The sequence below is a fragment of the Dermacentor andersoni genome, chromosome 8, assembly GCF_023375885.2.
Source record: "Dermacentor andersoni chromosome 8, qqDerAnde1_hic_scaffold, whole genome shotgun sequence".
In the NCBI taxonomy this organism is placed as follows: domain Eukaryota; kingdom Metazoa; phylum Arthropoda; class Arachnida; order Ixodida; family Ixodidae; genus Dermacentor; species Dermacentor andersoni.
The window spans coordinates 137,155,719-137,227,807 of record NC_092821.1 but is presented as its reverse complement, the minus strand read 5'-3'; the positions used below and the strand labels follow the sequence as shown (position 1 = coordinate 137,227,807).

At 44.3% G+C, this 72,089-nt stretch overlaps 1 long non-coding RNA gene across 1 annotated transcript; it reads left to right on the top strand.

Annotated features, from left to right (window-relative positions):
- The first annotated feature begins 26,140 nt into the window (after positions 1 to 26,140).
- Positions 26,141 to 50,368, top strand: LOC129383288 (uncharacterized). Its single transcript, XR_008611162.2, has 4 exons — positions 26,141 to 26,882; positions 28,860 to 29,031; positions 30,993 to 31,107; positions 50,067 to 50,368. It is a non-coding gene; the product is annotated as an uncharacterized lncRNA (long non-coding RNA).
- Positions 50,369 to 72,089: the final 21,721 nt, after the last annotated feature.

Sequence of the window (72,089 nt, the reverse complement as noted above, 5' to 3'; positions counted from 1 at the left end):
TTTTAAGTTGGGGATCAGTGGCCTGCACCCTCGTGAGTGATATATGTGGGGGAGAATATCGTATCCTGGTTCCCCTGTAGTGCGCCAATAAAGCCGGGTATTCATTCAGAACAGACTATACTTTCGAGACAGTGAAAGGAAAAGCGCGCGGTAAAGCAACGCCACCAAGAGGAAGGTCTATGTGGCATTGAGCGAAGCGGGAAAGGAGAAAGGAGGCGAAGCCTCGCGGAGGAGGAGAGCAGGCGGAGGCGTGCTGCACTGACCTCCTCTGGCAGGTACTACGGGTTCTGTGTGCGCTGTGGACGTAGCGGGTTCGCCCCGTCATCGAGAAGCCGAACGCCGAGCGAGAAGGACGCGGCAGCGACGCAAGCGGTGGCAGACCGAGTGCGAGTCGGATGACCACAAAATTGTCGCCCAGCGCCGGGCACAAGCTGAAAAATCCAGTAAAAGGTGCGGGCTTGGCATTCCCAGGAGACCCCAGAAGAGTATGGAGAAGTAGGACGAAATTAATAGTCATAATAGTTAATTACCAACAAGCTTGCAAATAATAAAACTTATGTTTTCCTTAAAAATCCTTGCCATCATTCCTAATGACAGTTCACACTTTATAAAAACCGATAAACTGACATAAAACATATATAATAAAGATATAGCGTGAAAAAAAAACCGCCACACTAATACACCACAAAAGCGTTTTTAAAGCATCCTACGTGTAATTCACAGAGAGGGAATAGCACCCATAAGCTTGAATGTAATCCGTGTTCGCGAACTGAAATGTCACGCAAACATTTTCTACAAATACGTTGTGCGTCAGTGTCTCTATGCAAAAAGAAAGGTTGCAGATCTTTAGCTAGTGTAAAACTCTGAGTCAGCAGTCTATCAAAAATGTACGCCAACGCCAATGATGTCATAATTTACGCGCCAAGGAATGGCGTAGAGAAAAGCTTTTATTTAGCTCCCCGCGTCACCCGTCTGACCTTACCATCGTTGTTGACGCCTATATAATTTTATGATTGTTGAACGATACATTCTTTTTCGCGAAGCAGACAAGAAAGAGCATCTTTGAAACCAGATGATACGACTATGCAGCCATACATTTTGCTTGTTGTGTACCTGACTGCCGTTTACTCTGTACAGCCTTGTTCCACGGGAGCAGCTAAGCGCTTGTTCAAACGAAAATCCACTCAAGGTACGTATAATGGTCACTACTTTTCATCACCTTGTTGAACGGCAATCTGTAGTCACACAGCATTGCTCTCGAAGAGTGTCGGCAGTTGTGGACACGTCGCAGTAGCTGCTGCATTGAGTTGCCCAGTCCCGTATTCGATAGATAAGTCGCGTTGTTGGTTTTTCAATGGAGCTGCGGCGGTAAACTCATATATGGCAGGGTTTAGCGCCTGCGTGCTCCTGAGCATAGCAATTCTTGGTGTACGTTTTTTTTCACTATTTACAGACTGAAGCTATCCTAGATACTTTGCGAATTTGTAAGCCTTGCTCTTCTGCGAGTGCTACGTTTCCTGCTTGCTGTTATGGCCTCCTTCGAACGCCCCCAGTTGAATAGCTTATGCGGAATTACTATTGATCTTTTTGGTCATTCTGAAATTTTTCTCATCTTGCGATTCCGTGTCCTCCTAATATGTAAGTTCTCTATAGTGTCCTTCGTGAGCCAGACCGGTGTTGTTAAGTATCTCCAATGGGCAGCTAACCACTGGTCTCCTAATTTTGTTGTGAATTTTTTTATTTAGGTGAGTATATTTGTGTTTCTCGAGTGCCATTATATACTTCAGATGTTCAACAGCATAAAATCATCAATTGGTTACGTAGAAGCAACGGCATCTAAGCGAGTTGGTGTGGTGACATGGTGAACTAGCGCGAACGACCAAGATTAAGAGCCCAGCAAATGGCACAGCTGAGTGCTGACTCTCAATAAACTTTATTAGGAAATTAGATACCGTATAAACTCTTGTAAAGGCCTCACCCCCAACTTGACTACCAAAAATTTGGAGGGAAGAACTCCATCTGAGAAACAATCACCTTCGGTGCCCCGTTGGCGAGCGCACGCATCGGCGAATTTTCGCGTGTTGCACACTTCCGCGTGCCAGCTACTTGATGCTGATAGCGGCGCATTTTTTTCTGATGCAATGGTACATTCGCCGATCCGAAATGTGCCACAGTCATCGGCAGCGCCGACGAAGGGCTTCCCCTCGTCAAAATTCTGAAGAAGTAGTGCGGCTCTTACACTAGTCTATACGGTTTACATAGCTTAGCATATGTAGTTTAAATAATAGCTTATTACAGTTACATATATAGCCTAACATACAGCATAGTTTATTTGAGAGTCAGTGCTTTGTCCTGTACTTTGATATTCCGCACCCTAGTCTTTCACGCTGCTTCACCATGTCGTTATCATAGGCGTATTCACTGGAGGCGGGCAAGGGGGGGCGGGGCACTTTCGCCCCGCAGTTGAAAGGGGGGGGGGGGGGGGCAAAGCATGCAATTTGTCCCCACTTTTGAAAGCAGGCACTTTTGACTGCGCACTAGAAAATGCCACCAAAACTGCCGATGTGGCTGAATTTTCGTTCTGAATAGAGTGGTTGCGTAAGTAATGCATTTATTCACTATGCATCTGCTGCTTTGGCAGCGAATATTGTCTATCATGCCTCGTCGCAACGCGCTGTAGCAGTTTAGGCGCGGAATGTACCTTAGACGCTCGCATTGTGAAGAAGGGTTCCGCTCGGCAGTTCCCACCTTAACACATTTAAGCTTGCGCTGCTTACCTCAGGACCAGTCTTTTTTTGGAAGCACCCTAACCATACCTGAAAACAATACCAACTGGCTATTTTTAAATCAGCGGCGAGAGGTGGGGTCTGAATAAAGTGTCCTAATGCGCCGTGCCCAACGAACGTGTGCCTTACGGAATAAAATGGTTGGGTTATAAGATACTGGAAATATTGAATCTCTGTTCAGAGGCATTCTACATAGCGTTGCACTCATAGTCCTTTATCACCACCAGAAAAAAGCTAATAAAACATCTCACAATTCTGACTATTGAATTTGATTGTCTAATCCCGACTCACACGAGACATGTCGTTGTAAACAATCTTGTCGAGTGTGAAGAGCCAGTACAATACCGATATAACACTCTCTTGAATTATTCCTAAGGGCATGTGTCACTTATAAAAATTATGGGGTTTTACGTGCCAAAACCACTTTCTGATTATGAGGCACGCCGTAGTGGAGGACTCCGGAAATTTAGACCACCTGGGGTTCCTTAACGTGCGCCTAATTCTAAGTACACGGGTGTTTTCGCATTTCGCCCCCACCGAAATGCGACCGTGGTGGCCGGAATTCAATCCCGCGACCTCGTGGTGAGCAGCGCAACACCAAACCATTATGCAACCATGTCGGGTCATTTGATTTTCTTTTTGGCTGTTTCTATACAAGAGTAACACTATATATAGCACTTGTTTCCTGGCATGAGCAAGAACAGCAGAGATTTTCCATTGTGAGGAAATGGGAAGGGGGAACCGTTATGCCGAGCGAAAGTTTAATCTAAGCGTAATAATAACCTAATAATAAATGTTTAATATATGCATGTTCATTACAGCTTTTGTAGGAATTTACTGAATCATTCAAGCGTTCAAGGGTGTTATACTAGTGTTATTTAAAATACTTCCCAGACTCCTAAAACAACTCCAGTAGATGGGAACTTCGAATTTGGTGAAATAGGTAGACACTTAAAGGAAATGTGTTGAGAAACTATAACATTCCTGCCTTGAATAAAAGTGTTGCAGATAGTTGCTATACCTTCATTCTTTTCCTATATTTTCTTGCGTCATACGAGGTTCGTAGTTTGTTTCTCCGGTGTCCTCGCTGAACTAAAATATGTATCTTGTTTATATTTGGGAGAACATAGGGGCACGATATAGGTAATGTGTATGCAATGGTTTAAATGGGCGGGTTGAACGCGTCTTTTACAATAGAATACGCATGCAAATGGTACAGTGCGTTTTTAGTGTACTTTACGAGTTGTGTAGAAGTTAGGCTGCTGCTCTGGCTTATTAACAGCTACCATTGAAGTCAAATTTTGTGAATATGTGGGGCAGGTTACGCCAAGTCTGGGTGATGTGCACACACACTTGCATACAAATTTGCGTACAAAAACTAAACACAGGTTTAACAAAAATTCTTAAGCAATTGTTAGCAAGTCACACGCGGCTGTTATTAACTACGTTTCCCAATATCCCAGAAATGTCTTGCCTAGATTAGTTAGGTGGCATTTTAAGTGCAATGCGTTGTGAAGCTGTAATTTTCCTGGCTAGTTTAAAAGCGTTACGATTATTAATTGAATCCTTGTTCTTTCTTTTTGCACGATATATCAGGTTCTCCTGGTGTCCTCATTGAAGTAAACGAGGCCGCTTCTTTAAGCTTGGTGATAGTAAGGAACAGGTAATTCATGGCTGATCTGTAGGCAAAGTTCAGAATCTATAGCTAATTGGGGCTTTGGTTACAAAAGCGCTGCAGAGCGGTGTGAGCGTATCTACGAGCGGGACAGAATTTGGCCCTCTGCTCTGGCAGAACCATATATGCAACAGAAAGCAAACTTGGCGAAAGTAGCTGCAAAGCTATGGGAAATCTTTGTACGAATTCAAATGTGATTTGATCAAACGCAGCCTTTGCAAAAAAGTTCTTATTCAAGTGTTAAGACGTGTGATACGGTCTTTATCAGGTATACATTTGAATGTCTCAACACAGCTTTACAACAGGCTATATTTCATGGACAGAGGAGGTCGGTCTTGGCAGATGCCATGTCTGACAAAATTTTTATTATGCTGGTCATGATATAAGCGTTGCAAATAATTACTCAGCCCTCGGTCTTCTTGTTTTCCTATATTTTCCGCGTCATCAACATTTGTGCTTGCTTTTTCCGATGTCCGCGGTGAACTAAACAAGGCACTTTGTTTCTACTTAGAAAAAAAAAAGACAGTCTTATGGCTAACTTGTAGGCAAAGTCCAAAGTGGGTAGACTAATTGTGACATTTGCAGTAGATTACTAATGCAAGCTGTCACGAGCGTTATGAAAGTGTTTTAAGGACATGGCATAATTTATCACGCGGCCTTGGCATAAGTGCGAACACAACTGAGATCAAATCTAGCAAGAATGGTGCGTGGAGGGGGGGGGGGGGTGGAATAGGACCCCACTGGGTATTGGTTTGTCGAAGTAACATGTGTTGATGAACTACTAACCTTTAAATATTCCCAACAAGCGTGCTCGAAAGTTTTGCATGCGGGCAATGTTTCAAACGAACAACTTTTTCAAGTATGTGATGTAGGAATCTGAAACTCTTATCGCAATTTCTCGAAAGAGACAGCCTTGTTAGAAATTGTGTCGTAAATCTCTAAGGTTGCACACATCTGCAGTAGCTTTTTTTCTTCTTAATATTGCAAGTCCTTTATTATGATTTCATTTTGTTTTGCATATCTTCAACAATACTACTGGTTTAAGAAGCTATAACTTTGTGCTGTAGACTTCAACTTCAAGTACTATACTTTGTTTGATTATCAGAATTGTTTGTAGCAAATCTAAATTTTTTTACAAGCGCTGAACTGTCAGAGACCTCTGTAACGCACTTATTGCCTCTTGTCCTTGCATCCATCTTGAGATATTAAATTACTTCAAAAAATAAATTCAAGTTCAAATAGATTTTTCTTTCAGCGCGGTTCACCATGTGTCATTGATAATGAAGCCTATGTCTGATAAATATAAAGGTATCTGGCAGATGCATTTCACGATTTCTGTTTGTGTAATAGTAATTTATATCTAGATAGACGGAGAGACCGAGGGTGGGTGCGGGTCGAAATGGTATGCAGTTTGCCTTTCCCCCCTCCCCTCTCGCGATAAACACTTGTGAAGCCACTGCTCGTTATGTAATGTCATGAATGTTTATCACATAAATGCACTGTCTCTGAAATCTCTGAAAACATACTGTTGCGATGCTGAACTGTTGCGATCTTCCAGCATCAGCTTGTGGCCTCTACATTCGCCTTGTATAGACAACATTCGCGTTTGCTGCGTGAGTCATGTCACGGTCATCGGCAGCCAAAGCGCCACAATACCCGACCGCCCACCTCCAGTGCGCTTACTCTGACCTTCATCGTGTTGTCCCAGCCGCGATACCCAGGGACCTTCAATGGAATTGATGGTACGGGTGTAGAAGACTCGATTTCATGGTATGAGCGTGTAAGTAAAAATAAACGGTGGGACCTAACGCTAATGCTAGCGAATGTGATATTCCACCTGCGAGACACAGTGCTAGCATGGTACGGGACCCCCGAACACGACATAACGAGTTGGTACGTCGGCAAGCAGAAGCTTCTAGACCTCTTTGGAAAGCCCTTTGGCCCTCAGCTGACAGCGAAGAAGGAGCTATCGACCAGTGCTCAAACGTCAATAGAATCTCACGTGGCACATATTCAAGATGTCCTCGCATTTCGTCGTAAAGCGGCCAAAAGCATGAACGAGACCGATAAGGTTGGCCACATACTGAAGGGCATTACAGATGACGCATTCAACCTGCTTATCTGCAAGAACTATGACTCGGTGGACGTGGTCCTCAAGGAGTGCCGCAATTTCGGACTGATAAAGAGTCGCCGCATTACGCAGCAGTTCAACAAGTTACCAAATATAGCTTCGACGTCTTTATGTGAGGAACAGCCATGTGGACCTCGTCTGTCTGAGCAAGAAAATTTGACGTAGTTAACTCGTCGCGAGCTCGAGGCTATGTCTCCCGCCGTTCCCGATCAGCATTGCCCATATATCGCTTATACAGACAGTTGTCAGAAAAGCGATAGCAAATTTAGGCCTCCAGTCTCTCTGCCTCGTTCATGATGCCGCGGTCAGCCAGTACCGGCCGCGCCCAACCACCGCTTCCCCGTTTTCAGCGGTTTCAACTCGCCTTCGTAACCGGGCCGACTGGAGAACACCGTACGATAGGCCGGTTTGTTTCAGTTTCTCTCGTGTTGGACAAATCGCTCGTCATCGCCTCAGTTGTTGGTCATCGCCCACTAGGCGGAGCTTCCCATCCGATCATCCAGATGACGGTGCCCCCCGTTTCTCTGTGCGTCCTTCATCTAAGAATGCCTACAACTTACTTACGACCTTTCGAACCAGCCGGTCACCATCGCCCTTAAGTCGTCGGTCTCATTCGCCGCAGGCCGGCCGCCCTTCGTCCCCCGCTTTCGCGCCACAAGAAAACTAGTCGGTAGAGCTCCCGGAGGTGACGCTGCATCAACGACCCGGCCTGCAAATCCTCTTGTCTCATTGCCTACCCTTGGAAGTATATTAGACGTTGAGGTGGGTGGAGCCCCAGTCAAGTCCCTCGTCGACACCGGTGCGCAGATGTCTGTAACGAGTGCCGCCCTTCGCAAAAAAACTCATTCAGAAAGGTCCTCGCGCCTGCCGTACCGCGCACAGTACGCATTGCCGACGGCATTACGCCACCGGTTGTCAGCATGTGTAAAGCACGAGTAACGATTGCCGGCCATCAAACCACCGTCTTATTTAATGTGTTAGAGTGCTGTCTGCATGACCTGATTTGTGGGCTGGGCTTTCTTTCGACACATTCTGCCATAATAGACTGCGCTACAAGTGCCCTGATGCTGGACCTTCCTTCTGACAACTACTTTGTTTCTGATACATATAATCTGTCCCTGTGTTCTACCAAACTCGCCCGGTTGCCACCTCAAGCCGCTACTACTGTGTCTTTTACCCCTCGACCACAAGTGCCTGATGGTGACTACATCGTCTCTCCGCTTGTAGACATTATTCTACTGCGTGACGTCGTGCTCTCCAGTACCGTTCTGACCATTGTCGATAATTCTACTTCTCCCTTTCCCTTTCTCAACCAAGGGCAACAAATGGATTGCTGTTGCAACGAATTACGTCATGCGCTTCGCCATTACGGGAGATCTGCCTACAAGTTGTGCCACTGACGTCGCGGATTTCTTCCCGAACAACGTTGGGAAGAGTTGTTCATTTTGGACTAGGCCCGCATCACAAATTGCTTGCTTATTTAATTAGTAAGATAATGTTGACTGCAATTTACACTGCCAATTGAATAACAAACCTTAGTTCGTGCTGTTGTCCAATACATTGCGAACGCCTTAGGGCGTAATTCTGACGTTTTCCAGATTCCACCATCGAAACCATGGTGCATGTCATCATGACATGGTCATCTTGTCGCCGTATGGTATGGTGTAAAGAACTTTACTTGGGTCCTGAGGAATCAGTTTGGGACTGATACGGGCCTCTCCCACGTCGGGACAGAGATGCCCGAGCCCAATTGCCGTCACATGGGTCTGCTGGACGGCCCTGAGTTAGTCCACCAGCCCTTCACTATGAAGAATCCACTGCCACCCCTGCTCACCTTGACAACAATCACAGGCCAACACCAAGCAGCGCCAAAGCTTGTGTTCTATATCGAACAAACCCCCACACTTACTACAATAGACTCAAACCGCGCAGTCTGGATTAATTTTATTCATGACGACCGGGTTAGGGTACGTTTGTGTATGCAGAATCCTTAACGTAACTGCATGTGGCATATTTAATTTAGAATGTTGCAGGGGGTATGGCCTGCATCCTAAATAATAGTGCTTTGGAATCTCGTAGTAGGTTAAGAGCTGGTCCCTGAACTCCGGAGCGGGAGATTCAGCCCCTTCAGGGAGTACACGGCACACTAATCCTCGTGCCTCCCTGTGCCACCTCGTTAAGATTACGTGGTTCTCCCTCCACTGAAGCCATTTGCGCCGGGAACCAAGTTACTGTATGCGAAGTGACATCCCTATCCTGCAGCTGTGAGCCCGTTCCGCAACAAGTCCCCTCAATAAGGCTTTAGTCGCAGATCGCGAGTCACCAGACACCTCTCTCTCTCTCAGATACAGCGATAAGTTAACCATGCCTTGATGACATGCACCATGGTTTCGATGGCGGAATCTGGAAAACCTCGGAATTACGCCCTAAGGCGACTCTTCCTGAATCAGTGCTAGAGCAATAGCCACCTTCTCAGCGACCCCCGGATCTTTATATAAATGGAATGGGCATTTCGAATGCTCCCTTTTCTATTTACCACCTACACCGGATAGGCATCTTTGCCATTAGTCCGTGCCGCGTCAACAAATGCAGACTCCTCCTCCTGATTATATGCCTCTAGCAACAATGCCCTAGCTCTCGTGAGCCGCCTGGCTACATTAAGTGCACGAGGTGCACATTCTGCGGAAGCGGACGAACCATGATATTGGCTCTAAGGTTTACGTTCAACTCGTGTAGCCGCGCCCCATCGCGCGACACAACCACCGATTCTCCAATTGACTCTAAGATACACCTACCCGTTTAGGTACCAAGCAACCGCTCTCTTAGTGCCCTACGCCGAGCCTCGGCAATCTTATCTAAAGTATTATGCAAACCCAGTCGCAACAACATATCGTTTGACGCACTCACAGACATACTAAACGCCGCCTTAACGGTTTTTTTTATTAAAGCTTCCAGTTTATTTTTCTCCCCTGTTCCTATTTAGCATAATTTTAATTATGGGGTCTTACGTGCCAAAACCACTTTATGATTATGCGGCACGTAATAGTCGAGGACTCCGGAAATTTCGACTACCTGGGGTTCTTTAACGTGCACCTAAATCTAAGTACATGGATCCCAACCTACACAGAGCACGCAGAGTAGCGAGGGCTGAATACCTACAAAAGACACTAGCACCCCAAGAAACGACGGTATATGTGGACGCAGCTACATACGCCAGAGCAGCGGGGCAGAGCAACAGTAACGTGGTAGCAACGGTGATTGATTCGAACCTACGCGAGATCACCAGCGCATCACTACAAGACTGTACGATAGTCGAGGCTGAAGAAGCGGCCGTCGCTCTAGTGGCAGCGGAGGGATATCGGTCTTAACAGTCTCTAACTCATAAACGGCGTGCCACAACTACCTACACGGCAGAATAGCGCACGGAGCGCTTCGCATACACCGCTCCGGAGACCACATAACACAACGACAGCCAAACGAAGAACCGGTTAAGCATACTATAGTATGGACGCCGGGACACGGGAGTGGCAGGGAATCAAGAGGCGGACAGGGTAGCTCGAGGGTACACTTATTACCGAGCAACCAACGTAGGCGACCTCGAGGGGACCGAACCTATACCCCAAGACTATTTGGCGATACTAAATTACTAGAAGGGCTGCAGAAAGCGGTATCCATCTCCGCACAACTCCCTTAGCAGAGAGGACTCTGTCGCGGAGGCAGCTACAAACGGGCTCGTACCCGAACCTAAACGTACTCAGCAAAATGTATCCCACGAAATATAATGACAAATGCTCCTGGTGCCACGAAACACCCACGCTGCATCACATAACGTGGTCATGCCATAAGATAGACCTGGTACCCGTTAAACCAAACCCGAGTGCGGAGCAATGGGAGGGAGCACAACTAGCAGCAGCATCCAGCGGAGTCCTGGACTAAGGGCAACCGACCTTTGTGCAAGAAGATGGACGAAGCCATCTGAAGACCGCGGAAGACCAGCGAATTTAGAGCTCAATAAAGTTTTTCACTCACTCACTCACTTAACTAGCCACATCGCACCTTCTTCTCCTATGCCCCTATGCCTATTAAAGATCATTGGTTCCCTTATTCGATCCATTCGCTTCAACTACGAAACCCAGGACGCTGATCGCCTCAAGTTTGGGTATCAACCACCCTCCCTAGTATGGATTATGATGCAAGGCCCAGCTTCCGGCACCCAATCCTTCGCCCTACGGCCTAGCTTCCTAGATTTAAGATCAATAACTTCAATTTTTTTAGTGGAACACGTGAGCCCCATAAGACCCAAATACTCTTCCGTAAGCGTTTCCACCTCCTGAAGCCTAGCCTCAAGCTCCAGTTTCGAGGTATTATTTCCCGAAGTGTGGAACGAATTGCATGGGCATTCCAGTTACTTTTATGCTTCAATGCCTAAAACAGCGTTTTGTTAAAAATGTAAGTGGAACAACAGTGCATGTTTACGGGAAGTTTGATGGCGCATATCGCCAAACTGGCGTCAATATGGAAATTCATTTTAAGTGGACACGCCTTGCAAACTCACTGGGTACAATTTACAAATGGCAATATGCACCGTAAAATTATTCTTTCAAAAGATAATTAGTGGATATTTCTTAATTAGATAAATATGTGTTTAGATTTTATTTATTTATTTCTCGTTCATGTCCCCCTCTTTAAGGAATCCAGCTGAAGGACAAGAATTATATTATGTGCAACCGGCTATTTTGAAAAAAAAATCCATAAAACTTAAATATAATCCCCCTGTATAACGAAGGTGATACCAAGACGTCAGCACAGGAGCTAATGTGCTCGTACAAGGAAGGAACCTTTTGAAAGCAAATGGCAAAAATGCTCAATTGTGAATATTAGAGCATTTTATGAGATTGGTAACACCTATCGACAAACAGCATCCATGTTTCAATGATTTGCTTTATTTACGGCACAGTCATTGATTTCCTTCGCATCAACACATCGTACAATGTCACTCGCGTTCTAGAAAAGCACTCTGAAATAAGTTTTCTAGAGCATCCAGGCAATAAAATTTATCGTTTTATTATTCCTCACTACTTTTAGCAACAGAAGCTCCTGAGAAAGAAGAAAGCTTCACTGCCATACCCGTGGAAATTGTGGAAGGTACGTAGCAAGACGGTGTACACCATAATGCTAGACGCAGAACATATCACGTGACGTGTACCGGGCCCCTAAATTTTACTGCACTTGCCTCTGGATTTTCATGAAGGGCCCTTCCAGATGATGGTAACGAATTCAGCTTTTCGGTCTGATGGTAATGAATTCTGCTATGGTCAGTCACTCTGTACGAATACGAGTAACCGTAATATATGCGAAAATGTTTTTCATAGTCATCTTCATTTTGACCCTAGTAAGGCAGCTACGCATAAATATTACTCTAAACTTTACGAGCTAACTCAACATTGTCACGCAGTTGGCGATGACGAGGCAACTTAGCCAACAGTGTGAAGGGAGAATCTTAATGTTTAATGGGCCAACTTGTGTCCAAATGCAAGTGACACTCATTTAATGCGTATAGCGTCGCGCACACTCGTCAGTCATCTCATTAGATTTGACACATATAATATGCCCAATATTTATGCATGTCTCTCTCTATACGTACGCGTTAATTAGGGTACACTATTGATGTTTTGCGCAAACCCGTATTAGACCAGCCTCTCATGCTGTGTTCGGAGATGGAAGTCAAGGAAATTCGGGTGGAGTGGACACACATCCCGCCGAGCGATAACACAACAGTGCAGGCCAAAAATGCCTACCGAAGCACCGATGTGCCGGAAGATAGGTGCTGCAGCAGAACAGACCATTGCAGTATCGACAGGGAAAAATAATTGAATTCTGAGGTTTTTCTTGCGATAAAGACAATATGATTATGAGGGATGCCGAAGTGGTGGGCTCCAGAATACTTTTGACCACCTGGGGTTCTTTACCGTGCCCACAATGCACGGAATGCAGGCGTTCTTGCAATCCGCTTCCCTCGAAATGAAGGCGCCGCCGTTGGGACAATGACAGAGAAAAGTAGTACAACCTTTCAATCAAGAACAAGAGCTCTGCACATTTGCCTATGCACTGCGACTGCGTGTGAGCCAAGTCTTTCTAGTATCAGCATACTCGGCAAACACAAAAGGTTCTCCGGCACGTGATGCAATGGAGGCCGATTATATACCAGAAAGAACCAAGACATTTATATAATATATTCATGTACGGCCCTGCATGCGCGCCACTGAACATTGATTCTTCGCATGTATGTTGGAATGATCATGCATTTTGACCATTAAAAATTAACTATACTATCTGGTCTCTTTTCGATAATGAATGTCTATGTGCCCCTTGACAGCGTCCGCAAGAAGCGTACCTGTCTTGGAAATAGTTTTTCGCGATTGACGTTCTTACCTGTCCAGTAATTTTCTATACGTTTTGACGCCTTTTTCACTTCAAGAAGAACAGAAATCTGCCATCCCTGACTGCCAGAAATTTCGTCGATGTACGAACCCAGCACCCCAGACAATGGTGTACGTTTCGTCTTCGTGTCACATGTGCACAACGTGTACAGTGGCCTCCTTACCTTGGCGCCACTGATAGCTTCTCATAAAGCGAAATGTTCAAAAGGACGTCGATAATAACCTGTCAAGTGCCCGCATAAAGAATTTAGAAAGACAAACTGATAAAGCTATTTATTGAAAAGCACTTTGGTGAGCGTATACATGCTTACTTGATTCCCGGCAAGGCATAGAACAAAGGCAAATGAAGGCGTTAGACGGTGGTGTGCGGAACAAGAAATAGAAATAAACAAAACTTCAATTATAATGCAATTAAATAATAAGGGCTTTCGGTTGTATAGGTGATATAAATACTTAGGTTCAAAAATTGCAAGTTGTGTATGCCAGAGGATTTACGAAGCTACTTACAGAATGGACAGCATGGTCATATAAAAAATGCGTGAGAATGAAGGCCATTTTCATTAGAAATGTTGATATATATTATAAATTTCAGGTGAATGTTCTTTCGGGGGCATGAAAATTCCACCTTGGCATACCCGGAAATTGGAAGTACCATGTGTTGAAGCAACGTGCGTAAGCCAGTCACAAGCGGTGTTTCTTACCACGTGAGTATATCAGGTAAACGTGTCGGAAATTAAATTTATAGTATAGATAGAGATTGGCGACTTCAATACGAGTTTGCTGATATTTATAGAAAGTAATCATAATAACAAGTTTTAATTCCGTTCAAAAGGTGCACTCCATCGACGTGGCTCAAATATTTTCTTAACCTTCTTCTTTCGTGGTGATCACATTTCTGAAAGACTGAGTCGACTGAACTCCGGTAGAATGTAATTTATTGGGCTATTTTACGGCTATAAGATAATCTTGTGACTAAGAATTGTGCGAGCAACGAAATCTGCTAGGGAGGAATTAAAGAGGTTGCATTGACCCCTCTTTACGTAGTAGTGAACGGCAACTCTGTGCAGGTGTTTCTAACCTCCCGAAAACCGAGAAAGAGCGGGAATAAATTCCTTGGGGGTAATAACGTCGGCCAAAGTGGCCGCGCCTTGCAAGTAACAGGCTAGCGTGCAATGAACTTGTTCAACAGAACGCGTCAAGAGGTCGCTGGAAACACTGCGAAGTGCATCTACAGTTATGTAAATGCATTTATTCAGGTCACCTTGTCAGTATTGGGTCGTATGTCCAGTATGGGTGATATGGTCATTAGGACAGTATGGGTCGACGACAACCGGTGCCACATTAGACATCTCGTGAAGCGCACAGTGCAGAAGAGAAACACCAGTGTTTGTCGGTCAACGAAGCTGCGCATATTTAGAGGGTCCATTGCGCAACATTTGGACGACACACGCAGAAGAGAGACACACACCACAGAGCGCTTTGTTTGCGCTCTGTGGTGTGTGCCTCCCTCCTGTATGTGTTCTCGAAATGTTGCGGAATCGAACCTCTAATATGTTATACCAACACGCCCAGTCTTCAACCTTGGCGAGTTTTTGTTTCTTGGTTAGAATTAATCAATACCGGTTTCGACATAAGATATCGTCAACTCACTGCGGTGATGCATGTTCTTGAAGCGCATCATTTAAGCTTTCGTATTCACCGTGCAGGATTTGATATACGTAATCTCTATTCATACAAGTGCGAATGTTGCAATTTTTCCCGCGAAAATTTTTTCAATTTCTAACTCACATATTTAAAATATAAGCAAGGGGTAGGCAGTCATAGCTTAGCGGGGCAGGTCAGCAGCCAATCGCTTTTGCCAAGCGCTTATTTATTTTAACACTTGTACAAGTACACATGAGCCTTATTGAAACAGATTCATTCACTTTTAAAAAGTACGCAAATGAGGACTATTTTGGAAACTGAGCCTATGAAAGTTAGGCAGCTGCCAATAAGTTTTACACATACTGACGCCTTCGTAGAGAAGCTAAAACCATATCTATAGAATTTTTGGAACGTCAGTCTTTTAGAACGAGCAATTACCCTGCTTTAATTTAGTAAAGTTTATTAAAGATCAGCTATCAGTTATCTGTTTTTGAGGTGGATATCAGAGGTGATAATGACCTGAATGAGACACCACAATGTTCAAGAACCTAGAAATCAAAGATTCACAAACATTTTTTCCTTGTATTTTTATTCTCAGCAGGGTGTCGAATTTGAGGTTATTCACTTTAGCATTCGTTATAATTGCGTTGGTGCTCCAGTTAGGACCATAGTTAAAAAAACTGGTAGAGGCAAGCTTTCTGCAACAGTTAACTGGAACCGTTCACGTACATTATAGAACATATAAAGTACAAATATCTGTAAATGAGTGACTTTTGTAAGCAGAAAAATATTCACTTCTGCATGACGTCAATTTAACTATTGTTGATGTGCACCCTTAATTTATTAATGAAGGAAAAAACGAGTAAATATTTTATATTTGCTACCTAAACAACTCCACCTGCAGCTAGTCGTTTATTCATCCAATTTCATTTAAATTAATTTATCGTTTCTTTATTTCATTTATTAACCACAAGTAATTTCCCCTATGTTGTCCTTGGTGTGAGTGTTTGTTGGCTTCTTATGATATGATTATTAAAAATCGAGTCCCTCGGTTAACCCACTTTCTTCTCGTCTTCCTAAACAATGTTATTTGTCGCACACGCTATCTCTGTCAAATCAGGTAATCATCAATTTCACGCAATCTACGCAGACAAACAAATTTTTTGAATTAAAATAAAGTAGAAACACAGAAACACGGTGTTCTCAATAAGCACAAACAAGAACTGCTGGACTTCGTATAGATCCCACTTGAAATCGAAGTGGCTGACTAACTTCTGAGCGGGAGATGTTACGTAAACGTTAGTAGGTCCTACACTTCAGCAAGCTCTTGCCTCTGCTTTTGATTAACAAGCCGCATTCTTCCACATATTCTAAAAATGCATCGCCTATGACACGTTGAAATGAGCGCTCCAGAAATCAGATTTGCTTCAAAACAGTGGGGTCATGTCATGTCCTGGTGTCAAAATGATAGATTTAAGGGATATTCGTGTTGTGGTTTCATAGCCCTGTGGCTGTGCTACAAAGGCGTCAAAGAACAGCTGCGTTAGAAGCGTAACCGCTTACAGAAGTGATTATCCTGGTTCCTTTGCGTCAAACGGAGCCTGCTCATTGTACCAGTAACGTTTATTTGCTCTTTGACAAGCCCTTTGTAGCACTACCCGAGTGTTCTGCAACGACCATCTTAATATGTCATTGTATTAGTGATTAATGCAGCGACAGAATGCATGTACTTTGGTGATCACGTTGAGTCGCTAGATAAATTCAAGAAAGTTATATCAGCACAATAACATGTACGTTCATTAGTGGTCAATGTATTGATGCTCTTTACGGGACATAGGTTGATCCTATTAAACTGCTTTTTCGGCTATTTTCAGTGAGCGACGAATTTGCAATTACTATACAACCTAATGAGATGAATTTCTTTATAGATGCCCTTCTACCGATCCACCGCCCAATAGAAATTGCCACGTGGTAAATGGAACCCATGCTGAATATCCCTGGTGTTGCAAGACGCTTGTATGCAATGAAAGTTAGTTAGGATAGTGATTATGTTGTAATAAATTTCTGTGACAATCTCATGAAACAAACATTTGGTGAATTGCTGTAATCATAGCCTTAACATTGAAATACAAAAAAAGGTCCATGATCCTTTTCCCTGCCATCTCAGTTCGACCTCTGGACCCTCCACCTCCCATTTTTTCGAAAGCATCCGTTGGATTAATTGTAGAGCATGTTCATAGTAACAGTATATTCAAAGGTATATGCACAAAAGACTACAAACATACATATTATATGAGATATTCGTTACATGCCAACTCTGCAGCGGATATTGTACCATAAAAACCGTTAAAAATTTCAGAATAAAATCATGTTAATACTTGTTGCTCGTCCATTTGATTCCGAGGAACGATGTAAAGGACGCGAAATGATGTCACGTGATGTAAAGTAAGCTGGCACCTACTTGACAGAAAATGAGCCAGTCTGCTCAGAATACAGCTGCTTGCAGTAGGGTTTATATTCCGAACAGGCCGCTGGTGGTAATGACTGAGAAAGGGAGCCCGAGCTTTACAATACGAATAAAATTTCCGTATAGTTGGCTTGTCACAGTGTCTGCTAGATGTGTGACTCAAATCTTTTATTACCTGGAGACTCGATAAAACGAAAAATACGTTGGTGCGTGAAGTAACGAAAGCATTTTGCATAGAAAGAGAAACGAGAAATTTGTATACCTGAATAAGAGGGTTTCACCCACACTATAGCAGCCTGAAAAGGCTATCAGTATTCTCAGTAAATAAATGAAAACGAATGAAGTATCACCGATATCCGCGTTGGCCAGTGCGATGCCTAACATAAGGTATTCCTTCCTGTTACAAATGACATGTGTTTTCGAAATTTTATTTTGGTGCCCCATCATGGGTGTGCTGACATCTGGCCTCTTACATACAGGAGGCTTACCTGTTTTCTTCGAGCAAATTTATTTGTCGGTCGCTGTCTTATTTTGTGCCTTGGTTATCGTTAATTCACTTCATTCTTGTTGTTGGTGTATAACGGCGTGCGCGGCAGTTGTTTGTTTGCTCCACTTTGGCCTCACGCAAGCACTATATATTCTTCTCCTTGGCAATAATGCCATCGAGCGCAGCAGGTATTTCAAGTAAATAAATAAACTGATTTGTTTAGGAAAACTGAAAGTTGGCACTTGTCCCGTCGTTCTTCAAAAGCGTGGCAGTTTGGGTGATTTGGTATGTCATGACTTTTTTATTCTTGTAGCGCAGCTCACAACGAGCAAAAAAAGGGAGGAGGTAGGGATAATGAAAGGGAACGGAAAACAGACTAGCGCTCACTCTGTTTTCTGTGCCCTTTCATTACCCCTACCTCCTCCCCTTTTTTGCTCTTGCTGAGCTACGCTACAAGCCTAAAAAAGCCCGTCGTTCTTGTCCACGTATATTGAGTCGTGCCATTTGAACCTTGAACAACGCCCCAATCAGCCCAGGAGAAAGTTATAATTATAAATTTTATCTAAATGAACCTAGTCTACTCGGACTTGGAGAGTGTGAGAATGGTAATGCATGCACGCAGATTTCAAATTTCATAACATGCATAACTATGCTGTAAGAAAAAACGTTAGACATATCACAAAGGTGATCAAGCCAGACAGATTTACATAAGAAGTTTTGTGTCAAGAATACGTTGTAGAATGCAGATGTATCATTGAAATATTCCTTAAAATATTTAATTTAATAAGTTTCTTAGTTTTTTTTTCCACCGCGAGACCTTCTCCTTTCCCCCTCCCCGCACCTGAACCAGCAACCGTCTATAACCACTGGGTTCTAGAATGTGACACGCCATGAAATTACTTCTGGAAATATAGAAAGGCAAAATGAATTTACATACGACCATCTACGGCAGCCGTGCAAGATATTAAAAGAAACTGCAACTGCAGATATTTGTTTACACAAAACATGATGCCCTTTATTGATTTAAAGGAATGGTGATATATCTTTAAATATTATGTCTCGCACATTTGCTGAGCATGTGCGCCGCGAGAAACAGTTTAGAGACCACGGACTGGTCGAGAAAAAAGAACCGAAGATATTTGTAATTCAGGCACCAAAATTGAAATTTGACGAGTGCATTGGACGGTTCGCATGACCAAGTTCGGGCTCCGTTCTCAAATACTTGTTATTGCAGTAGTCATAGTGTTAAGATTGGAATAAAAGAACTGCATGATCATTTTCTCCGGCATCTAAGCTCAACCTCTGTGCCCATCCAAATCACGTTCGTTCAAAACTGTCCGTTAGATCCTTTGTAGGGCATGCTAATTCTAACAGTGTTTTCAATGGTGTAACACAAAATGCTACGAACATACATTTTATCTCAGATATTCGTTACCTGCCGACACTGTAGCGGGTATTGCACCTTAAAAAAACTGTTCAAAAATTCGGAGAAAAAAATCATGTTAATACCTGTTGCTTGGCCGTTGGTTCTGAGCTATGATATAGAAGGACGCCAAACGATGTCCCGTGATATAAGGTAAGCTGACGCCTACACTTGATAGAAAATGAGCCTGTTTATTCAGAATAGACCCACTTGCAGTAGGATTTATATTCCGAGCAGGCCACTAATGGTAATGACGGAGAAAGGGAGCTCGATCTCTTTCTTGCGAATAAAATTTCTGCATATTTGCCTTTTCACTGTGGCTCATACATGTGTGACCCAAGCACACTTATATCCGGAGACACTGCACACCGAAAAATACCTCGGCGCATGCGATAACGAAAGCATATTACGTCAAAAATAAACGAGAAATGTGTTTAAGTTCATGGGGCTACCCACCCTGTAAAAGTCTAAAAAGGCTACTATGTTGTACATAAATAAATAAATAATAAAAATAAAGTATCAACCATATCCGCGTGGGCCTGCGCGATAGTGAACATAAATATGCTTTAGTTTGTGTTACTGAAGGCATGTATTTTCTCCATGTTATTTCTATTTTCTACACTGGAGGGGCTGACGCCTGACATCTTACATACGTTGTAATTTTACATGCAGAAGTGTTACCTGTTCTTGTTCAATAGATTTATGGGTTGGTGGCACTCTTATATCATGCCTTAATTATCGTTAATCCACATCATTTTTGTTGTTGGTCTATGATGGCTTGTGCGGTTATTTTTTGCCGGTGTACAACGGCATGCATGGTAGTTCGTTGTTTGCTGCACGCCGGCCACATGCAAACAGTATGTATTCTCCCTCCCCCCCCCCCCCCCTTCCTACTTGAATAATGCCTTCGGACGATGCAGGTACTTCAAATTATTAACAAATACACAAATTTATTCAGGGACACAAAATGTTGGCGGTCGTCCCGTCGTTCGTGTCCGTGTATCTTGAGTCGTGCCATTCGTAGCTTGAGCTTTGTACCAGTGCCCTGGAGAGAAAGAGTTTCAATTATAAAGTTTTATCTAAGTAAACCCAGTGTAATGAAACATGAAGAGCCTGAGAATGGTAATGTGTGTACGTGCTGGAATAGTATATTGCTACAGAATAGTATTTCCAATGACGAAGAGGCGAGCAGTAAGAAGACGACGACGACGATTGGAGGCTAGCGCGGGCCGCTGCCTCTCGGCCAAGTGCGGCGTATTACGTTATTACGTTATTAGTGCGGCGTATTACAATATGGTACGCGGAAGGGGGAACATAAACATATATGAAGGCAGTGCGCCGTGCGGTGGCGAAGAGGACACCGACTCTTGGCAAATACCCGTGAGTGGGTATGTGCGAAAGGGCCCTCATCATCATCATTAGCACCAATTTGTGAGCCTCGACAGTGAGTGAGTGCGGCCCGTGGCGTGAGCAGTGCGCGAGGTTCGGCGTACGCGGGAAAAGAGCTTCCTCGCTGGGCGTCCGGGCCATAGGAGCTATCGCCGCCCACGTGACTTCGTCTTTACCCGAATCAACGCTGTCACCAGCTGAGAGGCTACCTCGACCAGTTCTTCCGCTGGGCAACTGGTTCAGGAGGGCTGGCGGTCCTAAGCTTGGCTGAACGAGAGTTCGGGTGAGTGGCCACAGGGCTACCCCGCCAGCTGTGGACGTGACCCTGTGGCTGCTGCTGTGGGCTCCCGAGTGCAACCCCCCCCCCCCCCCCGACTGGAAACCGGGCACGGAGGCTCCGGTACATCGACTGTGGCGCAGGGTCACCTGAGCCCCACGAGGCGGTCCGACCCTGCTGTCCGACCCTGCCTTCAGACAATGGTTCCACGACGTCTCCGACACGGCGACACAAGCTTCAACATGAACTGCAGGTAGATTACGTTCGACTAATCCATATATATAGCTGCATCTCTTCTAGAATGTATTTTGGGGAACTGTCGCGTGTGTGTGCCGTTTCAACGTGTTATGTACGTCCAATACAAGTCTGCTGTTTGTGTTTCTGCGTGCTGCTTCTGTCTCTTTCTGGAGTGATCCTGTACCCAGTAACATCACACGTGCATATCGAGCTTCACAACATTCATAAGTATACCTTCAGAAAAAAGGTTCGGCCCATCACAAAGAAGCTCAAGCCATAAATGGTTCACATAAACACTTTTCTGTCCGGACTATATCAAAGAATGCAAAATTGTCACTACAATATTCCTTTAGACATTTCAATTTCTAATCTACTTTATGTAAATTATTGCATTTCTTTTTTCAGTCGCAAGTCCTTCTATTTCCTCTCCCCGCATCCAAACCAGAAACCGCCTATAACCGCTAGCTTCTAGAATATGACATGTTACGAAATACTTCTGGAGATGTACGAGTAGAAAGGCAAAATCGATTTAAGTAAGAGTATGGCAGCAAAACAATGGTGTACGTTTTTTTAAAAGAACTGTCACTGCAGGCATTTCTTTACACAAGTCATGTTGCCAATTATCAATGGTTTCAAGGAATACTAATAGATCTTTAAATATCATGTAGCCTACAATTTCTGAGCATGTTCACCCGTAAGAAAAAGTTTAGGGATCACGCGCTGGGGGACAAAATACCCTGAACATATTCGTCATTCAGGCGTTAAAACAAAAATTAGACGAGTGCATTGGAAAGGTCGCATCATCAAGTTAAGGCTGCCACTTTCAATTACTTGTTACAGAAGATAAAGAAAAAAGTTGGCCTTATCCCGGAATCCCGGCCTTTCACTCATGGAAACAGAGAGTGATAAAATGGGTCCTTTAGAACCAATTTGGTATGAATTATCACCTTTGAGCAAGGGAATTACTTGGCGGTATTCCCACTTGACTAGAGCCTCGGCATCATAAAATGATCTTAGAAATATACGACAGAGGTACTTCGACCACCACTCAGCGTATCTGCGGTCAATTCCCGACGTTCATATTTTTATCTGTTTACTTGCGTTGAGCGTAAGTTAAAATAGGTCTTTCACAGATAAAATGGAATTTTATGTGTGCTGTGGTGATTTATGAAATAAAGAGAGGAGGACCTCAGCTGTTCTCGGTAAGAAAAGAGCAAAATAAAGGGGCTTAACGGTCATGTTAATTGCTTTGAATCATGCACAGATTGCAATGGCTTGCACAGTTGCACAATGGCTTGCACATGCACAGTTGCAATGGCTTGCTTGTTTAGCCGAATCCAGAATGCCTTTCTTGTGCAAGGCACATGCTAGGTGAACTGTATCTCTGCTGACGCTATCCCTATTTAAGGGGAAGCGAGCGAGTTAAAAGTTTGCCACTATTCCGTATTTCATGGCGTGGCAGGGTGCCTGAAACGACTCGTAGGCCGATATGGTGCGGACGCATTTTTTCTGCAGCAGTGATGAGCTTTCTACCTTTTGTAGGGCCCTTAGCCCCTCTGCCAAGGAAATTTGAGTCTGCAAGTTTGAACAGCACGATCGGGAGCAGATCTCAGGAGAAATTTCTTGAGGCCTTGCAAAGGGACAGGCTAATTGACATGTGAGTTAGCGATGCTTCGGTAACTCTGGAAAACAGAGCTTGATTTTATTAAAACTTGACCTTGCTTGGATGATGCGCATGCCCTGCACAGTCAGCTGTAACACTCTCTTTGCCCCCTTGTGGTACCGACAATTGGAAGTGACACGAATACCGTGAATTTGAAAACATTGCCCAATTTTAATCAGTGTGAATGTGGAACAATAATCCAATGCAGCTATATGCTTAATTGTGAAGCAAACATGCGAGATTACACAGCCGCCGGAATACTTGCGTTGAGCACAGGACTTTCGTCTGTTGCTGTTGAGAAAATTTGCGTGCTTCAAATAAGATATCTGTTGGCGTTGGTAGATAACCAAAGTTTGGCGGGCCGATTCGCATTGTGTGTCCTTGGTAAAATAACAAATGATCGAAGCAACGTGACATGACTTTGGCCTGGTTTGCAGTGACAGAAACGACAGAACAAAATTATTTTTGAGAAAGACACAGGTACATGAATGAAAACGAAAAAGGCTAATAAAGTGCACATATATGGTCACTTTAAGAGCATAGACATGGAATAAACGACAAATTAAAGAAAGCTTTGCGCCGTCGAGGCACGCAGGTGGCATGGCGTCGCAACCAATGGGAATTTACGTGCTGTTTGGCTGCTACAGATCCCGGCTTTCTTGCTCAAAGGGCTGTTTGATGCTATTGCATCAAAAATTTGAACGGCGTTAAAAAAAAAAAAAATTAGCACAACCTTTTGGCCAAGCAGCTTCGAAAAAAAGGTTACATAAAGCTATGATTTCTACCAAATATAGCTGGCCTATACTTTCCAGTCTCAGTGAGCTAAATTATGTCTACAGACATACTTTGAACTGCACAACAAGCACTACTGAGTCGTAGCAAGGAAGTTACACACACTGTAATGAAGATAGAATTACAGCTAATTTATGTATACACCTTCTTGTTTCCGTAGTATCTGCAATTCGTACTTATAATGAAATGCTTTTGAAGAATATTTTTTTTATTTTTCTTAAATATAAGATTACATCTACAAGTCCGCACCCATCAAAAAAGCAGGGAAGCAGGAATAAGAAATGCTGCTGTCGCACTACATGAGGTTGCAGTCACAGGAATAGCTCAAGTGTATTTTCTTGTGTCGTCGATGTCACGTAAAGGAAATGATGGACGGTCAGACGGGATGGGCAAGGTGAATCCGATTCTGAGCCCCTAACCGTGCTAGTACTAAAACAGTTTTCTTACGCTCTTGTCTCAACAGCGCTCACACGTGGCGTTCATTCGCAAGCTGGTTCAACGGCCGAGCTTGTGAAAGCCCTTTCAATTTTCTTCATATGACCGCTGTTTCTGCGCGAAAGCGAACACCCAGTGTCGCGCTAGCGTATTGTGTTAGCTGTTCTGCGGCCCCAGAGTTTCACATTGTCTCAATCCTGCACATTCGGAGTACATGTAGTCAGTCGGCTGCCTCACGGATGCAGCTGTTAAACGGTTGCTGTGTGTTTTCTAATACAAAGAAGGGGTAAGGTGTGCAAACACGGACACGAGAGAAGAGCCGTGGAAGCACTGAGGCGAAAAAATAAAGACACAAAGCTCATCGGCGCATGCTTTGGAATGGTAGCACCACGTGTCAATCAGGCCCACGTGAGAGGTAATTGTTAAAGCATCTGATCTTTTTGCTATGTAAGGTAATCAAAGGCTGCCGCACGCACCCACTCTTACCATAATTGATATGCCATGACTCGACCATAAGACGCGTATCTTCGTTCACATGCCTGCACAATACCACGCATTCATTTAACTCAGGCGCACAGTTGCAATCTTGGCAGTCTTGGCAATGTAAGGAAAGATGAGAAGGCGATCCACCGGTTAACAAACTTTTATGCTCCATTAGCCTCTGAGTGCACACCGCCCCGCTTGCCCTATGTAAGAAATGGCCACAGCTAAGGACATCCTTATATACCACACCCATACGACAGTGAGTAAACAAGTTGTTCTTGATGTGCTTCACTGGAAAAATATCTCATCTTTATTGCCTTTCACCTGCTCCTTTTTTCTCTGCACGGCAGCGTATATCTTACCTAGCTTAGCGAACCATAACTAATGTTCTTAACTTTATATTTCAATCGTCCATGAATATCAAGTGAGGGACCGCGACATATTCATTATCCATATGGAACTGCTGCCCTGGAGCCATCAGTCTATGGTTGATTCTTTCTCGTGAACTCTCGTAGACTCGGCACAGTGCACAATGTATGCATACCCGACCAGCGTTGTACGCCATGAATGTCTGTAGAAATGAAGATGGCGATACACACCAACCCTGCCAACTAGGCGGGAAGCTCTGTGCTGCAACGAACAAACGTCGATCGTGGCAGTCCGCCAAAAAAGCCCCCCCCCCCCCCCCCCCCACAAATGACCGAGCGCAGTCTTCAAAATACCATGGTCTCCTTCAGCCTCCCCAAGAAAAGTTTCGCATTCTCCGCAGGGCAGCGAGAAGACGCAGAGCGTTGCTCTCCCTCACTCACTCTCTGTGCAGATCACGTGATATATCATGGATCCCTCATTCGGATATTTATGAGCCGGATGGAAAGTTCCCGCGCGAGCGCTCCGCGAGAGGTTAAGCGTGTGATTTGCGTTTTCCACGCGTACGCGGTTCGCTCGCGCTCGCACAAGGCAGAACCATGGCAGGCAGTCTTGTGCTCACGCTTACACGAAGGAATGCCACGCTTATTTTCGGTCACGTGGTGCTTAAAACGTCATCCGCGCCTTATTTACAATGCGTGGCAGGCCTAATCTTGAAGTTTTGCGTGAGATAAAGCGTGGAATTTTTTGTACTGTGCCTTCACATTGAGAAGACAAACACATGAACGGTCAATGCACTCGCGACTAAATTATTATAAGAAGAAACGCTGAATATAATACCTGGGGTGCACATGCGCGCACAGGCAAGAAAAATAAAGCCATACAATGAGGGATGTACCAATAGCAAACTAGATCTTATGCACAATGTGAAGCATGCTATCATGCGGCAGAAAAAAAGGTATGGAGTAAAAAATACCCCTCAAAACTCCTTTTACATCAGTATGCCCCATTTACGTGGTTTTAAGAAGAGACCAACATCCTCATGAGCTTTATCTTTAACAACCTCGATGCTGTTATCACCATTTTTCTAAATTTTCTACACCACGGGGACGCGCAACTCGCCCAAAATCACGCGTCTCCATCGAATGCTGCGACCCGTCCACGGGAGCCAAGGAGAAAAATCGTGCCGTGCGCAGCAAAATGGAGGAGAAAAGCACCGCCGTCAGGAGACTGTCGCTGCTTTCAAGTTGTCGAGGAGTTTTAGCGCGCAACGTCTGGGAGGCCTGCTGGCGGCGGCTGCTGTGAATCGCACCTACGCGTCACCCACCCGCTGGCTCTCGCGATCTTCAGATTAGCGAGGCAGTCGCGCCACACTTGGCTCCGTTCACAACGTGCCGCGCGAGACGGACTATCCGCGCCAGCCAACATACCGCGATATGAAAACACGTAGAGCTGCGCTTAAATTTTTCATTACCGCATATCGTAAACGGCGGTGGTGTCTTTGATAGCGAAAACCAAAATTAGGAACATGAAATTGTGACCGCCCTGTCTCTTTCTCGGTGGCAGCGCACCACGTCGAAGTGGTTGTTACGCTACACGCAGCCTGACTGCGACCCTGGCGCTGAAACGACTAGCCGCGGATGTTTTCTTTTTTTTTTTCGTAATTTTTGGGTTTCTTTCTTTACGAGAAAGATTATTTGGAGCATAAGTAGGAATATAGATACACCTGAATCAGATGCATCTTAACAAACTCCCCAATTTCGCGTGGGGAAGATTTGAGAAGCTTAACTTAACCAACTACCTTGTTTCTTGCGTCACCGATCGTGTACGCAAACTCAATGCTACAGTCGGTTGCATTTCGAGCTGCAGTTTCACAGGGACCTTGAATAGGGTTATCGTAGCGCGTTTAAACGACAGGACAAACGAAGACAAAAAATAACCCACACGGCGCTTGTGCCTGGCATAGTTAGTGTCCTTTCGTCCTCTATTTTAACCGCACTACGGTAAACCCTTTCAAGAGTCGTTACCAACAAGCCCCATTGTGGACCCTCGTTCACAGGGACGTCATGCTCTCTATTCTCTCAGATGATACACCAAGCTTAGCGCTGTGCGCTCTGCCCTTTATCACGGTATATATAACGAAGCATTGTCTGCATCCTACCAAGACGCTTTCCTGTCCGTCTGAAGGTAAGTATGCTGCCTCTCGGTACGTTTGGGGCCTCTTGCCCAAGGCACTGAGTTGCGTTCCCCAAAGGAATGCATAAAATGCGCCGCTACCTCTCCACAGTAACTCTCATTTGTTTTGTTCAACGAAATTGTCGCGAAACCACCACCGATTATTGCCATTGTTCAGTGAGTGTCCGAACGCTTGAAGTAAGCTATTCGCTGGGCTAAAAGCACGATATGCTTGAAGGCGCGTGTTGTTGCAGTGACAATATTTTGGTAGCGTCTCTTGCTTCATCGTGTAGTTCGATAGAGCACTAAGCAGTTAGCCGGCCAATCTGTAGCTTGTAGGGCAGGTGGCTGCATATTTATGTAGATGAGTCACAAGAATGCTGTACCTATGGGCCCAAGCGCCGGCGTGGAACGCAACCGACATCCGTTGTCTACCAAAGCAGCCACAGCGGGATAGGGGCTGGCCACGGGGCGAGGGTGGGGGGAGGAGTGCAAAGTCTAAGGGCTGGCGTTATTACGGCTCGACTACAGCATGTGGATGTTCTGACTCGCCCCCCCCCCCCTCCCCTCATGTCCAAAGCTCTCTCGCGACAGTAGGTGCATCTAATTGAGTTTGATGGCGTCGGGTGAAGAACGTGCGCCGTAAGCCGGCTGTGCGAGCGAATGCGCACTGACGGTGAAACTCCGTACACCAACAACCTCCGGCCACCACGAAAATGGGCAAAATAGACAAAACAGCTATACTTAAAAAAAAAAAACGAAATTTTGTGTCCAGTGGTGGGATTGACGCAGGGCCTCCAACGCAAAGCGCCTGGCTTGCGTATTAAGCAGCAGGCGCCTGCATACATCGCTCACGCCTATGCGCCAACTAAACTTCTTTGAGAAAACACATGGCAGTGTCACGTCGCATAGGACAAATATGGTGAAAGAAAACTGGCAGCTTTACGGGAAGGGCAAAGCATTCACGGTCATTAGTAGTCAGATAACGTTACCCTCGAGTTCTAACGTCGGTATTCTGACAGTACGAGACGGCCACGCGAAGAAACTGATGCTGTGCAGCAGGGACAGTGTCCTAGAAACTAAGCGCGTCTTTTAACGCTGAAGTGATGAGGCGTGCCGCGAGTAGTGCTAGACGGGCGCGTTAACAACCGCTACATCCCTGGCAGCTGCATGATGATTGTGTACATGAGTGGCGTGTGCCTTCACTCGATGATACACAATCACCCAATCGCTGCCATTACTTTTTGATTTTGTATAGCTCTTTAGTTAATTTTGACGGACTGTGCAACTGAACAAGTTGCAAGAAAGATATGTGACCTCGCTGCACAGAGTGGCCGACAACATGATTTTGTTCGCGTTGTCGTTTAGTGCATATGAGTATTTTTGCATCATGGGTAAACTTAACTGATGCTCTCAGAATATAGCGAATGACTTACACGGGGGTGAATATGCCTTTGTGAGTGAGAACTAATAAGTATACGCTCACAAGCGCAGAAAAAGAACGACAATATATTTACAGCAAGCAAGAAATACGAGTGACTTGTTCTTAATGTACCTGAATGTTATGTCTTTAGCTCCTTGGTTTTGAGTGGTTATGCACTTATCTGTTGTTAATTGTTGGGGAGGCTGCATTTCTTTGAGCTGTGTTCTATCTTTGAGTCAAATTTTCACCAACCACTTGTTAACGCTTTTGTTGCGAATTCACTCCCGTTGATTACGTTTACTTACTGCCGCAATGGAAGACGGAAATCTAGCCCCACAAGCATAATGTCGGCACCATACCACGAAGAGTAAATCACATATTATGAAAAAAAAAAAAAAAAAACGTTGAAAGCTAGAGTTTTTGGATGTTTTCTTGTTATTTTCTTTCCAATGCACGATGATCTCAAACTACTCTGAACAATTCTGCATACGCGAAAATACTATGTCGATTTCTCAAATTTCTCAATTTACCAAGCTTATCAAACTAACATGCGGTATACTTTTTAGGCCACGTCCTCTGCTCGCAGAACGAAGATGATCCCCCGGCTTTCAGCGACGATGAATTGCCTTGCAACAGCGTTTTCTGTGGTTCTCTTGTGCGCTTGTACAGGAGATTGCACTGGCGGACTAATAGTGGGCCATGTTGAGACAATTACTTTAAGAGCCATCGTGCACGGAGGTACGAAACGTAGGCGCCCCTTGTTTTCAAGATAACCTTAACTTATGCACCTGAATATTTGCTGTTATAAACAGCCACGTATGATCAGTGTTATAGTCACTAAAATGTACATATGTTGCACATGTATAGATTTTACTGCAGAAACTGCCTCTCTCGATGTCAGTACTGTTGACAACCTTCAAACAAAACTAATAATGCACAGCTGACCTCAAAACATTACACACCACATAAGCGCATACCAAACGAATTCCGCGCGGTGCTTCCGATGCTTCAGAAGCCACAACAAGCAGCGATAGGATGGGAATCTTTCTTTTGGTTGTTCGCCGACTTGTGCTGTTTTTCTCTGTCCTTTATCTCGTCCGCGCGGCTCTTTTGAAGTTTTCTTTATTTCGCGAAGCACAGTGTCAAAAAAAAAGAAGAAAGTATATTTAAATTGTGGAGTTTTACGTGGAAAGACCACGATTTGAAGAAATAGACATGATATAGTGCAGGACACATGATAAATTTTTACCACCATCTGCTTTAATGTGCACCCGATGCATGGAACATAAGAACACGCTCTTAGACAGCCATGGAGACGAGCGCGTGTCTCGAGCGCAATATCATTGTAACAGATGCTGATAACTGGCTGATATCATTACGTACGGCTCGACTGCGGACTTTGGGTGACATTGAGGAAATAGGAAAACTTCATGCGGCGCAAACATACCGGCGGAAAACAAGATGGCTGATTTAGGGCCTAACGCTGGTCTCGACGGCTCGTCTCGAACGGCAGATGCAGTTTTGGCAGCGACTGGCGTGGTCATTTAATTTTTCTTCTTAACCGCATCTTTGCGGAAATACGTTGTCGTGTGATTTAAGAAGTACGCCGGCACAAAACGGAATGAGCAAACAGTAAAGGTTCACGAAGGAGGCAGAATGGTCGTAACAAATGTAGTCAGAACGGCAAATCAAACTCTGAAGGCTATGTTCAAATCATTGAGAAAACAAAAACTCAAGACAAGTTGCGCTTTGACTTTATATAGTATATTGAATAAATGAATAAAAATAAGGAATTCACACTATAATGTCTGGGCTTAATAATAAAGATCAATCGCCTTACCCTCGTCTTGAGAGCAACAAACGATGGTAAGATGTGTGGACTTCATACGGGTTTATATAACATGGTGAGCATGGAAACGCTTCAGTCTGGTTTAGTAAGTGAGCAAACAACAGTTTTTGTTACTCTTACTAGCGTGACAATTCCACCTATGTGTTTAAGAGTACACAAGTTACGGACTGCGCAATGAGGATGGGACTGGAAGGGATACAGCAATGTTTAGGAAGGAACAAAGACAGGAAGCGCCTTGTCCTGTCTTTGTTTTATCCTAGTGTGCCGTCACTGTTTGCGCTTCATCTTTTGAAAAGTTTGGCATCGATTAATGACAGTCCGAACGCATGGCATTTTTTCCTCTACGTAGTCTGCTTTTCTTCGCTCTGAGCCCCGTCTCCGTACCGTTTCTTTTTAATCCGTACTTACCATCCCACGTGAATACGAAATTTTACTGTATCTTACAGCTCAAGTTGAGTGATTAACTGTGGCTTTATAAGTTGTGTAATCCATAAGACAATAATCAACGGTTTGTTAGAGTAAATGACGTGGAAACTGCATTGAAGGAAAACTCAGTGACCTCTCCAAATGCATAAATTGAGGTATAGAGATTATAGTAAGGATTCTCTCCACGAAGGACAGCTTCGCAGGATGCAGCAAATGTGATGTCTGCGAGAAACCTTCGACCTGGAGAAAGCGTAATTGTCTTGAAGACTATGCGCAAGCTTGTACAAATCCCGCCAAAGTTCCCGAGCTCTCTAGAGTAAAACTGTACACTTGTGCTATATTCTAGGACCAAGAATGCATTACATATAAGCCAGTAGTGAGCAACTGTGAATTTTAATATCTCCTTATAATCCTGTCTTCGCAGGCAAATGCTATATGAGCACTTACTACATAATTGATGATGGATACACTCTCAACTTAACGAGTCCTTGCCTGGGATTCACATGTCATGCTAAAAACGGAACTGTGACAATGCAATAGTAAGTATAGCTACATTGTTACTCTGTGGCGTGCAAGAAGTGCTTCTGTGACTGCATACATAAGACTACGAATGCCGCGCCAGAGAATGGTCAAATTCTACTAATGTGTACTTAAGAGTGACCTGACACTTTAGCTGGAGCTATAGGTACCGACCGCCAATCGTGAACTCATGGTCCGCTGCAGCGAATGGTGGACAATTTGTGGGTTGGTGAGCGTGTTGCAGATATGCTTGGGACGCAGCGACCTGTTGGCGATCGGCGTGCTGCGGCGGAGTCACTTCGGCGAAGGTAGGAACATTTTTGTCCGGCTCCGTATTGCCTTGGCCAGCCGGTTGATTTGCGACGCGCTCAGCTTCAGGAATGCGAGTGGTAGATTTTAGAGCGCGCGCTTCGAACGCGGGAAGACTTTCTGCTTCACGCTGGTGGGTCACTCGCGCGACCAAAGCGAGATTCGCCCGTCGACGTCGTTGCCTTTCTGTGCCGCTTAGTGCAGCAGATTTCTTAGTTGGTGACGTGAAAAGCGATGCAGTAGGCACCGTGTAATAACTACTGACGCATCTTTAGACTGCACTCCGTAGGCCATGAGGTGTCATAGGCTAACCTAACGCGAAAGACAAACCATGCGCGAAAACTGCGTCGCCACCTCAGCAGAAGGCCTGCAACGCCTACACCAGGCTACACTGCGTTGGAGCCTCCGCTGCGCTGAGACGAACGAAGCGCTCACTGTCGGCGCTCCTTAGTGTCATGATGCAGTACTCCGCTTCACCGCTCCTAGATGGTGCGCCATTCCTGTCGAGAGAGCGTATTTGACGCGTTCGCGCTGACGTCACATCCGTTACAAGAAGTTGATGGTGGACCCCGGTATAAAAAAAATAAAAAACTTTCATGGTAAAACAATAAAAATATGCTGCGCAAGAAACAGTTTTTCAAGCAAAATGTTTGCTTGATCTGAGCGAACCTGCTATTTTGTTAACTTTTTGCTGAAATAATCATTTGCGCGTACTTTTCTTGCGAAAGAAGTATACCATATACTGAACCAATTGAATAGTGGACACAGGCTGCATTTCTTGAAAATATTTTGTTTCCTATATAGCAAATATAATTAGTGGTCTTGTTTTCGTAATACTCCAATGATAAAATGCCCAAATATTGTTCCAGTATTCATGGTTATGTTTTCATCATGCTTCTTATATTTCGACTTGTGACACATTGTAACGTTTTTATGAATATGCAAGCTTCCTAAAGGAACTATATTGTATTGTGTAGATAGGCAGAAATAGGCACCGTTTTCTTTTAGACACCGTTTTCTATAGAGATAACCAGGAACAAAAATTTGTGAGTACATTGTGCCACAAAACAGTGCATATGGTATTCGTCCGCTCATATGCTGAAGACCGGGTTCACCTACTGTCAAGAATAGACATTTCGTAAGGGGGGGGGGGGGGGGCATTACTTTTCCTGAACCACCGGAACCTTGTGCACCATCGGGCATCCAATTCTGCTTTACTGGGTGGAGCACCATGGAGTTCCGTTCAGGCGTAAAGTGACAGTAAATGTATTTTGTTATTATAGCCTCCATCAAACCCAGTTCCATTCACGGGTGGGATGCAGCGAACCTGTACCCACAGCTAGAACTATAAAAACGTAAAAATCCCGTGTATGGTAACTACGATAATGGTATCAAGCCGTACACACATAGAAATAGCGAGGCAATTGTGTTAATTAGTCATTATTGTTTTTTACGCCGAACTAAGGCACCATTATTCGTCTGAAGGCCACGTGAAGCTAGTTCGACATCAAGCCATTGGGGGTAACGCTTCTGCTGCTGCCGCTAGTGAAACATGGCAAAGGAACAACCATGCGGTGCTTTGTAATTTTTTCAGTTGACGCTGCAGCAAAGTAGCACCGATCTGAATGGACGGCTCGCAACTGTGAGGTTGGTTTTGTTTAAAAAGCAGTCAGTAAGTAAGAAACAAAAGCAAGCAGGCGTGGCCAAACAGTTCTGCAGAAATGCAATATATGGACAAAAAATAACAAAAGCGAGGAATATCTGTCTGTCAGCATAACGTTTCGAGGAAAACCAATAGTCGTTTCTCATGAAGGTAACTATTCAACTTCGAAGCTTTCCAGAAATGCCTATGGGTTTCATTTGCACAGTCTTGCTACCTTCGTGTGGGCGGCTATATTTGTCTGACAATTTTTCTTCACTTTAACAATTATTTTCATGCAAGCACATAGCTGAGCGCGCAGCAATGTCGCCTTTGAGTTGGGGTGCGAATATGCCCAAATAAAGATGTTTATTTTTTTGCAAAAGATGCCGTTATGGCTTGCCTCGAAAGTGTCATTTTCTTCTATTGCTTTAGCGCAAACAATAGAGTTTATCTCACTTTTAAAAACCTTTATTTCATTTATACTTGCAACGATCACAGAAGAAAAAGGATCTTTTTTTACTTGAATAGGACTTGTTGGCTTAGTCGACACATGATTAATTTTACTCCTCGCTCCGTCAAACTTGTTTCCTGGTGCGATTTGACAAGTGATCCTGTCCACCTTATCTCACATAGGTTTTGTATAGAATCAGGTACGTGCACTGCGAAAACTAATTCCGTTCACATTGATTTTGCTACCTGGTTTAATAATGCCCAGAGACACAAGATTACCGTAGTATAGGCATTTACTACAGTGTTTGCCATAGTTGCTACACCTACACTCGTTGACTCCGGTATATTAGAGGAGGCATGTAGTGCTTTTGAAACTGTAAACAATTTACAAGTTTGCAAACGAATTCTTGCGCGGAGGTGAGCACTCAATTGAAGAATAAAGCGCACTGTGTTTGACGAGTTTCTACAAGCTAATGAACGCACGCTATGAACCACACAGTGACAATGCAACATCGAGTCGGTGGTTTCACTTATTGTGCAAGCATATTTTTATGTAATGTGTATGATGTAGAAAGATAATATTGCGTCATTGGTATAACGCATCAAGTGCAGTTTATGGCATCTAGCACAGCGCCTAGCTCCTACTGCCGTGACAGTTTACTGGAATATATATAAGTTTACTGGGAAGTTGGTAGTTTAGGCGAGTGGGTACGTCCTTTTTAATATGACCTATTATACACTTAAAACCATCTGTGGAATGTCGGCAAGCAAAAGTGTGATCTATTCGTACGATCATTCGTCCCTCTGTTGTCCTGTCATAGGCAAAATAAAAAAGACTTTTATAATCAGGCCGCGGCATGTGCCACTTTGCTCCATATGAAGATGCAGCTCAACTCTGATAGCATCACCACTGCAGAAAGACGAAGCTGCAGACTCAAATCCGCTGCCTGTCATCTTTAAATACCTTAATGTTTGTCATGCGCCGATAAATAATAAGATCTAATATTTATAGCTTGCATTAAAGAGAGATCAGGAAGTACATTGCACTGTTTCTCTGTGATGGCTTTTTGTTCTCCTTTTTTAGTAGCACAATCGTGTATGAAGAAATCAGTAGAACACGAACGTGAAACGCGTCTTCACAGAAGCTGTCGCATGCTTGCTTCGCGGACTCACGGTCCACCGCAGCGAAATGCGCATGATTTTCAGGTCGGCAACGGTGTTGCAGGTCTGTTTGGTGCGCCGCGTTCTGTTGCCGAGTCACTTCGGCGAAGGTACGAACATTGTGGTCCGCCTCTGTTGCCAGTTGCAGCCAGTTGAGTTGCGACGCGCTCAGCTTCAGGAATGCGAGTTGCAGAGTTCGCAGCGTGCGCCATCAAGGCGCGAAGGCGTTCTGCTTCACTATGGCGTGTCTCTCGCGGGACCAAAGCGAGATTCGCCCGTCGACATCGTTGACTTTTTGCGGCGTTTAGCGCAGCAGTTTTCTTAGTTGGTGCCGTCGCAAGCGAAGCAGTAGGTGGAGTGTGAGCACTGCTGATGCATGTTCAAGCTGCACTCCATAGGTGACGAAGTGTCACAGGCTAATCCGACGCGAAAGATAAGCCATGTGCGAGAACTGCGTCGTCAACTCAGCAGAAGGCCTACACTACCTACATCAGGCTACACTGCGTTGGAGCCTCCGCTTCGCTGAGACTATCGAAGCGCTCACTGTCAGCGCTCATTAGTAATATGATGCCGTACTTTCCTTCACCGCTACTAGATGGCGGCGCTATCCCTGTCTAGAGTCGTCTACAGCTTTTGAGAGAGATTTACGTAGAAAATACCGTTTGCGTTGAATGGGAAGGGATGAGGAGCGGGGAGAAAGTTCATATCAACAAGGGACTGAGGCAGGGGTGCCCTTTATGCCCGCTGCTGTTTATGATGTACATGTTGAGGATGAGAGGGCGCTAGAAGGAAGTAATATCGGGTTTAATCTCTCATACAAACAGGCAGGTACAGTAATAGAGCTGCAACTCCTAGGTTTATTTTATGCGGACGACATTGCGTTGCTAGCTAACAAGCAAATTGATTTGCAACGTCTGGCTAATATCTGTGGACAGGAAGGCAACAATTTACGTTTGAAGTTTAGTGTTAGAAAATCAGGTTTTATGGTATTCAATGAAAACAGTGAACAGGCAGTGGAGATACAGGGCCAAGAAATACCTCGGGTAACAGAATATAAATACCTTGGTATATGGATAAACGAAGGCAATGGATATATGGAAACACAGGAAAAAACCATAACAGTAAAGGGGAAGAGAAATGCAGCCATAATGAAGCACAGAGCGCTATGGGGATAAAATAGGTACAAGGTCCTCCGAGGTATATGGAAAGGTGTAATGGTTCCAGGACTTACTTTTGGAAATGCGGTTGTTTGCTTTAAATCAGGGGTACAATCAGGACTCGAAGGGAATGAAAGTTCAGTGGGTCGCCTCGTATTGGGCGCTCACGGGAAGACTACAAATGAAGCTGTGCAGGGTGATATGGGCTGGACTAGTTTTGAAGTGAGGGAAGCTCGCAGTAAAATTGAGTATGAAGAACGGCTGAGGAATGTGGAAGAAAGTAAATGGGCTGGGAAGGTGTTCAGGTATCTGCACAGGAAAAACATTGATTCACAGTGGAGGAAAAGAACTAGGAAGCTTACCATCAAGCATACGGCCTGTGGGGTGGGCAACACAGCAACAAAGAAGGTAAAGCGGGAAGTCAGAGAGGCTGAATTAATCTCATGGGTGGCAGCAATGGAAAATAAACCTGCCATGAGTAACTACTTAAGAGGAAAAAACGAAATCAGGAAAGAAACCATTTACGATAACTCAAAGGGAAGCTCATTACTTTTCGAAGCGAGATCGGGATGCCTTAGAACGCGCACCTATAAAGCGAGATATAAGAAGGAAAAAGAAGCGTGTGCTTGCTGCGGTAAAGCTAGGGAAAGGACGGAGCATGTTTTATTAGAATGTGAAGACGTCTACCCAGCGGTCGATTTAGGCACCACTGGCCTCCTTGAAGCCCTTGGGTTCAGCGGGAGTAGTCGTAAAGTAAACGTGTCCACAATAGACCTTAGTAAAAGGCGATTGGAGGATTGGTGGAAGAAAAGCAAGGAAACGACAAAAAATAAAAACGTACAAACGCAGTTTGCAATAGGGAATCTGAAAATCTGGTTGTGGGAGTTCATCGCTTGTTTTATTGTTTAACCTAGGTATAATAGCAAGCGCTTGGTGGCGCAACCCACTACCCCGTTCCAAAGGGGACGCTCATAACATCCGTCCGTCCGTCCGTCCGTCCGTCCGTCCGTCCGTATGGATGGATGGAACCGCCAAATTACCTACGGAACCGCCAAATTATTGTTCAAGGTCTCATGGTAAAAGAAAAAAAAATTGCCCCGAAATTCGGCCAGAGTCATTTTTCCTCATATATATATGCGAAGGACTTCGAAAAAGGCAGTATGTTTTGCACATTGTAGACGAAATGCTAAAGTTACCGAGGCATGAGTACAAATAAGGTGTTCTGTTGCAGATGTTTTCTCGTGACGTGTTTTCTTTTGAGCAGTGAACAAGTAAACAAATAAACAAGAACTAAATATGTTCTTTTCAGTTGTGTCTCTCCAGGCAAGAACCGAGCACATTGCCCCATGGTCAACAGGGACAGAAATCCTGATTTTCCGTGGTGCTGCCCTACTTTCAGATGTTGAACAGAGTGAATCGGCGAGCCACAACAAATATATATACTTTTTTCAGAAAAGCTATGTCTGTTGACATTGTTAGTTTTCTTCAATGTGACAAACAAGACCTTAATAAACTTTTGATACCTTGCATGGCCACAAAGTACCAGAAGGACACGACTCTGGCGAGTGGCTGCCCGTAGCATTCTGGTTGTTGAACTGGTTTTTTTTTTTTCATATTACATTTAGATTACTGTTATGTTGTGGTGCTCTCGAGAAGAATTTAAAAGTCGGTACAAAGGAAAACCAAAGGCTCTTTGAACTGAAGTAGATGGTCCAATGACGACCATGAAGATAACAAAGACGATCATGGGGATAATAAATACTACAATCAATACCGTGGCAAAACGACTGCAATGAAGAAAGCAATAAGAAATGCCAATGTCGGTTTTGCAAGGAGAAGGAGAGTGGCAGCAATGAAGACAAAAGTTTCGTAGTTTCGCGGAAAGGCGAAGAATTCATTCGTATAGAAAGAATTACTAGTGCCACGTTACCGTGCGTAGGCATGATAATAGTTACCGCCCAAATAGTGTGCACTGGTGGACTTTGCCGCAAGGAACGACTTTCCTTGTGGTGTATAGATGGTAAGGTACGTGTCTATGTTGTAGATGGTAGTGTGCACGCCAAGTTTATTGAGCCACGCCTGTAAAAACCAAGACGCAGCATGAAAATGGCGTCGGCCACATAGTCCACACCGCTGCTTCTACGCCGCGTATGTCTAGGTCTCGAATGTGCTTTCTCTCAATAAGATTCGAGCTGTGTTAATTCGAATCAATTAACCAAGGCAAAAGGCTGGCTTCAGGAAGGAATATTGTCCAATATATCACGTACGCGTCATCAATCAGGTAGCAGAGATCTGGGGAGTACAATCAACGAATTTATATGGCTTTAATAGATTAAGAAAATGCATTTGATTTAGTAGAGGTACCAGCAGTCACGGAGGCATTGCGTAATCAAGAAGTACAGAAGGCAGACGTGAACTTTTTGGGAAATATCTACAAACATTCCGCGTCTACCTTGGTTCCTCACAAGAAAAGCTAAAACACCTATCAAGAAAGCGTTCAGGAAAGAAGGCACAATCTCTGCAGTGCTATTAACTGCATGCGTAGAAGTTTTCCGACTATTAGACTGGGAAGGCTTAGGAAGGAAGATCAACAGCGAATATCTGAACAACCTCCGGTTTGCAGATGACATGGTCCTTTTGAAAAACACTGGGAATGAACTGCAACAAATGATTGATGACCTCAACCGACAAAGTATGAGAGAAGGGCTGAAGTTTAAAATACAGGACCTAAAGGTAATGTTTAACAGCCTTGAAAGGAAACAGGAATTCAGGATCACCGATTAGCATCAAGTGGCTGTAAAGGAGCAAGTTTTTTTCTATGTCTATTACTCACAGGGTACATTTACCTTGAGAAGCAAGTTCACGGAATAATAAACATGGCTTAGACTGCATACGCTCCTACATCTACATCTAGTCATGATGACCAGGAAGTCGAAAGCTTTTATGAAGACGTAGAATCGGCGATGGGTAAAGTCAAAACAAAATACACTATACTGATGGGCGACTTCAATGCCAGGGTAGGCAAGAAGCAGGCTGGAGACAAGTCAGTGGGGGAATATGGCATAGGCTCTAGGAATAGCAGAGGAGAATTATTAGTAGAGTTTGCAGAACAGAATAATATGCGTATAATGAATACCTTTTTCCGCAAGCGGGTTAGCCGAAAGTGGACGTGGAGGAGCCCGAATGGTGAGACTAGAAATGAAATCGACTTCATACTCTGCGCGAACCCTGGCATCATTCAAGATGTAGACGTGCTCGGCAAGGTACGCTGCAGTGACCACAGGATGGTAAGAACTCGAATTAGCCTAGACTTGAGGAGGGAACGAAAGAAACTGGTACACAAGAAGCCAATCAATGAGTTAGCGGTAAGAGGGAAACTAGAGGAATTCCGGATCAAACTACAGAACAGGTATTCGGCTTTAACTCAGGAAGAGGACCTTAGTGTTGAAGCAATGAACGACAATCTCATGGGCATCATCAAGGAGTGCGCAATAGAAGTCGGTGGTAACGCCGTTAGACAGGAAACCAGTAAGCTATCGCAGGAGACGAAAGATCTGATCAAGAAACGCCAATGTATGAAAGCCTCTAATCCTACAGCTAGAATAGAACTGGCAGAACTTTCTAAGTTAATCAACAAGCGTAAGACAGCGGACATCAGGAACTATAATATGGATAGAATTGAACAGGCTCTCAGGAAAGGAGGAAGCCTAAAAACAGTGAAGAAGAAACTAGGAATAGGCAAGAATCAGATGTGTGCGTTAAGAGACAAAGCCGGCAATATCGTTACTAATATGGACGAGATAGTTCAAGTGGCTGAGGAGTTCTATAGAGATTTATACAGTACCAGTGGCACCCACGACGATAGTGGAAGAGAGAATAGCCTAGAGGAATTCGAAATCCCACAGGTAACGCCAGAAGAAGTGAAGAAAGCCTTAGGAGCTATGCAAAGGGGGAAGGCAGCTGGGGAGGATCAGGTAACAGCAGATTTGTTGAAGGATGGTGGTCAGATTGTTCTAGAGAAACTGGCCACCCTGTATACGCAATGCCTCATAACCTCGAGCGTACCGGAATCTTGGAAGAACGCTAACATAATCCTAATCCATAAGAAAGGGGACGCCAAAGACTTGAAAAATTATAGACCGATCAGCTTACTGTCCGTTGCCTACAAAGTATTTACTAAGGTAATCGCAAATAGAATCAGGAACACCTTAGACTTCTGTCAACCAAAGGACCAGGCAGGATTCCGTAAAGGCTACTCAACAATAGACCATATTCACACTATCAATCAAGTGATAGAGAAATGTGCAGAATATAACCAACCCTTATATATAGCTTTCATTGATTACGAGAAAGCGTTTGATTCAGTCGAAACCTCAGCAGTCATGGAGGCATTACGGAATCAGGGTGTAGATGAGCCATATGTAAAAATACTGGAAGATATCTATAGCGGCTCCACAGCCACCGTAGTCCTCCACAAAGAAAGCAACAAAATCCCTATAAAGAAAGGCGTCAGACAGGGAGATACGATATCTCCAATGCTATTCACAGCATGTTTACAAGAGGTATTCAGAGGCCTGGAGTGGGAAGAATTGGGGATAAAAGTTGATGGAGAATACCTTAGCAACTTGCGATTCGCTGATGATATTGCCTTGCTTAGTAACTCAGGAGACCAATTGCAATGCATGCTCACTGACCTAGAGAGACAAAGCAGAAGGGTGGGTCTGAAAATTAATCTGCAGAAAACTAAAGTACTGTTTAACAGTCTCGGAAGAGAACAGCAGTTTACGATAGGTAGCGAAACACTGGAAGTGGTAAGGGAATACATCTACTTAGGGCAGGTAGTGACCACGGATCCGGATCATGAGACTGAAATAACCAGAAGAATAAGAATGGGTTGGGGTGCGTTTGGCAGGCATTCTCAAATCATGAACAGTAGGTTGCCACTATCCCTCAAAAGGAAAGTGTACAACAGCTGTGTGTTACCAGTACTCACATATGGGGCAGAAACCTGGAGGCTTACGAAAAGGGTTCTGCTGAAATTGAGAACGACGCAACGAGCTATGGAAAGAAGAATGATGGGTGTAACGTTAAGGGATAAGAAAAGAGCAGATTGGGTGAGGCAACAAACGCGGGTAAACGACATCTTAGTTGAAATCAAGAAAAAGAAATGGGCATGGGCCGGACATGTAATGAGGAGGGAAGATAACCGATGGTCACTAAGAGCTACGGACTGGATTCCAAGAGAAGGGAAGCGTAGCAGGGGGCGGCAGAAAGTTAGGTGGGCAGATGACATTAAGACGTTTGCAGGGACAACATGGCCACAATTAGTACATGACCGGGGCAGTTGGAGAAGTATGGGAGAGGCCTTTGCCCTGCAGTGGGCGTAACTAGGCTGATGATGATGATGATGATGATGAGACTGCATACGGCACGCATTACCAAATTGTGACTGGGAGCTTACCAGTGTTGCTAAAAAGAAACGTGTACACTCATTGCATTCTACCGGTGGTAACATATTGAGCAGAAAGTTGGAGGTAACAAAGAAGCTCGAAATCAAGTTAAGGACCACGAAAGGAACGGTGGAAAGGAAAATATTAGGCATAACGTTAAGAGATAGGAACAAGGCGGTGCGAATGAAAGAGCAAACGGAGATAGCCAATTGTTTTAGTTGACATTAGGAGCAAAAAAAAATTTAAGTCACATGCATGTGCGGCACATGCTGCGCAGTCACAGCGTAAGCTGGAGGAGTGGCTGTATAGGAGCTCCATTTTCGGCAGCACCCACTAGAGGGTCATCGCGGTGAAGTGTCGTCACATCATTTTCACAAGAACTATCTGAACTGTCCGCGCTGCTGCGACGGCGATCTACCGGTTATGTTGCTCTCTGAACAGCTGTCTGCTGAGCCCAATGTTGCCTGGCTGTAGCCGCGCGCGTAGCTCTACTATTACCTTCTTCAGCAGCGGTTCGTACCTTGAAATGGGCACCATGACGTGTACAGAAGAGTAAACACAGCTATCCAGGATTAGAACAGAGCGATACGATGGTGTTGATGATGATTATGATGATTTATTAGCATGCCCCTTGAAACGAGACGCCTGACAAACAGTCACCTAGCCTGCTTGAGTTATACCTGTGTCCCACGGGCACATTTGGAAGGCCTTCGAGTCGGCGGCCTTCGAAACGCCACAACTCTATCGACTCAAAGGAGTTGTCGAGCGTCTAGACGGCACTTTTGAAGGGCCGTAGAATCGTTGAGGCGTGTCTCGCAAAATTGTGTGGCGCTGCGGATCTTTATTTTCGTTTTCATGTCACGAAAAGTTAAACAACATAAAAACCACTTAAAAGCATTATAATTTATTTTATGTTTGTTTATACATAAACAAAATTGTTTATACATTGCCATACATATATGTTTAGTTTTTAAGTTGATGAGTACCGAAAGTGTGGCAACGTTTGCGTCGCTCGATGCAGCTGCCGTCTTGGTGTGTTTTTACATGTTTCAAACATATTTCAAAAGTGCACTGTGACTGCACTCTTGCTCTGCGGCTATGGGTGACAGAGATACAGATGCTCAAGACGACAAGGCTGCTATGATATTCTAGATAGATGCGATCATACAGCTTGATGTCGGGATTTAGGCGGCGAAAGCGGAAGCCGACGCCATCGAGGAAGACCTGCTGATCGCCAACAATTTAATGATGACAATAGACTCGGTGACCGATCAAAGCGTGAACAGAGAGAGATGGTCGTTCTCTCGTCGGACGAGGTGGTTTGAGGAGACTGTACCATTGCTTGGTGAGAAGTTTTTCAAGCGTGCATTCCGCGTAACGCCGGCGAATTTTCGCTACACCGTGGATGCCGTGAGACCGCTGCTCGAGCGTCAGAGCGCGAACATGCGTGAAACCATCGCGCTCAATAAACGTGTCGCGATTGGCTTGTACCGGTTGTGTTCCTCAGCCGAAGACCATAGAGTGCCCGAATTGTTCGCTGTGGGACGCTCAACCATCAAAGTGACCTACAGAGAGTTGTGCGAGGCCGTTATCCACACTATGGAGGCGGAGTGGATCAAGATGCCCACAGCTTCGAGCATAGCCGAGCACATTCGCGTGTTCACGGCCACGTTGGAATTCCCGCAAACCATGGGATCCCTAGAAGGGAGCCATTTCCCCATTTAACCACCCAAAGAGAGCGCCACCGATTACAGGAACTATAAAGGATAAATCGCAGCTCTGACATGGTGTGCACTTTCATTACATCACCTAGTTCGTCATATTGTTTAGAGTACGGAGAATGGGTAATTAGTTGAGAATGGTAAATACCAGCAACCCTAAATAATGAGGTCTTTTTTTATGCAGGTACAGTATCATCCTCCTCGCACTGGTCGACCACATGTATAGGTTCCGTTACATCAATGTGCGTTCTGCCAGCCGTTGCCACGATGCATATGTATACCACCTGTCAAGACTAGCACACGCAGTCAAGAGCCCTCTGTTCCGTCGACCACTAGTAACAATGAGTAGTACAGCTGTGCCACACTTAATACTATACGGCCAAGCGTTTCCGCTCACTGTAAACCTGATCAAACATTCAGCCACAGGGCACCGTTAAGCGAAGAACAAAGGTTATTTAATTACAACATTTGCAAAGCTCGACGAATTGTGGAGAATACCTTTGGTAGGCTCAAGGCAAGATTTCGCTTTATATTGAAAAGCATTTAGTGCGACATCGACAATGCCCGCCTTGTCATTCGTACGTGCTATGCTCCGACACTGTGCTCCAACACTGGTTGGTCGAGGTCCAAAACAATGGCGGCGGCCTCCATCAGCCTGACCACAGGACAGACGCTGAGGAAGGCACAGGCTGTGATGTGAGCAGCTCTTGCTAGGCACTTCCAGCAGAGCTGAAAATTTTATGCTGAAGCTTTGTGGATGTTCATGCTTTGTTAGGTCAATGAGTCCACTGTCATCATGAAATACTTGTGGGCCTAGCAGAAGTTAATTTCTGCTAAGCGCACAAGTATTTTTCAGCACTCAAAAGAGCGATTTACCACACACATGGCAGCAAGTATTCTGTGCAAAACCAACAAGATGTGCGAAGTAAGAAATGGAAAATGAGGTATCCATACAAGCACAGCAAATTGCTACAATGAAAACCCTTACAGTTTCCTCGACCAAACGGGTTTCCTTTGTAACAATTTGTTTCGATTGGGTGGATGCTGCATTTTTCCTTCCCTAATTACAGCAACTTTATTTGAAACCTGTTTCGAAATGTTTCGACATCGAATTAAAAAAACTTTTTCCTGCATTTGCATGTGTCTCTCTCATTGCTCATACTCTCTCTGACGGCTAGCCACCAGCTACTCCCTCAGGAGTATATGTTCAGCCAGCATCTCCTGCTTGAGGTCACCACCCGTCTTCCTCTTCTTTGGACGCCGGCTTGTTGTAGTCACACTAGCAGGGTTGGCAGTGCTGATGGCAGGGCTGCAGGAGGCAGGGCTGGAAGAGGCCGGGCTGGGAGAGGGCAGGCTGTGAGAGGGCAGGCTGGGAGAGGCCGGACTGCTGGAGGCCGGGCTGCTGGAGACCGGGCTGGTGGAGGCCGGGCTGCCTGTGGGCAGGGAGTTCAGTCCTGGGCTGTCCAGAGGTCTGATGGGCGCACTCTCCTCCTATTGCAGCCTGTTCTCATTGTCGACGGCAGCATTTTCGCTGCCGTTTATCATCTCCATGATGACCCGCATAATGATTTAGTAATGTTACTTGCATCTTTCATAACTTCAGAATGTTTTCCAAGATGACATTCCATCATGGGTCTCAACAGTGTGATGCAATCATACTCACACCAATGCATACGCTTCTGTAAGTGCTGTAGTTGAACAGGGAACGCTAACAAATCGGAAATGCACCTCGTCTCTGTTTTACGCGATTGCAATGAATGGGTGTCAGCAAATATCTGTTATCTTTACGCGCTTATACTATCCTGAGGACTTACACGCACGGAAAAGTAGTACCTGCAACCAGCAGCATGAGCCACAATTTAGGACAATGCTGCACTTTCATCCTAGAAAGTAGCATGTAATAGAGCCAGTCACGCACACAGTTATGTCATCGAGCAAGCGAACGGCTTCACAGATTATTCTGCACGTACTGAAAGCTTTTTCAAAATGCTATTCCCTCTTCAACAGTCACTTGGCTCTCTTGAGCCCTTGATGGGTCGTTGGCTGGGAGTGTCCCCAAGAAAACTATGTATGCGCCAGAAATTTGTGCAAGGTATGGTGCCAGCACCAGTCTTGCGATTCTTCAGCCAAAGCCTGAAATGTTATAAACGAGAAGGTTTGATTAGCTATAAAGATGCATCTGCAGGCACAGATAAAAATATATAGTGATTAAATTCGCCTAACCGAGGGAAAAGTGGAACAAGAACACCGGACAGTCTTTTTACATTTTATTCGAACGTAACCAAATTGTTTCTTGAAATCCTTGTCACGTGACTATAACTTTCGCGCAGTATGCTGCGTTGTAATTCTCCACATCGGACCCTTGAAGTCACACTGGTCAATTACCTTGAGTTTAGACACTAACCAACTGAATGATGCACAAGCCATATTCTTGAATATTTATGCTCGTTCGAGCCGAGTTTACGGCTCATTAAACGTGTCATGTGGTGGCGAAACAAAAATGCCACGCAAATAATATTCTGCAAAGATCCACCTGTTCAGTGTTTTTCTCAATGAACACCTATCTCTCTCACGGCCAAGCCCTGGTGAGACACAAACGGTTAACCGTAAGGACATCGGACAAATTTATGAAAGTCACGTACCGATAAGTCTGCGCAAGATTTTCAATCTTGTGCTGAATTTTTAGGCGTGTTCTTTCAAAGCCCGGCTGTCGCAGGGCCGCGGCGATCACATCGTAAACGCCGCTACTTCGCTGCTGACTGCGCAGGTCCATTTGGTGGTCCTGCCACAAATCTACGAGGAGCTCCGTTACGCGCTCTCCCCACAGCTGCAGCGCCTGCGAAGGCGCGACTTTTTTTTTTCTTCTGCGGCTGGGCGTGCTCCATTTCACACACACACACACAAAACTCACTCGCACGAGAAAACACTTACTCACTGTGACGTGAGAAAAAAAAAGTGCTACACAACTTATTACGTTAATGATAAAGGAACTGCAAGATAAGCTAAACATGCGGAAATGAAAAACCAAAAAGCAAGAAAGTAGACAGACAAAAAAAAAAAAAAAGAACGCAGAGAGCAAAATGGCGGCGATATGACGGCAGCCGGCCGCACATGAAGCAGAGGGAGAGTGTACTAGACAACATGGAGAAAGGAATGAACACAAGCACGTCCCTGTTGTTGAGAGGATGTGCAGTTCGCACATATTAGGTGGCAAAAATACTTGATTGAATAATTATTAACACTCATATATAGTATTTTTAAGCATTCTGGTTTGATTTGTTATTTCTAACCGCGAGTACGAGCACACTGTGAACGACAGGGCATGTTCGCGCTGTTTCCGCTTCCGTTGCTCAAAGCCATCGAGATTTCGATGGAGTTCTAGGGTGCTCCGCCGACTCGATAGATTATTGACTCGGCGGCCTTCGAAACCGCCCGTGTAGCAACTCAAACTTGACCTTTGAGTCAACTGACTATTGGTTGGAAGGCCTTCAAAACGCCCGTGTGACACGGGTATTAAACAGGTCCAGCTACATGCAGCACGCAACTGCTGCATGCAACTGCTACTTGTCGGGACACCTGGTGGAATACAATGCAACTGCAGTGCATAGTTTGCAAGCATCGACCATATGCGTCACGCATGTCTCATTGTGTCACAAATGGCACGATACGATGGTGATAATAATGATGGTCATTTTTTGACATTCCCCTTGACACGCGACGGTGACAAACAATCGCCTAGCCCACTCGATTTATTCAGGTATGCTAGACATGCTTTTTCATTCTAGCATTTTTGTATGCATCTCATTAGTCTTCCTTTTCTTCTTGAAAGCTTCCTCTATCTACCTTACACCACTACCTATGCAACTGCTACGTGGCTTGTCCCCTTGTGTAGCAATTTTGCAACTGCAATCCAAAGAGTTAACGTATAGGCGCTACGCGGCGTGTATGTCACATCGCGTGTGTCGGACGCTTTTACGGAGCATTTTGCCGCTGTAAGCTGGCAAGCGCTGGCATGGCTCAGTGCTAGAGTAGCTGACTCTTATGCAGCTGGCCCAGGTTCTATCCCGGTGGTAACTGGTTATTTCTTTTCTCATTCCAGCCTTGTCTCTATACTTGAGCACCTGCAGCGCACCCTCTACAAGGTATAGAATGTTTTTCTTGGCAGACGATTGGTGTGCGCCCATCTGCATCCGTTCAACCTTACGACTAGCGCAATTGATATCGGTTATAGGCAATCGTAGCAAACTTTTATAAGGCCCCTCACCAGGTCTTGCGATTTTGAGCTGACACGCGTACATCATACAATGCGTGATAACGATCTTGTCTGCAAAGTATTACATCGCTACGCGCCGCGAAAAGATCTGAAATTTCAAACTGAATGCCGTTTTCTCTTCTCCTCGCGGCCACCGCGCTCCCAGCCGGGGGATGACGCACATGTGCTAGTGTGGCTACGTGCATGTCTTCGCGCTGTGACGTCAGTGGTGGTGACACGTGACTTTGAGAATTATTGAAGCCAACATCTGGTACTTGTGTAATATGTAGCTAGAATGGACGAGTTAAAACTTAGAGAAATAATAAAACGCAGAAACCGAATGTCTCCATGTTTTTTTTTTTACTTCGCACCGCAGCAAGATAGATGTACTTCCGTTTCCTCTGCCTGTTCCCACGTCGTGCCGTCGCATGCGTGGACACCGAAACTATGTCGTTTTCTACCGTCTTCCAGCAGCGCGGGATCATGCTCTGGGATCCGCTTGTGTCTGCCTCGGTATTCGTGTAGCAGAGACTTATACCGCTAGTCAGGTGCCCTCGTGCACAGCCTGCAAAATCGCGTGCTGTGTGAAAGGAGACAATCGCAACAGCTAGCACGCGACGTCGTCAGTGGAAGTGCACCACCCCAAAAAAATGGCAAAAGAAAGAACGAAGGCGGGGCCAATGACGTATGCGTCACACGAACCTCGAGGTCCGGTTTGGGAGAACGCAGGAAAGGAATTTTGCTTCCGGAGGCTAAACGGGGCAAGTGGAGAGAGCGTTCATGTTTGCGGTGACCCTCGCTACCTGAAATCATGGCTTCGTGACACTGAAAATTTTCTATCTCGGCTATTAATGATCCGATTTGAAACAGTTTTGTGGCACAACTTGCACCGTATAATCCAAATATTTTATGGGGCCTGGCGAGGGGCCCCTTAAACCAAATGGCTGACAGACTCGCGTGGATATTCCGTGATCAACCAGTTATGTCCGTTATTCCTACTTCGGCCTATGTCACTGCGGCTAGGCTCAGAATTTTTTTTTTTTATTCCAAGGTTCAACAAAAGTGAAACTTCCAACACCAAAACTTTCTAATTTGTTTGTTTCATTGGACAATAAATGGCGTCCCACACGTAAATTGGAAATCTCCCTTAGAAAATTACGCTGCCATATCGATCCAATAATTTTTACCGGTGCCCCTCCGGCCTGGAACCATTCCAAGTAAGTCCTGCCTGGCTGGCGGGAACCTTAAAACATCGACCATTTTCTGGCTACGCGCCGTGAATTTGCAAATCACAAAACAAAATATGAAATTTCATTCTGAAGACTAGAAATTTATTTAAATGCTGAATATAATCTCTCCTTCAGGGCTTCTTTATTGGGCTTTAACTGCAGAACATCTATATGACCATTTATAATTATCTCAGTGACGCGACGGGGCTGCAATATGAATTCGCTAAATCAATAATTCGGTAGCTTAAGCAATCCCTGCTGCCTTCCAAATTAGTCTACTATCCATAATTTCCGGATATATATATATATATATATATATATATATATATATATATATATATATATATATATATGTCATATTATTTTAGACACTGCGAAGTAAGTCTAGCTCGAATTTACCAGTTAGCTACTCTACCCTCACTTACTTTTCCTTCTAGGTTTTTTCTCTCCCGTTTTCTGTACCCGCTGGTTTCATGACCTATCCTCCTTTGTGGGAAAGCGCTATGAGATAAGGAGGAAGAAAACAAGTTTTTACTCCAACCAATATCGCACGACGCTGTGGAATATTTAGTGCGAGAATAATGGAGCTTGTGCAGACGCTAAAACAGTAAAAAAAAAATGGTTTACGTGGGGATTTATGATTTGCTCGCACCACGCTCTGCAGCTGATGGATAGATTAGCATCGAGCAGAAAAAATCCAAACAAAGCCAGCGTTAAGAAACGAAACGCAGCCTGGGATAGATAAAAAAAAAGAAAGACCGTGTCTGTCCACATGTCTAGCGCTAGACGACATCGACTGCACTCAGTTGAGAACTAAGACAGTTTTCTTCAAGAAGGTATGTTGCTCTCATACAACAGTGCAAAACATGCAGCGCATTATATTGAGCCAGCTATAAAGTGGTTAGTTCCCATTTTAGTTGAATCAGCAATTTCTCATCTTCTTTTAAAAGAAAGCACTCCATTTTTTCTTCGATGTAAACTGAAGGTGATGTATGCATAACCTAAAATTTAAATTTACTCTGGTCATTAAGGACACAGAGCAAGCCTAAACTATAAAGGTATGTCCGCTGTACGAAAAAAAGATACTGATCGAGGATTTTCTGTCAAAACAAGTGATCTCATATGTTGGCGTCAGTGGCAGCTGACAAGTGTTTTTAGGTGAGCGCCTGCTAAATGCAAGTTCGCAGCCAAACGCGTCAAACACCAGGCCATTTTTTTCTTATTGCACATTTTGGAATAATAAGCTTCCATTTCTGATGGTTGCTTCTGATAAATATTTTCGCAAAAATTTCCTTTTCGGAGCATGAATAATGACGTAGGTACTAGCGCGCACGTTCCCGGAAAAAACACTTAGTAATATGGCAGCCGCCATAGCCCAGCTTATTACGTCAACAAGCTAGTACGCACCCCACGCACTTTAACGGAGGCGCTGCACATGTTTCAAGTTCCAACACATAACTGCGATAGCCCTTAAGCCGTTATTCTTTATGGTTTTGTTCTCATAGTTACAGTGCCTGAGTTGTCAGCGATCTAGTTGACGATCTTCTTTGTGACACAGTAGCTGCCAACAATTGCTCGTTTTTTTTTTCTTTTTGTTGTTTGTTTCAGATCCAGATGATACTCGCGACATTTCGTGTTGGTTGCTGCCATTGGACGAACGCTCTGCTAGAACCAAAAACATCGCTCGTCATCTAGTTCGGCTGCATAACGAAGTCATGCTTGTGGTGCACGATGAATATTCCATCCTACAGGCCTTTCCACTGCAAGTGTACGTCTCTTAGTCCTCTGTGCAACAAGCCCTCCTCCTCATCTGTAGTCCATATACGCTGAGTGAAGCGGCAAAATACAGGCAATATAGATACCGGTACAGTCACTGAAGAAAGAAAACAATGTTTCGGATTAAAGATGGGGTGGCATAAAAATTATTCACTTTTAAAGCGGCCTTTTCTCTGCCTCTTCCTTCGACTTTTCAACTGCTGCGGTCGCTCCATTGCGCGCCGCGTCGGGAGGTGGTTCGAAGCGTTTGTATACATGGCAGGAGAGCGGCAGAAATAAAAGGCGACGCAAGAAACCCCTCTGGACGTTTTCTTTGCGTCTTCACAATGCCCTCTGGAGCTCCCTCTTGACTTCTCTATTTATGCGCCACACCACGCAAAAGTGTTTCAGAAGCTGCAGCTCTTACCTTTGTACTGAGGTGAAACAGTCCAGAGGGGAGGTAGATATAATGTTAGAAAGCAAGTAGGCATAGGAGGCAGAGCATGGGTAGAGCCGACGCAATCACGAAACGAGTTGATAGCAAAAAGCCTTGCCACTCTTCGCTCACAGATCGCATAATTGGGAGGAGGGCCAGAGAAGGAAAAGGCCACATAAAAAGGCAAAGAAACGCTACTACTAGACACGACAGTGTCTGCGAACAAACTGGATAAATTTAACTTGAAGGTATGCTACTGATTCTGAAAAATAAACACCGCGCAAGTTCGTCAGCTGGACAGCTGACGCAGGGCATGCCTATACGCAGGGCCCCATTAAGGCACCGTAGCGTCTCGAAGGAAGCGACCGCATGTCAAATCTACACTTCTGTGACCGCTCCGATAGCTTTGCGGCTATGGGGTTGCTCGAGGTCGCGTGTTCGATTCCGACCGTGGCAACCGCATTTCGACGGGAGCGATATACAGAAATACTAGTACACGTAGATAGAGGTGCACGTTAACGAACACTAGTGTGCTAAAATCAATCCGGTATCCACCGCTACGACGTGCCTTATATACATATTGTGGTTTTGGCACTTGCCATCCCGTAATTCAATCAAAATTTAAAACTTCTGCCGCGATGGCATGTGTAATGTGAGGTCCATCACTATGCTCAAGCCTATCGGAGGTTATGAAGTATGAGGCACCACAACGCATCAAGAAAACACCTCCCCCTGTGTTCTGTGTGCACCACGTGGATGAATTGCAGTGGTGCCCGTAGGGTAACATTTAACATCAACTCACCACTCTCGTGGTCGACTACACCATGAAGAAATTAAACATTCACCGTGAACATCCCCGCTAACTATCGTCAGTCAAAGCACACAGCACAGAAAGCTTCACTTAGAACGATTCCCACAATGCATGGCATCCGCATATTTTCTTTTTATTTCTTTTACTTGAGCTGCGGTACTGATTAAGACGGTACGTGCTTTATCCCAATAGGCGCTTCCAATTAATTTTACGACATTTCATCCGAGACGTTAGTCTTCGGAGCATGTGTTCTGTTTTGCGGCTTTCTTGATGCAAATTTGTCGAAACCAAAGGCAGAAATATCTGCAATGGCACTTCCGTGAAAACATTGAGTTTACCGCGCAAATCAATGAGTCATGATTCTGCGCGCTGGGATGTGGATGTGTCATTTGCATGGCGGTACCACTTGATGTACGAGAAGAAGTCGCATTTATGGACGTCAAAGAAGCCCCCATTTGCACATATATATAAACACTCTCCATCAAAATTTTTTTCTCGGGTGCTTTGCTGAGAGCAAGTATCTACCCTAAGATATTTTAAACTTGGGTGATGTAGGATAGTAACAGCACTAAAAAGTGCCATTCGCCATATATATCAGGCAAATAATCTTGTATATTTACACTAACTGCTAATGACCCAACTCCTAATAATCACCTGCGATGCTTTCAGACCTGCTCTAGAAAATATGGGTAGCGCAGACAATGTATGCGCTACCCATATTTGGTAGCGCAGGTCCTTGTCCGCGCTACCCATATATTGTCTGGAGCTACCAATATGGTAGCACTAGACAATATGGACACGACAGTGAAAGCAGTATTGAAACGCAGCCCTGAATGAGGAATGAGGAGCGCAGTTTACACAGGCATGACCATGGCCAGGTATTGTGCTACTTACATCATGGTCAGTTTGCCCTGCGCTTCAGCGTATACTAGCTATACACGCAAGTGCACTGAACGAATAGCTTTTTGACAAGCAAGAAACATTGCATGTGTTATCAAAGCCAGCCGTTTCACGTTCAGCGCTAATGAAACTTTATTCCGCTTCGTCCACTCTGTCTTAATGACAAACGTGAGGCTATTCACCGTGGACACTTTCAGCGCTGATGAATATTGCTGACATTAAATCCCTAGAAGGACCGTGCTTCTGTGCATATCTTATGTGACTGTCTTGTAACCTAACGCTAAAGATCTTATTTAGGTAGAGATATTCTGAACTCGAGCTGTAGGGACTATCAATATGCCCTCAGCTTATCTTCACTCCTGCCAGATTCAGGCCAAAGCTCACCTTTCACAGAAGTTTCATCCTTTATCGAGCCCCGCACGGTTCTTTTAAAACTGCCTAGAGCATAGACCTGGCTATGTGCGGGTAGCTGGAACATTGCCTATATTACATTACATTGCATTACACTAGAACATTCACAGAACTGGCATGCATACTGTAGAAAACGCCACGAAAAGGAGCCCCCGCCAGCTGTTTTCCAAATCGTAGCATTAGCAATCGACCAACCGCTTTTCAGCTGCGTCCACAATGTAGTGCCTTCACTATCCAACAGAAGAAAAAGTTATTATGAATGTTGAATACTACGACTAAAAAAGATCAAGCTAGGACAATGGCCCGATTAGCTTTTACAGCGTTGTTTCCTTTACCATCCACCAGACAATGTGAGACACAGATTCAGCAGCTCCATTGCAATGTACCACTTCACATGACATACGAATACACAATGCCAACTCGACGAGGTAGTATTAGTTCGTTCAGAAAAGTTGTGTAGGACTGCTGCGATTACCACTAGTAACACATTCCGATGGATAGAATATAAAATTGTAGCAAATTGGTATTAGTTATTGCACAAGGGTTACGAGTTGTGTCGTGAATATTTGGAGTTTCCGCCGTCTACAGCGCTTTTTCGACAGTCTTTACACAAACACTAATGTAATCTTTCTCAAACGGAAGCTCCGTTCATTTTAATCGTTTGTCATACCTTTGACGTTAGCCGATCTTTCTTATGTAGAATCTCGCTTCGCATAGCGGGTTTATGTGTGGCTCCAGCTGGTCGCACAAAACGTAAATGGCTGGCAAATGAACAGGCAATTTTCACAATTTTGACGCTAAAATCCGCACACAAACCACACCAGAGTAAACCATACCAAATTTTGCAAACTGGGAGACTGGTTTCGCTACTGAAAATAACGCAGCTTTCCCTTTTTTTCCATCTCAACTCTTTAAGAATCTTGCCTACCAGTTGTTTTCCTTAGCATACAGATAACCAACTGAAAGTGCCAGTTTATCATTATATTGTTTACTGCCACGTACTGTCGAGAGCCGACAATGTATAAAACAGTATTTTAGCCCATAATGGAGATTTCTTCCTAAACACCGCGAGAGGGGGAGAGAGATGGATTGACCGCGAAGAGTGACCGCTCCAAAACTGTCCAGCAGACGGCTGACGCCTGATTATAGTGTCGCGAACCGAGAGGTTGCCGCGGAGCGCCACAACCAGGGGACCAGCGTCGCAGGTTCTTAGAACAGGCAAACGCATGCCGTGCTTGCGCCGCTAGCACGCGCCACCAAACTATATATTCGCCATCTTTTTTTGCGTTGCCGACCGTGAACGCTGCATCCACGCCTAGCGGCGGTGATGAGCGCTACAATATGTCCGCATCCAATGAGGTGAAAAACATTGAGGTAATATTCTCGACTCGCATGGCGGCTGCACGGCCGCCATTATCCGCCGTGTTTACTCTCCGATTGGCTGTTGAGAGCTCACGTGCCTCGGAATTTGGACAGGGAAACGGAAGTTTTGCAAAATACAATTTTGCGTTTTCATCGTGATGACGAAACGTGATGTGGCGCTGAAAATTTTATCGACTAACACATTTTTTTGTGGTCCTTGGCAGCTATATTGCGACGTTAGCGCTTTAAAAAGAAAGTGAGCGGTAGTGTACAGAAGCCAATGCAATGCATCAGCGATTTCGCGAATATGTTGTGGCGATCTAAGATAGGCGCCATGGCAGCTTGTTGATTGGCTGAAGGAATATGCCGTGGGGAGTGTCACAGGAAGGGCCGTTTCGTAAACGTCAATTAGACGTTGCGTGACGTTGCGCTGGGCCGCCTTGCAGAGATTTCCCGCCATAATTTGTGGTGCGACGTGCCACGCGAATTATGCTAATCAGCAGCCATATACAATGGCGGCCGAGATGAATTCGTAACGCCACATGTTCCCTGTCGTTTGTTGTCATGAAAATCTTTTGTTCAAATACGCGTGCTCGTAGTATTTGCATCGCTCTCGGGTGATGTTGGCATTTGGGTTCTCGGCCCTCATTTTTGTGAAAGAACGCGTTTGTACGAAATAATATTGGCTGAACATAGCAAACTTTCTGCCGCGTTGTCCACTTTTCACTGCTGCGTTTGTGTTGTAATCAATGTTGTAATCAACACAAACGCTGCGAGCGAGTTGTTGCAGCGAGTAACCAGCGAGCTGAGCAAGAGATGGCAGCGCCGGCTCTTGCGTCGCGCAAGCGGATACCTCCGGCGCGCGCAACGATATTCTGAAAACCCGTTGCACAAGATGAACAGTTTGCTTAGTATTTCATACACCCCTTCACGATATCTTTGGTTCACATAGATTTCCAAATGTGCACTAGATCTACATATTTCTTGTACTATGAAGTATACCAAATAACAACTCGGCTCACAGAAACAAGCATGATGTTGAATATTTCCGCGTACGTTATTGACCTGTATCGGTACATTTTTAATTCTTTCGTGCGGGGCCATCAGAACATCCGCTACTTCATGCCTTCGTTGCAGCATTTACATCTCCAACTTCACAAGCAACGTAGCAGAATATTTTCCTTTCCTTTATACATTCTGAAACCAAAACACTTGGCTCAGATAGGTTGTTTCATAGCAGGTATTTAAAGCCGCTGAAGAATTGTAATTCACACAATTGAACTTTGCGATCCACATCTGTTGACGGCAAATGCGAGTGCAGTTTTATTATTTGGCAGCTTTCGTTCCCGGCATTAATGATGGTATGCAGAGTATACGTGCACGCTACCAAGAGGCTGACTCACTACTTACCAATAAGGAAAGCAAAACAATAAATTTCGGTTGAACTATCACGTGGTTGAGCTATGTAGACATTGTATGATTTGAGTTCTCGTGCCAAAGATACATGGCACCATGCCTATATAAATATCAGAGTAGGCGATGTTAGCGTAGTTACCGTGCCATAAGCTGACAAACACGTCTCAGGCTAGTAGTCGCCATTACTGGAAAGAAATATGTAAGTATCTGTACTTTGTCCCATTGCTACAACACGCTCCAATTTATCGAAGGGCCTGTACTTGTCTTCATAACAGGAAGCAAAATATTTTGTTTTTTGCGTAGTTCATATATATAGCTCTGAATCTCTCTTGGGCTGAACGACACTGTAAATATAAACCTACACAACAGCTTGTTACGTGTTCAAGATGTCGTGTTCAAGATGTCAACCTTTATCTAACTGCCCATTGACAACTTAGTTTCATCACTGTTTCTCGTGCTTTCAGAGAGAAAGAAAAAAAAAGTTATTTGAAGAGTAGAACAGCGGTCGGCCTAAGCTATAGCTGACTCTGTTTTACATTCACAACCACGAAAAATGTTAAGCCCATTAAATCCAGCCAGGAATGTTCAATAATATATAGTAAGCTAACAGAATGTGAATGATATGCGAGAACTCCTTAGATGAACGTCAGATTTGAGAGTACTAACAATTTCATCTCTCGTGCATGCTTAGAGAGCAACTATTTACACGCTTGAAATATATACCAGATGCAAAACGCGGTGAAAACGACGAAGAAATGAACCCGCCACATGAACACAATAGCACAGCGAGGGCAAATACTGAGCCCTCGACCTTCCGATTTATCTTGATAAATCATTTTACACTGCTTATTCTAAATCGCAGCACCTGTACAATGAGAAATGTTTCAATATATTTGGGACACAGTTTAGAAACAACAATTTAAATCAGTGTATTGTGTTTTGATTCGATATATTTATGTGCGCGATTGTGCACACAGTGCCTGAAGGGGTTATGCTGCAATTACTGCCGTGCGAAAAATGAGCGGACCACCCACTGCCCGCTGGCATGTGGTTTGAATTCAATTTTTAAATTATTTACAAATGTGTAGTTACTGTTTCTGCATCAGTATATTCTACAAGCGTATGATTACATCTTAAACAAGAATTACGGGAACCTGGTCATCAGGTGATGCCCAATCTCATGCGTGCTCGTTCTTTATTTAACTAAAACGATGCAAAGCATTTGAGGCCGCCCCCTGATCACTCTCTGCTCTGCGGACTTTGCAGATTTTCCCACCCTCGAGAGCCCAAATTTCCGGTAGCTCCAATGCTAGCCTTAATTTCCTTATCACCGTCAGAGTAAATTAGTGCCCCGTTCTGTGGAGAGCGGAGCCGCTTTTTGGTGTTAGTCGTTAGGTGCCCTTGCGCAATGTACCGCTGGGGATTAATCCGTGAGCGGGTGTTCTCTTCGTCACCTAGCATGCGTCAGAGAGAGAGAGAGAGACAAGAGGGAAGGAAAGACAGGGAGGTTACCCATTGTAAGTAGCAGCTGGCTAACCTGTTCTGGGGAAATGGCTCAAGGGAATAAAAGGAGAAAGAAAATAAAAAAAAAACGAGAAGAATTCACACAGTCACGCGACGCTACGCGCTACAACATTCAAAGGCGGTCCCACAATTCACCGGCCCTTGAAAACTTCACAAACGCGTGGGTCAGAATGATTGTTGCCTATTAGTGGCTGCCACCGTTTGACAGGCTTATCGAGTTTTCGTGTTAGAGACCGTCATATACTACTTTTTATTTCTTTACATTCCATTTTATTCTGCCAGTTTGGTGCAGCATGTTGAACCATAACCTCAAGTGAAGCATGATCGCATCTCAATCCTTTATTCTTTGTCGTAACCACAACTGCACCACAACGCAATTGCATGTCACCAATTTAGGACAGAAGTTTAATTGAGGCATAACTGTGGAACGATTCGAAAGACATGAAGCCTGTGGTTCATAAGGGGTGGCAGTGAAACGAATGAACAGCTACGAAGTGGTTAGTTATGCAAGTTGTAACTGTTCCATGCAATACAAATTTTTGCATCCTTTCTGAAGCATTCTTGCAAGCACTTCATAGCCTCAACTGCGTGTCGTAACTGCTGGCTAACATTTAACATTAGCTTTCAATAAGGAATATGGAAATTGGTTTTAAGAGTGATGCTCACAATTGCGCCATTGTGAGCAAATAAGCTGTTTCCAAGAGAATGTGCGCCTGAAACGTGAAATGTTTTGAGTGCTTCGTCACGCAAAAGATCTTAAGAACACACATTTGGAATCGACTACGACAAGCACACGTTACAAATTATTGGTGGATGCTGTAGGCTGTATTCAATAGGTTGCTGTAGAGTCGCTCATGCCCCACTTGCTAAACACGGTACTAACTAATAACATGCCTCCTCTCTAATCGTGCGCTGCAAACACACACACACACACACACACACACACACACACACGCTCAATATGATTTTGTTGTAGGTGGCTTTACTGAGTTACATCTTGTTGCCTGGTAAGTAATAAAATTGACATTGTGGCGGCCTCACGGTCGCACAGCAGCAGCCAGACACCCTTTCCCCTTTTTGACTGGATAAAATATTATCGAGGAGTGTGCGGGAAAGGGAAGTGGTGCGAGGGTGTGCAACCGAGCCGTAGAGGCTGAACGAACACAAAACAAAGTTAGTTGTTGCTTGTTCTTCAGGGACGCATCACTCGCTTCTTTCTGCTGATTTCCAGCGGCGCTCGCGTCCCGCACTACATAGGTGACCAGCACGAGCAGCAAGTGCTATGGACACACCTCAAAGCACCGAAATTCAGACACTCTCCGGGGTCGACGTAAAATTGCCTTCGTTTTGGACTGCGGACCCTGCAATGTGGTTCATTCAGGTGGAATCACAATTCGCAATTCCTCCTGCCTTGAACTCGACTACCTGCCGCGGCAGCAAGGGAGATCAAGGCCGGATATATATATATATATATATATATATATATATATATATATATACAACGATATGAATATGAATCTGCGGGGAAGTTCGGAGACGCAAGAACGCACGCACTAATGTACACCATATCTTGCAAATAATTCTGAGGAGGTTTCACAGACATAGAGGCCGTTGAGCGACTAGAGAAGGAGACGGGGGGATCTGTTGCTGTGGCGAGCGTACAAAACCCAGTACACGGATTGAAGTCGTGATTCAATTTGCAGGTGACGTGTGGCATCTGTTCCTGGCAGTGCAAGCATGTGCGACCTGACTTAGTTCCAGTTCGCGTGCTGGAAGCGAGAATCTAACGAGAACAAAGAAACCAGTCCTCATTTGTAGGGTGTGTGGAGCCTCATGAGCAAACAGGCTGGAGTCTGAGCGCGTTGCTGCATGCATACGAAACTACTTGGAACCAGCGTGACGAAACGGGACAAGATTAGAAAACAAGAGATCAGCTCCACAATTCAGGGTGGCCCCTTCCTCAATGCCGTGTAGCCAACAGGGCTCAGCCTAGATAACCTCCTTGCTTTCCCTTATATTTCGCTTCTCTCTCTCTCTAGAGGAGATCAAATGGAGCCAAAGCTTCAATTTTTTTCAGATGGGACGCGTTTTCTTGCCTACGCATTCAATCTGAAGAACTGTGCTTCAATGTCAAGTCATTTTAGAGGATTGACGCGACACTTCGAGAGCAAGACAGCAACTTTTCCGGGCAGTGAGCTCAGGTTCAAAGTGCACGGCACCGCAAAAGGTTCCACGGCGTAAGTTTCGAGGTCAAAGTGGTAGGCCCCTCGAGAATGCCAACTGGACGGAAATACAAGGGTACACAAACACGCTGGCATGGCTTCATTGATTTGTGGCAGCACCACGAAGTTCGCTCTTCATTGACCACAGGATGATGAAGGCGATTGCTCAACTTTACAGTACGTAATTGCTGCGCCATGACTTTCGCCGAGGCTCAGAACGCACAGCTGCCACGTAACAACTCTGTAAGAAAAATGGCTGACGTAGCCAATCACACGGTACGAAGAGTGGCTACGAAGAGTGGTACGAAGAGCAAAGAGTGGCGATGCTCTTATTCAGTCGTTCCACGACTGCGTCGGTTGTACCGATTCCCTGCCTACTCTCCCCGTCCTCTGTACCATTCTATCTAGATTCCTCTAGGCTTGCACAGTAGTAGAAAGGCAACTGTTGCAATTTCTGCATTGCTTGTACGGACAGTCACCGATAATTCAACCGGTTACGAGGATAAAGTGGCTCCAGAGGGCATTGTGCACATTCGACGCGAAGAAGTGGTCCAAAGAAATTTCTTGCGTCGCCTTTCCTCTGTGCCGCATTCCTGTCACTTGTACACACGCTCTGAACCACCCCGCGACTCGGTGTTACAGACAGCAGCCGCAGCAGCAGTGGGAAAGTCGAAGGAAGCGGCAAAGAAAGCTTCGCCTTTAAATGTGTAAGTGTGCGTAGGAGGGTGGGAGGGGGGGTCATTATCATTTCCTAGATAAGTAATTCGTAATATTTTCGGAAAGCTTCTGTTCCGCACAGCATGGTCGCTGATTTACCAAGTTTTACGCGCGCGGTCGTCCCATTTTTACCTTTGTGCGTAACTTTTAGCGCTGATCACCTCTAAGCAGTTCTGGTAAACATGGTCCGGAACTAGGTAGAGGCGCGCCATGAGTGTGGCCGCTATGTTCGGTGCAAGAGCGAGGGAATCGCCACCATTTGGGTAGGGGCTGGCTCCACCCCTGGCCACGGCAATGGTGGTATCTGCTCTGCATATGTACTCTTTGTCTACTGGAAATGCAATGTTTAATGTCATATTGTCTTAATGTCATTTAATGTCTTGGCAGCAGCGGCAGCGACACGACTGCATCGCTAAAAAGCTACTGCTGTCTTCGCAGATCCCTGGATGCACCTGTGACTGGGTCCAAGGAACACCACCCCTGCTGAAGTGAATCTGCGTACTACTGCGAAAGGTCCCCGCTGCTGTGAACTTGCGCCCAACCTGAGGCCACCGTCATCCAACTGCGTCATCGGACACTTGGCGCTGTATTGGCAAAAACTGCGCAGACGAACACTGTACCATCTACTAGATAAAAGAGCGAACATCGGAGCAGCGGTCACTTGGCAGCAGCGGCAGCGACACGACTGCATCGCTAAAAAGCTACTGCTGTCTTCGCAGGTTAGTGCAATATTACGCAAAACTTGTATGCAGTTTATTCCTGCCGCTGCTGCCACCTTAGTTGAAACTTACTCATCGTAATGGTATGCTTTGTGTTGCGTTGAACGGCCAGACCTTGGAAAAAAAAATGTCCAGCACATGTTCTTCTTGTGCATCAACTATTCAAGAAAGTGTCCCGCGTGTGATCTGTACGGAATGTAACTGTAAATACCATTTTGGCCAGTGTGCTGGGGTAAAAGAGAAATCGTTTCAAGCTAAGCCCCCTGATTCGAAAAAGACGTGGCGCTGTTGTAAATGCCGAGCAGGAAAGGCTCCTGTAACAGGCAAAGAGGAAAATGGCTCTGATTCTGAATCTGATATTCGGAAGACTCTTGCCGCTATCCTAGGAAAACTGGAAAGTTTGCTAGAACTAACAAAAAAAGTGGATCAAATTGAAAAATCTGTCCAACACATGTCCAAAAAATTTGATGACTTCGAAAGACAGGTTTCTCGTCAAGAGAATGAAATCAAGGCTCTGAAAAAAAGAGTAGCTGAATTAGAAGAGAAAGACGATATGACGCAGGTAGTGCAAGCACAACTGCAGCAAGATGTTAATGACCTCGAACATCGCAGTAGAAAACTTAACCTAGAAATACACGGTATCCCGTTTTAACCAGATGAAAATCTGCTTTCTGTATTAAACAGTCTTGCCCCCAAGCTTGAAGTACCGCTTCCAACAGCAACAGATATTCAAACGATACACAGATTGCCTGCCCGGAAAGATAAGAAGCCAGGTATAATCGCTCGTTTTACCCGACAAGCGACAAGAGACACTTGGCTTTCAGCCAAGAACAAAGTAAAAGAGAACGATCCGCCTATCGTCATCCAGGAAAACCTTACTCGGTACAACAGAGAACTGCTTCGTCGGGTGAAGGACTGGGCAAAAGGCAATGGTTATCTTTATGTATGGCATGTAAATGGAAAAGTTCTTGTCCGCAAAAGTGCAGGGATGGATGCCATCCATATCAAAGCAGAAGACGACCTAGAACAGTTGAAATGAGTACTGTGCTTGCCGAATCGATAAAAGAAAATAAAGAGAAATAAAGATGCAAAACCAATATCATCTTCCTGCTGACTTAAACCGTATTATTTCCTGTTTTTCGCCCGCATCGCTAAAAGCTGTACACATCAACGCACGATCAGTGAAGAATAAAACACAATCCCTAGAAGAATTTTTCAGTGAATTCAAGCTCACTGCGATAATGTTAAGTGAAACGTGGAGCACCAGTGAAGATGTTTTCAGAATGACTAACTATAACGTATTACCTGAATAGATCTGTTGGCCGTGGTGGGGGAGTGGCAGTTCTACTGGATATGAACGAAAATGGTGAAATGCTTGACTCATACAGTATGATCACACCACACTACGAGGTCATATCACTGTCTGTGGGGAAAGTTATCTATTCCGTTTGTTATCGCCCACCCAATGGGGATATAGCCGTTTTCTTGAAGTTTTATGATCACTTTTTATCGTTTGTAGCAAACGGAGGATACCTGCTTATTGCTGGAGGGGACATTAACATTGACATGTACAGTGATAATTATCATACTAGAGAATTTAGCACTATGTTGGCTTCAAACGGTTTCACCAATGTAATTGAAATCCCAACGAGAATAACTATTGAAAGTCAATCCACCTTAGACTTGTTCATCACCAATATATGCCCCCCGAAGCTTAAGGCATGTGTATTATCGTGCCCCGTCAGCGACCATCTGCCTGTGTATTTCTGTATGGAGGTGCCAGCGCGAACTTCAAAGCAACCGGAAGCTTTCACTTACCAGAGTATAAGAGAAGTTGCACTGGAGGATTTCAGAAATGCCCTTAACAAAGTTGACTGGACACGGATTGCTGAGCTGGATAATGCAAATGATGCTTATAACCAATTCCTTGATATATTCAAACAAATCTAGCAGTTTCACTTTCCCAATAAGACATATCAGCGGTCCCATAAGAGTCGTAAACCTTGGATCACTCCTGCCTTGCGCCAAGAAATAAAAATGAAAGATAAGTTATATAGAACGTTTCAGGCGACACGCACGGCTGATAATCTGAAGGCGTTCAAGCAGTTCCGAAATAAATTAACAAAGAAATTGCGATCCGCTCGAAAGGACTATTGCTCTGCATTTTTGGACATTAAAAGGGGTCGTCATGACTTACTTTGGTCCCGTCTAAACTCTTTGTTGCGACGCAACCAATCCCATGCCAGCGTATAAAGGTTGAAGATTAATGACAATGATTTAACTGGAATTGAGTTGGCTAATGCTTTTAATGATTTTTTTACGCAAATGCCAACCTATGGATCGCTTCCAGATGCATGTGAGTACATAAACTGTCGTAACGATAAAACAATGTTTCTAGAACCTGTTACAAGAGAGGAAGTTGTGTCAGTACTATTAAGCCAAAAGAATAGCAGATGCCGAGACATTGACGACCTTCAGATAGGACCAGTAAAATATGTTGCTGATATTGTAGCCCCCGCAGTTACACACATATTCAACCTCTGCTTAACTACATCTTCCTTTCCAGAAAAAATGCAGACCGCCAAAGTAACCGTTTTATTTAAAAAGGGCGACCAAAATGACTTAGGTAATTATAGACCTGTATCCATACTTCCTGTTTTTTCTAAAGCATTAGAAAAAGTTATGCACTCCAGGTTCACTAAATTTATTGACCAATGTAATTTGCTCACTCCGTGTCAGTTCGGTTTTCGCAAAAATAAATCAACTGAGCTAGCACTTCTACATCAAAAAGAATACATTCTGTCCCAGTTTGATAACAGAGCTTTAGTAATAGGTATATTTGTAGATTTTTCAAAGGCATTTGACTTGGTGAATCATGAATTACTCCTAAAGAAGTTATGGTACTATGGTATCCGAGGCCAGACTGCAATGTTAATAAAATCACATCTTTCGCAAAGAAAACAAGCAGTTAGCTTACATAATGTACTATCAGAGGTAAAACCTATATTTTCTGGCGTCCCTCAAGGCAGCGTGTTAGGCCCACTTCTTTTCAATATATTCCTTAATGACATTGTTAACATTAACAAAAATGCCAAATTCATCATATACGCTGACGACACGAGTATTTTTTTGCTGGGAAAAACATTCAGGATCTAATAGTGTCTTGCAATACAACAATGGTCACGCTGGAAAAATGGTCGAAATCTAATGATATGCGCGTGAATGAAAAGAAGACAAAAGCCGTAATATTTCGCCCGAAAAATAAGCCGGTTTCTATTCACAGTTATATGCTATATAATTCTCGACCTATAGAAATAGTTAATCATTTTAAATGCCTTGGAGTTATATTTTCTTCAACCATGTCATGGGAACACCATGTAACTCACGTTGTCAAACAACTGGCTAGAGTAGTGGGCATGATTGGTTGCACACGGCACATTCTTCCGACGTCACTCAAACTAACTCTTTATAACGCACTTTTTTATTCTCACGTAAATTATTGTCATCTTGTATGGGGAACTGCAACACATTCTTGTCTTCGCAAAATACACATGCTGCAGAAAAGGGTCCTTCGCTACGCCTTCAATGTTAGCTATGGGTCACCCAGCAAAGGTCTCTTTCTTACAGCCGGTGTGGTCCAAATCTATGAATTATATCGATACCGGTTGAGGATTTCTTACAAAACAGAAATAAAAAATGGTACAAACCATATGCGACGATTGGCAAACTTGCAAGAGAAAACCACAAATTACCCTTTCAGACAACCCGAACAATGGATGGTGCCAACAGCGCGCCTAAACTCCGGGGAAGAACGTTTGCAATTCACACTCCCTTCCCTTCTGAACGCTTATACATCTGCACATTTTGACTTATTCACCTGTACTCATAAGGTATTGCGTAGGATGTATATAGAAGGTAGCTCCGAACAATTTTCATCCTCAGTTGTGCCAAAATAAGTCTTTGCTTCTGTATCTCATATTTCATGTATGAGAGTGTGATATGTAATAACAATCTTTTTATCCCTGTGTTTACTCAGTACACTTGAAGTGCTCTTGCGATGTATAGCATTGCATTTTTGTTCTTTTGTTTCGTTTATACGACACCTAAAGTTGAGTCGTTGTTTGTCTTCTGCTGTTGCCTGTAAAATTGGGGCTGCGGCTTTGTCAAGCTGTATTTTTACAGCTTTTTCTGCAGCTCCTCTGTCCATGTATCTTTGAGGCAGAAATAAAAATTTATTTATTTATTTATATTGGCGTACCTTTTTGTGACTGCATTCGCTCTTCCTATGGCAGCCAGCGACCGCAGATTTAGCGGCAAATTAGTTTGGGTCACAAATTAAAAAAATTCTAGTTTTTGTCAAATGTCTGGAAGGTATGAATATTTCTGGATAGATTTGTAGTTTACCATTTTGTACTTCCAATATTCATCTTTTCTGTTGTGTTCTTTTTTTCAGCCAATATCATACTGGTGCCGTCGAAAGCTCGATCTCTAATTGAAATCTTTAAGCATGCGTTTCTTTATAAGCTTGTCGTTGGTGGTCCTGATTTCTGCTCACACGGCCTTTCACCCCGCAAGAAAGTCGCCGAGGGCTGTGGCGAGAGTAGAAAAGCCTGTGACTGTCTTCCAAGGTACACATTTCTTGCTGTCAATCATCATTCGACGTCATCAGCATAAGTATGCTATTCTGGTTAGGAAATGATAAAAGAATGCTCGTAAACTCAGAAATGAACGTGGCTGGATTACCTATTTCCCCATGCACTTCTATCGCAGGTCGACGAAGTATAAAATAAATATTTGCAATTCAAAGCAGATTGTGAGGTTTTTAAATGAGATCATTTATTTTTGCATTGTAATTGTGAGGCCTTTTTCTATGATGTCGCGGAAACATTTTCTGGTGGCTTAAAATAAATTTGGAACACAATTCGCAAGCTACAACAAACTCAAAACACATTTCAGCACCTTACCTCTAATATTCTCACAGGAAGCTGAGACTTGTTAGGAGCTTGCTAAGACCTTGTAAGCAGTGAGTACGCCGTGATTAAGTGAAGCGACACTCGCCACTCTGATGAAACATGTTAACGAAACTGCTTAGCGCTCTCTTGAGACAACTTACGTAATTCCAGTTTTACGCTTATTCCCACTACGTATTTATTTATTAAGATCCCACTACGTAAATATTTATTACTGTGCTAAAACAAAATTGTCGCCACTTGCTTTGGCCTCTTTTATCTGACGTTGTAAGGGGAGAGAAAAATGATTTAAGGATAGAGAAGGCCAAATTTCTAAATGTACGCCAATATATTCTCATTTGGAATAAATCGCATTGATCTCACAGCTACAGTTCAGGAGGCACTCCCAATGTCACTTTGAGCATTTCGTCAATCAATCGAATTGAATGAATGCACAGTCTACATCATGCAAATGACGATGGGTAGCTTGAAAATCATGAAATTTCTAGGGCAGATAATCATTCAAACGAACTATTGAAACATAAAAGGTAAAATATAATTTTAGCGTTTGAAGATAACAGTTGCCACACTGCTACCTACATAAATACCGATTGTATTGTATGTGATTCTTAGTCATGCGCTGCAAGAAGTAGTAAGTGGCAGGGGTTTTCTCTTGAATGCAATATCCGTTCGACAATAGAAGTAGGGAGTTTGTGAAAGCAGGGAAGCCAGCCACCCACAAAGCTACATTCATAGACTAGCGCAGGATATGGTATCAGCTGATATGTTCGCTGGCCACCCGTGGCGCTTTATATAATCTCCACTTAATTACCACATTCTGGTAGAATAAAATTTAGATAACAACTGCGACAGACTTGCAACGGAATAACAATATTGCAATGAAGATTTGAACATTTTCCCCGACATCAAGTTTCCGGGTTAGTCTGTGCATGTAGCACTGTACCCATTGTCTGCTGCGGCGACGCAGAAGCTCCAAGAGCGCTTCATATAAGACGCAGATGTCTTCCGGAACTTGCTGAATTTCAGCAGGTGGTGCTTTGGAAGAAAAGAATTGAACTGCTTTTGAGTAAACCAGCCCAGTCGAGGAGTAAAGTTTAACTTTTGGTCCTACAGTTGCCCGCCACTCTCACCATTACACCTAGAGAACATGTGACCTATGCATAGAAATGACGCTGCATGCTTCTATAGGCGCTTACGTGCTGCCTGTGTGGTCAGTTCTTGTCGCACAAATTCGTGGTGGTCACTGACACCTCCACCGATTGCAGTGACCAAAGTACACTTGATGTCGCCAGCAGAAATGCATGAGCCACCTTTTTCGTTAAAACAACACTCCCCTCCATACAGGGAAATGTCTCATCGGCGCTAAAATTCAGGTGGAACATGGAAAGACAAAGAACATTCCGGAAGCCTGCATCGCAGTGACGTGCAACGCAGATAAATTGACGGTGACTGAAGAGTAGTAAGTAAAGTTTTTTGGTCATACTGCAAAACACGAGAAAGACAGCTGTTCATTCCTGTTGTTAAAGGAAACCTTTCTTTGCTCTCCTCACTCCTCTTTGTGTGTGGTTGCTGTCCTGAAAAACGGGTTGGTCATGGACACAGTAACTTTGTGGTATGCGTAAGCGCAGTCGCGAGCTAAGCGAAAACACGCCATCTTTCTCATTCTGTCGCCGTCAATTCGTCGCCTTTATACCATCGTCAGTATTTAATTCTTGTCATGCCACCGTCGTCGTTGACCAATGTTCTGTCTAACTTCATCACTGCTTCATAGCCATTTTCTTACTTTCATTCAATTACGATCGTTCCTTCGTTGCCATGCCATAGTGATTGTTTCGTCCTATCCACTCGAATGACATGGCTCCGTCGTTATAATTCCTTCGTAATATTTTATTGTCATGCTCATGAAAGCGGCGTCGGTGGCACAAACGAGGCGTACACGACAATCGTGACGATAACCCTTAAACGTGACGCATGCCCGCTCTAGAGGGTGAGCCCAGAACACCCGGGTTGGTGGAAAACAGGACCTAAAGCATCGACAGCGTCGATACCAATAGAAACGCCGCACTGATAACACAACGTAGTTTGCACAGTATCTCGCAGGAATCAAGGAAGGAAGGAAGCATGAATAGACGGAAAGGCAGGGAGGTTAGCCAGTTTACAGACCCGCTGAAATAACCTGTGACAGGAATCAAACCGACAAGTATCCCATATAGCAGGACGGCCACTTTGCCACTTTTCAACTACGAAAATGAAAAGATATGCAGCGCGCCCAATAGTAGGAACAAGAAGTGGCTATAAAGATAAGAAAACCCGCTAATGCTGACGTTCCAGCATAGCTACGCTCTTATATATACGTGGTCAGGAGGGCATAGAAGCTGCTTGGTATTTCCGCGTCCACGACGACGATGTTTGGACGCTCGTTCCCCTGCACCTCGACTACACCAGAGTGCAGTGAGAGAGAGAGAGAGAGAGCCACGATGGTGGCTAGGTATAAAGTGACTAAAACTGGTGCAGCAGGCCGAAAGAACGCCGAACACAAACGACATCCAGGCGGGCGCTCCGCTCCGCGCAACGGGACAGCTGCATCAACAGCGGAGCCGACGGTAGCAGCGGGAAGGCCGAAGGCTGCTGGCAGCAGGTTTCGTGGACGAAGCCGGTGCAAACGCGGCATAACCGCGGTGTAGCAGCCATCTATGGGCGACACAGCAACGATCTAATCGTGCTCGACCAATGTGGCCGCATCCCGGGGTTCGCTTAAGGAAGGCTGTTGTGCGTCGCAGAATGTAAAGCATTACGGCTGGCCGTTCGTTCTGCACCACGGCCGAGAAGACACCACAGTAACGTAAGCATACTGACGTGTGCTTCACCGTTCGTTGAATGAACTGGCGCATCTTCCTGCTATAATTAGGCGTACAGTTTAGGGGTGATAGCGATAGAAGGCGCGCGCTAGTACGATTTATGCTCGTATTAGAAGTGTCTCAGCGAGAAGCATATAAGCGCCGTCACAGTGCTAAAGGCTCGCAGAGGCATCGCGCTGAGACAGCCTGCGCGTTTGGAAGCGCTGAGACTGGTGAAGCGCACTTACCCTTATTCAATACCTAGGAACTTCACCTATACTAAGTGACAGTCTAAGAATTCAATAAAAACTTACCCTAAAATACCACAGTGCCCAGGCCCTCTTTGCATCCGAGGTCAAAAGTGTTGTCGAGTTACGGCGATATTTAAAGACGATTGCCTCCAACATGATCTCAGGGAAATTCAGCAACGTAACTGGCTGGCGGATGAATATACATGTTCACCTTTAGTTGCGCACCAATGTATCTGCAACTGCACTGCTAGGTCTATTTACTTATTCTTTTATTTATAGATGCTATGACGTTATGTAACATGTCTGCAGGTGTGAAATGAATGCAGTAATAAGCAGTGAGAAACGTACTCAAGCACACTGACGAAAAAGACTTACAAATGAAAGAGCAAGGTTTAGGAAACGTTATCTTAGTTGAAATAAAGAAAATAAAATGGGCATGGGCAGGACATGTAAGGAGGAGGGAAGATAACCGATGGTCATTAAGGGTTAGAGACTGGATTCCAAGGGAAGGGAAGCGTAGCAGGGGACAGCAGAAAGTTAGGTGGGCGGATGAGATTAAGAAGTTTGCAGTCACAACATGGCCACGATTAGTACATGACCGGGATAGTTGGAGAATTTTGGGAGAGGCCTTTGCCCTGCAGTGGGCGGAACCAGGCTGCTGCTGCTGCTGCTGCTGCTGCTGATGATGATGATGATGATGCCAGAAGCTGCATTTGAAAGATTATTGGAGCACCTTTTGCTACTATTTGGTTTGAAAACATGCCCACACTGATACTCTTGTATGAAAGGAGGAATATTTAAAGCAACTGTTTGTCGATTTGAGAGGGGCGACTGATAGGAACTGTTAAATTATTGCAGAGTACCTGCCTAAGAATATGTACACAGTATACAGTTCCTAACGTTTGTCCTAGTTTTGTAAACGGATTTTCTGCCAATGACTGCGCTTTGTGTCTGCCACAGCCAGTAGTCTGTGACAGATACATTTCGCCTTTAGTAGTTCAGTAATTGACGTAGATGTACGACTATAACAACTTTAAAATAATACAACAGACCTGTTTTGAATCTTGTTGTACTTGCAGAGATTTGTTTTCTTGAACGGATCCTAAATCTTTAGAGCATGTTGTGAACGAGGGCAAATTATTGTCGTATGTGAGAAAGAGCAAATCGTCGCGGTGTAGCGTGTTAACGTGGGCCTTAATAGAAATCTTTACCTCGGCACAAAATGCCATTTAATTATTCTACTGCACATACGCAGATATGCTGTCGTTAGATGAAGGCTACATAAATTGAAGTGAAAATTGCTGTGTTTGAGAAAAAAACACCTAATTTGGATATTGTAGGAATAAATTGTAAGTTATGTCCTGTGTTGTTTAGAACATATTGATAAAATTGATAACTTAGTAGCGAATTGAACAGAAAGCTCCCAATCCCGTAACATTACACGAAAACAGCTATTGCCGTTATACAAAGAGCATCTGTTAGAGCATCTAAAGCGTGAAAAAGTGACCTGTATAGCTTGCATAATGCTTATTAAAATCTTGTAAAAGTCTTACTCATAAATTATTTTTAACTGGTGCATTTCAGAGTGTTTTACTCAATATAAATGGTCTCTGCTTGAGATTTGTCAATAAAATGAGTTTCCAGAATGGTGAAATCCTTTTTTATTGCTGCGTTACTGCGCTGTATAATTTATGCCTTAGCTTTCTTGTATTCTTTTTATTTAGAGCAATTCTTGCAAAACAAATGACGTCTTAAACGAAAAATCTGCTCCTCACAGTTCGTAGGCTTCCATTTGTTCCTTTAGCAGTAAGCTTTGTCGTTTTCGTTGCAGTGAAAGCCCAGAAAAAGAACTACTTGGTTCTCATGTATTTAGGTCAGGGCTACTGAGGTAAAGCTCCCCCTTCACAAGAAGCTCCTTCACTGTATCAGATGCTTAAAGGGAACGAGCACATAAGCAGAGAAATATGTGGTTACAGGGAGTATGTAAGCTAGTAAGTGTAAGTGGAAGACTAAGCTATCTCCTCCAGAATCTCATGAAAGTCCTTTAAAGATAACGTCGTGCTTACCGCATTCAAACAGTGTGCCGTGTCCACTGAACTTATTATAAGAAGCTAATTTTTACGCCTCTATCTGGCTCCTTGGACACGCTCTCTCATATTCGTTTTTCCTTATTTCGCGGACTCAAAAGAGAAGTGTTACCTGACTGAAAGCATTGTTCCTTTGAACTTATTACAATATTTTAGCAATGAACTCTTGCAGATATAATTTAGGTACGTAAACATTGGTTGGGAGCAGCTAACTAAGCACATTCGGAAATTTTTTCCTAAGTCATGAATGAAAAAAATCATTTCGCCGGATTGCGTTTACTATTTCATCACCCCTGTTTTGTAGGTATCTAGTGCTCTTCTCTCGGATGATTTATCGTTTTTCATTCGTGTCATCCCAAACAAAATATATCTAAATCCCAAAGAGTAACACCATTTTCCTTGCAGCTGGCATTTCTCCAGAAATACCAAAACCTGTGACTCTCAGTCAACCAACTCCAGACAAAAAAGCTGTCTTCATCCCTTGTCTCCAATAAATCAATGAATTATCAATCAGGATATTTTGTTTTGATCAAATTCGTTGTAGTATTTCCAGCCAGAAAGTGCGTAAAGCCAACTTGGAGGGGCCTTAGCGCCATAAATGAAGGAACGCCAAAGTAAAAAAAAAAGAAGAAACAAACACACACGTGTCTCATTTCTGGAGAGGAAATACCACCAAGGTAATGTGTTAAAAAAGAAAGCTCACTAGAACGAGGTCACCACGGCTTCCTGTCAGAGACGTTCCTGTTTCGCAGCCTTTGTGCTTGTGGGCTCTGCGACATTCCATTTGTCCCTGGGGTTGCTAAGCTCGAGGCAACGGGTTGGATACTGGCCATGGTGGACAGATTTTCATAGGGCGGAAATAATAAGCAGCTCGGGTAGTTAAATTTAGTTGCACGTTGAGGAAGCCGAAGGGATCAAAATCTATCCGAAGTCCCGCACTATGGTCTGCCCCATGATAAGATCATGATTTGGGGCACGCAAAACCAGATATTCTCATTAAATGTATATTCTCGCCATTATTCTCAAAAGAAAATATCAGAAGAAGAATCTTCGCACAATGAGATGCCATTCTTTTTCTTTTTTTCAGCTGTGACAGAGTTTATTTCACTAATGAACTGTGGTCACTTGACCCTACGGATTACCTACATCAGTTTCCGTGGTGCTGCCCTGCGTTCGAATGCAACGTACCAATATCAAATTAACAATAAATTAT